Source organism: Miscanthus floridulus, chromosome 4, assembly GCF_019320115.1.
Source record: "Miscanthus floridulus cultivar M001 chromosome 4, ASM1932011v1, whole genome shotgun sequence".
NCBI lineage: Eukaryota > Viridiplantae > Streptophyta > Magnoliopsida > Poales > Poaceae > Miscanthus > Miscanthus floridulus.
Window position 1 is genome coordinate 29629747 of NC_089583.1, and position 72089 is coordinate 29701835.

The 72089-nt window shown below is 46.2% G+C and overlaps 1 protein-coding gene across 1 annotated transcript; it reads right to left on the bottom strand.

Annotated features, from left to right (window-relative positions):
• Positions 1-14560: 14560 nt before the first annotated feature.
• On the bottom strand, positions 14561-19939 carry LOC136548326 (wall-associated receptor kinase 2-like). The gene is made up of 4 exons (XM_066539893.1): positions 19263-19939; positions 18400-18680; positions 17764-17928; positions 14561-15621 (listed from the first exon to the last, which is right to left on the bottom strand). Exons 1-4 carry the CDS (start codon positions 19937-19939, stop codon positions 14561-14563), a joined length of 2184 nt encoding a protein of 727 aa, XP_066395990.1.
• Positions 19940-72089: the final 52150 nt, after the last annotated feature.

A 72089-nucleotide genomic window follows, 5' to 3' on the forward strand; every position in this document is an offset into this window, starting at 1 on the left:
TACCTTGTCCATCGTCGATTTCTTCCTGCAAATCACCCCGTAAGAAAGAAAGGCAAGCATTTTAAAGGGAAGGCAGACCACCTGACCAAGCCTTGCAACCAAACCGGTGAGGATGTACTCGATATGGTCAATGATGTGAAAATCATCTTTGGAAAAGGACATGGAAGCCAACCTATTCTAAAAGACGCTAACGGTCACGCACCCATGTGGAAGAAGAAGTCCATATTTTGGGACCTACCCTATTGGCAAGTCCTGGAGGTCCGTAGCTCGATCGACGTGATGCACCTGACAAAGAATCTTTGTGTGAACCTGCTAGGCTTTATGGGTGTGTATGGAAAGCCTAAGGACACATTTGAAGCACGACAGGACCTGCGTTGTTTGAGAGAAAGAGACAACCTGCATCCAGAGAAAATAGATGATGGACGCCATTACTTACGTCCTGCTAGCTACACTCTAAGCAAAGAGGAGAAGGAAATCATGTTTGAATGCTTAAACAACATCAAGGTACCATCTGGATTCTCCTCGAATATAAAGGGTATTATAAATATGCCAGAGAAGAAATTCTGTAACTTAAAGTCCCATGACTGTCACGTTCTCATGACGCAATTACTTCTAGTTGCATTAAGAGGAATTCTACCTCCAAATGTACGTCTAGCCACCGTGAAGCTATGTGCATTCCTCAATGCAATTTCTCAGAAGGCAATTGATCCAACTGATCTAGCTAAACTGTAGAATGATGTGGTTCAATGTCTCATCAGCTTTGAGTTGGTGTTCCCTCCTTCCTTCTTTGATATTATGACACACCTCCTAGTTCACCTAGTCAAGGAGATTTTCACTCTCGGTCCTATGTTCCTACACAACTTGTTCCCCTTAGAGAGATTCATGGGAGTCCTAAAGAAATATGTTCACAACCGTGCTCGCCCAGAAGGAAGCATCGCCAAGGGCTATGGAATAGAAGAGGTCATTGAGTTCTATGTTGACTTTATTCCCGACCTTGACTCGATTGATGTTCCTGAATCGAGACATGAGGGGAGACTAAGCGGAAAGGGGACACTAGGGAGGAAAACATATATTGGTACGGATGATGATTATTTCAATAAAGCGCACTACATAGTTCTACAGAACTCCTCTTTGGTAGATCCGTATATTGAGACACACAAGGATCTCTTACGATCCGAGTTTCCAAGGAAGACTGAAGCTTGGATTACGCATAAGCACGTGGAAACTTTCAGCGGTTGGTTGCGAAAAAAATGTCAAGGTGATGAGAGCATCCATGAGCAACTGTATTTATTGGCTATGCAACCATCATGGCATATCGTCACATACAAAGGGTACGAGATAAATGGGAACATATTCTACACAGTAGCCCAAGATAAAAGGAGTACCAACCAAAACAGTGGTGTCCGCATAGATGCCACAGATCCGAATGGGAATAAGCAGACATATTATGGACGCATAGATGAAATATGGGAACTAGAATATGCACCTACTTTGAAGATCCCATTGTTCAAGTGCCAATGGGTCAAGGTGACCGGAGGCGGGGTAACAGTAGACAACGAGTATGGAATGACAATAGTAGACCTTAGTAATATTGGGTACAAAGACGAACCATTCGTCCTTGCCAAGGATGTGAATCAGGTGTTCTATGTCAATGATATGTCTACCAAACCAAAAAGAGGGAAAAACGATAATGACTCAACCAAAGAGCCAAAGCGCCACATAGTTCTTTTAGGGAAAAGAGTCATCGTGGGAATTGAGGACAAGTCGGACATGTCAGAAGAATATGAAAAGGATGACCGAATTCCGCCCTTCAAAGTGAATAAAGACCCTAGCATCTTGGTAAATGATGAGGACACTCCATGGTTACGAAGCGATCATAACCTAGGGACATACGTAAATAAGTTCACTACTGTGCCCACTTGATGATATAGTGATTTAATACAGTGTGTGTTTGAGATATTATGTAATAATTGTGAATTCAGATGTTTACTATGTCATGTTTCAAATTAAATCAATGTTTGATTTGGTGGGATTTCTCTCTCAAAAAGGTAAATTAGGATACTGAGTGATGAAAAATTAAAATATTAACGTTAAAATGATGTGAAAACAAATTTCCTGTCCAAAACCAATAGTTTTAATAATTTTAATTAAACACTACATTTTTGCATTAACGAAATAATAAATATTAGTTACATTATGTTTTATAATTCTAACAAAAAATAAAAAAAATTAGGTTATAGATTTTTCCTATGTGCAATAAACAAAAAGAAAAATCATATTTTTAACAAAATAATTTTATGCCTTTTATTTAATTTACTATTTATTTAACAAAAACTATTGCATTTCTATTGTATTTAACAAGACTATTGCTTAAAACAGGCGGGCAACGAAACTGCAGGCCACCTTTACTCCCGGGTGGGAAGCCCACCCGGGAGTAAAGGTGGGCTACAGTTTCGTGGCCCGCCAAAAAAACCCTTTACTCCCGGTGCATGTTACCAACTGGGAGTAAAGGTAAACCTTTACTCCCGGTGCATGTTACCAACCGGGAGTAAAGGTATACCTTTACTCCCGGTTGGTAACACGCACCGGGAGTAAAGGACCTTTACTCCCGGTGGGGGGATGGCACCGGGAGTAAAGGGGCGTGGCATATATATACCACTGCCATCTTCTTCCTTGCGTTCTTCGCCGATTCCTCTCCCCTGCGCCCACGCCACTCAGCCCGCCACACCGAGGACGCCGCCGCCACCCCGCCCGACGTCGGTCGCCGCCACCGCCTCGCGCACGTCCGCGGTCCCCACGCCACCCCGCGCGCCGATGACCTCACGGCGCCACTGCTGCCCGGCTGCCCCCGCCAGACGCGCGGCCACACCGGTACCGTACGTACCCTCGTGCGCGTCCACGGTCCTCTCCTCCATTCCCAAGGTACGCTAGCTGCTTGCTCCGTTCCATCTCCAGGCTACACCATGACCAACAGATCGATCATGATGAGGAGCACGCTGTGCTAGCTTGCTCGATCTCAGATCCGCGCGCCGATCAAACACATTTGATCAGACTGCAGTTGATCATTGACGATTTCACTTCAATGAACATAAAAAATAGTGATGTCCATCATAAAAAGAAAGATCTTATAGGTTTGGTCAAAATAGTTAGCACTTCGCTAACTTTCTTGTATTTTGTTTATGGTTAATAAAGTGCTGGGAAGCAATGCTCCATGATTTCAGTTAAAAAAACTATGATAATTTTGACCAAGTTCATATACAGAAAAATATCATCACTTATCATACTAAATAGATTATACTGTGAAATTATATTACATGATAATAAACTGAATGATACTAATTTGATATCATAAATAGCAAAGTATTTTTTTATAAATTTGATCAAACTTAAAACAATTTAATTTTGACTAAACAATATAAGGTACTTTTTAGCCAATGGGGTACATTATTGCATATATGTTAGTTTATCATTATTGCGTTTCTATGTATACGGCGGAGCACCGCCGCCCTCGTTCGCCCTAGGGTTTAGGGTTTATACGGCGGAGCACCGCCACCCTCGTTCGCCCTAGGGTTTAGGCCGGTTCTGCTGCCCTCGTTCGATCATTTTTGGCATGTTGTTGTGAACCTCTTCGGGAGTAATTCTCTCTGGTTATATTAGCAATAAGACACATATACTTACATTTCATAATGACTTATACTTACATTATCAGCATAGAATTTTCTCATATGATGAATGACTACATGGTTCACATGGTTTATACGTCATTTGTATTCATATGTATGTATATATACGTCGTGGAGCACCGCCACCCTCGTTCGCCCATGCGTTTCTATGTATACGGCGGAGCACCGCCGCCCTCATTCACCCATGTGTACAGACATATATACGGCGGAGTGGAGCACCGCCACTCTTGTCACACCGCCCTTTCTCGTGGCCTAGTTGATCAACATTCGTATTATCGTTATCGTTAATGCTAAACAATCACACCAGGGCGAACCGCGCTGTTGATGTCACCGACGTGGTTCGCCCTAGTCACCGATGCAATTTGCCCTCGGCCATTTATGTATAGCCCTAATTCGCCCTAGTACCGACGTAGTTCGCCCTAGTGTGGCGAATTGCGTCCGTGACCGAGGGGCAAGATTTAATAATGCATATTGTTCATAGATTTTACGCATGTAAGCAAAGATTTGACGTACTATATATTGGTTTTGTTTTTTGAAGCTAGATGGCCGACCCGAGAAACATGGATGAGGAGGAGTTGATGATGAATTTGATCAACACTGGCACTCAAGTTGCCGGCGATGATGGTGCTAAAAATAACGTGCAAGAGGATGCAGATGACGGGAGTTAGTACTTAGCTCTTGAACAAAATGAGCAACAACATATTGGCCAAGTATATATTTTTTATTATTAGCTATATATATTATCATATGTCTTATGTGTGCTCATGACATTAAAAATAATGTTTATGTTTTGTAGCCCTCTGGATCGACATCAACAACTACAACGAAGAGTAAAAATGTTTGAGGTCCCAAAAAGCCATTGGAGGGCCGCTTCATCATCTCGGAGTTCAATGTGGATACAGGAGAACCGGGGGGGCCGAATAAAATGAAATTTGTGCACCACTGTGGTTACCTTGTACGGGACCGGCTCCTGATTAGTACCCATGAATGGAAGAAGACCAATGCTCCTCATATCAGTTTTGTCTCCGATCGTGACAAGGCGTTAATTTGGAAAGATGTCTTGGTACATTTCACGCTCCAAACAGATGGTTATGATGATATAATAGACGGTGATGAATTGAAGGAGCGAGTTAGGGATTGGGCAATGAAGAAGATGGCCACCCAGTTTCAGACTTGGAAGAAACACCTATACACGACGTACGTGAAGAAGAACATAGCACCAGGTTTTACTGTCCCAGGCCCGATCTCAAAGCAAAGGCCCTATTGGGATGAGTTTGTATAGTACAAGACTTCGGAAGAGGGTGTGAGTCGGGTGATAAAGAACCAACGTAATGCCCAACAGAAGACATACCACCATACCTTGGGATCAGGTGGCTACCCGACTACCATTAAGAAGTGGAACAAAATGGAAGCAGACCTTCTTGCCAAGGGTATCAGACCAGAATCACTCGAGTGGGGAGAACGTGCAAAGAATTGGTTTTTCGCTCATGGGGGAACACTAGACCAGGAGACAGGGAAGTGCGTTTATGGCGCAAGACTGCAAGAAGCAGCAGAAAGATTGTTTTATGCTCAGAGAGCTACTGCTAGTGGTGCGTTCAGGCCCAACAGAGAGAAGGATGAGCTGACATACGCCATCGGGACTATTGAACACGGTGGCCGAACTAGAGGCAAAGGAAGTGTCTCGTGGGAGCATGGATTCCCTCAGGACAGACCTTCCTATAGAAGTCGCCAGAGAAAGAAGGAAGAAGAGGCACAGCGGCTCCAGAGGTTGGAGGAAGTGGTGCGTGAAGCACAGGAGCGGGGAAAAAACCTTGAAGCGAGAATGCAGGAGGAAATCAGAAGGCAAGTGCAAATAGCAGTGAGTGCAAGCAAGCAGGCATCAGAGCCAGGAATCAACATTAGCCAATCTATTCAGTTGAAAAGCAGCTGCGCTTCCACGGAGATACCAAATCAAGGGGACACAGGACTGTGCTTCCCTGTGGATGACGTCACTGAACCTTGTACAATGTGTGAGCTACACATTCCAAAGGAGAATTCCACAATCAAGGTGGCTATCAGTCTTGTTAATCCTATCGACCGAACCAAGACACCAAGGATTCATGGGAATATAATCCAAGAAGGATATGCTACCATCTCGGTAGATAAAGCTAAAAAAGGTTTTAGTGATTTGCCTCTTGACATTCCTGGAGGTGATGGCGAGAAGACTCTAGGAGAAGCAGAGAAGACATTCATTCTATGGCGCAAGCGCTACATCATCATTCCAGGGATGTCGGCTCCACCTCCTCCTGAACTACCTCACCATAGGTACGTGCGGATGAAAACACTACATCATTAATTTGTATTGGCTTAAATAATTAACAATCTGCTCATAATAATATGTCATTCCTTTTTTTGTAGCAGATCCTCCCCCAACCTAAATCCAATTGTTCAATCACCAGATCATCATAGTGCTCTGTACGATGACATTGTGTTGGAAGACGAGGCTGCATCCACACCATCTCCAAGGAGGTCTCCAACGCCGCAGCCGCCACCTCCAAGGAGGTCTCCAACGCCTCCCCCGCCCTTGCCTACCAAGAAGCCTAGCAAGAGGCCAGCCCCTCAAACGAAGAACCAGTCCCCGCCTGCAAAGAAAGCCACCGTGAAACCAAGGGCTATTCCCAAAATAATATCTGAAGAGAAGGAAGAAGGAACTGATGCATATAAAAAAGACATGTCTAGATTCTATGACAAACTTAAAATGAATCAAGAAGCAAGGAGAAACCCGGAGAAACCGTACTTCTTCGTAGCTCCAGATATTCTAAGAAAAAAGGTGACTTCTTACCAGCAACAACAGCGGGAATCTCGTAAGCCGTCCAAATCAACGTTATCGGACTATGACCGCACTCTCACCAAGTCAATTGAGGCGGCATAGAAAAAGAAGCGGGCAGGGAAAGGAGTTGCCCAACTCGGACAACAAGCGCACCAATCAATCCCCCCGCTAGTTGTTGGTAATGAATATGGTTCGAATTTAGGATTAATGCATCAGGCAAACATACCTCCGGATGTCGATTCGGATCACCTTGGTGAATTTCTTGATGAGACTGGTCTCGACCTTTACCAGATGTTTGGTGATGGAAACATTGAGAGTGCGGCGGAGGTTGATATTTGGAAGAAAAAATTTGTACTAGGCCAGAGTCTATACAACCCTCAAGCCTTATCTGATCTGGGGATGCAAATGTACCTGCTAAATAAGTGGTACATGCAGGCGTCTACCAGTGGAGACTTCTGTGTTGGTGTCAGAATTAGAGACGAACATTTGTTCCGTGGCGATGATGTTATGTATGTTGACTTTGCAGAATTTCATCAACTATGCCACCTGACCTCTCTGGACAAAGTTATCATTAGCTGCTATTGCCTGTAAGTAATAATTCTTTCGATCTATTATTAAACTCATCATATGTGTGTATATGCATATAAATTATCCTAACAAGTACTATATATATGCAGATTTACAATGACAGAGCTCAGAAAGGAAGGCTGCAATAAAATTGGTTTGTTGATCCCCATATAGTATTCAAAGACCCAATTACTCCAAAGACTAATTGGAAGAATGAGTCAGAGAGTAACCTCATGAACTTCTTAGTGAACCAACGCCACAAGAAGGATATACTCTTTCCCTATAACTTCAAGTGAGTGTTAATCATGTCGATCATCCTTAATGGCTCATATGTTGATTCTAGTTAATTAATGAGTGTTATGCGTTATATCCTATAAACACATGCAGCAATCACTGGATATTAATGGACATCGATCTGGTGAAAAGTCACTTGATAATCTATGACTCGATGAGAAAACCACAACAAGACTACCAAGATATGATAGATATTATCCAGAGGTAATTTTGGGATCTCTAGCAACTATATATACACACAAACATGATGATTAACTATATCTAATGACGTGGCAAATTTTTTATTGGGCAGTGTTTGGAAAACCTTTATTGAGAAGCAACACATGGAAAAATGCAAAGCGCCACTGAATGTAATCCCTTTGAAAGTAAGTCCCCTGAATCGCATCATCTTTATTAATTAAACATATAGCTTTCACCGGATCACCAGATTGGATGACAAATCTTTTTCTCATAAAGTGGTGTCTGAGGCAGGAATAGGGGAACAACTACTGTGGTTACTATGTTTGCAAGTTTATCAAGGTGCTCTCCCAAAGAACTCCTACAGAGAGACTCAAAGTACGTTAAAAATACACTATATATTCATTTAATTATTATTATTGATTGTGTTACTATGTCTTTATATATATATGTACATATATTAATTTATTTTCCTTTAATTCAAAGGTCATACGGCAAGACCAAATCAAAGCAATTCAAGAGTCTATAGCCGGATTTTTTAATGAGCAGGTCATCGATTCCAAGGGCGAGTTCTACTTCGACCCAATACTGCCATTGAAGCCAAGCTAGAGGATGAGAGAACTTTTTATGTCACAACAACTGTAATGCAATCTTTTGTAATATATGCACATGAAATAATATAATGTAAAATACACATATGCATGCAAGCATGTAAATATATATATGATGCATGCATGCATGCATATATATATATATATATATATATATATATATATATATATATATATATATATATATATATATATATATATATATATATATATATATTTCTATGCTTGAATTGTGTGATTTAATACGTTCATTGTGCTTGAACCGAAACATACTATACGTGCGTATAAATGTATAATTAGCAGCGTACAATACGACTTCGAAAACCTATTTTGAAAAGAAAACAAAAAAATGAAAAGAAAAGGAAAAAGAAAAAAACCTGTAGTCCCGGTTCGTATTACCAACCGGGACTAAAGGTGCCGGCCATCGTGGCATGTCAGGAGGCACCTTTAGTCCCGGTTGGTGTTACCCACCGGGACTAAAGGTCCTCCTTTAGTCCCGGTTCCTGACCCGGGACTAAAGGACCCCCCTTTAGTCCCGGATGCTTGCTCCCGGGTGGGGAACCGGGACTAGAGGGGGTTCCCCACCGGGAGTAAAGCTCGGTTCTCTACCAGTGGATATACCGTATTCTAATGCAGATATCTAAGAGGCCTACAAGTCTATAGTCTACAATATTTTCGTTTAAAGGCCTCTTGATTGAAAAATTGTCAATTTAACGTAGAGATCTACCGTATACATATGAACATTATATCAATTTAGGTATCAAAATTGGTGGTAAGTACTTTTCCGCCGGTTCAATCGGTGGTAACTACTTTCCACAGCCTCAATCGGTGCTATTAGTATAGTTTTGCAAATTTTTTTATTTCAACAAATATTTCTTCAAAAATACTAATTTATAATATATATTAAAAAAATTGGCCTTCTTTGACTCTTTCATCCTCAAGAACAAGCCCAGTGGCCATTGTCGGTCCTCGTTGCTCTAAAGGGTAAAGCGGGAATTAAAGTCCAGAACCCTTAATATAAATATATCATAACTTTAATATATACTCAATATGGCTATATATGAAATGTTACCAATAAATATTTGAATTATATTCAAAAACACTTTTTATGAAATACTCCCTCCATCCCAAAATAAATGACTTTCTAGAAATTTTGAAGCAAAATTGTAAAAGACTGCATATATCGTGGTCTCCTTTCCTATTATATCTCTTGTCTTTGGCTGTTATCATTTGCACGGACTTGTGATTAGCTTCCGCATTAGTAAGTAATAATGTCCTATGTTTTTGTCATTCTTTTTTGGACAAATTTTAAACCTCATAAAGTATAGAATTGCAACCGACATTTTGGTGGGTGAACAAGTCATGAATTTTTACATAAATCAAAACAGGAAGCTTGTGGTGAACAAACTGGTAAGAAGCAGGGAAGAGTTTAGCATTTAAGGCTTAAGTGTCGAAATTGGAAGATTACAATGAACACAAGAAGACAATGACTCAGATAAATTATTCATTCTCTGTACCTAGATAGTGACCTCACACAAGCTAGAAAAAGCAAGCCACGCAATTTAATTCTGGTGAGCTGCTGCGCTGTAAGGTTGCTGCAGCTGTCGTGTGAATAATGGCTTTGATAATGATCTTACATCGATGTAAGCATGATGGAACAACCAGGCTTCTCAAGATACATAGATATACTCGGTCCATCCATGAAACAATGTAATTATAGACTGAGCCCAGGAAGTCAAATCCCACGTATGGCCACAAGTAAAGGTAATATCAACAGACAAAGCTTAATACATAGCGTATTAGTACAAAGAAAATAACTTTAGGCAAACAGCGGAAAGACAACTCTGATCTTTAAGTGAAGACTCCAACTCTACACGGACAACTGACTAGTTGATCACAAGCCTAACTGCTTGACAATCTAGCAATCTGGTACCCATCCGGAATTTTTATCCAAGAATTGAAAATAAAGCAAGCGAAAGTATACGTCATACTCAGCAATATAATATGGGGTTATGAAGCTCTAAAAGGCTGACACGGTTTACTATGATTAGCATTTTTAGTGAGTCATGGTTTTATCATTAACTAACATCAGGTTATGCTTGGGCCCCATATAAATCACATGATCATTTAATGGAAGCAATATCAATATTTGAGCTCATTATTAATCCACGACATCATAATATCATCATAAGGTGAATACGTATTCCGTCAGTTTTCCAGACCGCTCATGACCGCGAGCACAACTGTTATAACAGTTTTTAACACTCTGCAGAGGTTGTACATCTTTACCTGTGAGTCGTGATTCCCATTTGCCCGGGGCTTGTCGACCCCCTAACACTTCCAAGGTGAGTAGGCAGGGTACACTATGAAGCCTTTAAAAGTTTCGTCTAACAAGTTAGGGCTGCTACGTTTCCAATCGGCAAGCAGATGTAGGGCTCCCCTTCTGAAAGGCACAATGACGTGCAACCTATACACAAACGGACAGAGGCCGCACTATACACGAGTCGTCGAGCACCTTTTGCGCTCATGGTTGTACTGTGAATCCTAGATTTTGCACACAGATAAGTACTTAGGGAGGGCCAAGAGCATTATGTGTAAAAGCCAGAAGCTCCATCGCCCTATATTCAAGTTGCTAAAAGAAAGTTTTAACCTTTGTTGCATAAATCCATTAGACAACATTCAGATCATGTATGGTTAATTTGAGCGCTAGCACAACTACCCATATGCATTTGATCCCACGATGACAAGGTATCAAGATAACAAAGTTCTAGGTAAATCCTTTGGGTGACAATTCTAGACGCATGCAACACGAATTATAATGATTATAAGGTGTGTAGGTAACAAGGAATGTCCCATGCTATATTTTCCTTAAACTCGGATCCTCCTTCTATTAATTCGTAGCCTCCAAAGAACGGCTTCTTGATCACCACGTAAAGCTCACCGACTTGACAAGATTATAAAGCACCACACAAGAATCTGAACAGACATGCATATAACAAACTCAGTAGATTATAACAATACACCAATCAATGAAAAGTTTTTAAAACTAATCTACGCATTGCTACGAACACATAGACATGAAAACCACTCTAATCAGAGCTACGGTGAAAAAGAAACAACTACTGAAAGATTTATTTTATTTGAGAAAAACAAAACTATAGCCTTCATTTATTTTAATTATATAAAAGTATGTATAGAATATTCTAGAGAAATATATAAATCTTATTAAGTCAATTTGTATTTAGAATTAGAAAACTAACATAAACTAATTATATTTTATTTATAAATCTCGTTGCATAAACATTAATCATGTTGGGATTTAAACCATGAAATTCCAGAGCTAGAGACATGGTAAACATTATTACTATTGCATATATTACGTCATTTTGAACTTAATGCAACTTCAACAGGTCAAAACGGAGCTAAACGTAGATTGTATGGCTAAAACAAGATTAGTGGCAGTTTTGTAAATACTGAGATCTTCATTTTTGGATTAAAATAAATAAAAACAGAATTTTTAACTCCGGCAGGGACTGCGGGTTCTATATCGCAAATCTGCAGGGGCCTTTCTACAAAAGGTACGGTGGCGGTCAGCGCTGATCAGGTCATTGGCGACGTGGCGGAGCAGGATTGGCTAGAGCTTGTGCACCGGCAGTGGACCAGCCGACGTGGCGATGGTGGACTATGCCCATAGGTCTATGGTAGACCAAAGGGGTATGCTGTGTTGGGGATCTAATCCTGGCCGCTGGTTTGGGGTTGGACGGTTGAGGGCGGCTGGTGAAGGATTGGGCGGTGTGGGTCGTCGGCGGGGCGCTTCCAAGGCCAGCGTTATGTCGGAGATGGACTAGACAGCATCTTCGAGCTCGGTTGCTCACGGTAAAGGCACAGGGAGAAAGAGGGCGGTGCGGCGAACACTATGCGAGGTTCTCAATGCCGGGGAGTGACCGAAGATGACGTGAGGCTTGAACGGGCGGCTCGGGTTGCCCGGAGGTACTCCGACGAGCTTGTAGAAGAAACAGAGAGGGATGGGACGGTGCCGTAAGCTTTCTTACCCTAATGCGAAGCTTGTTCGGGTGCTCTTGGCGACAGCGCAATGGTGAAGGCAGAGATCAGCGGTGGCGGCGACAAGTGAAGGCGGCGGCTCGATCTAGGGTTATAGGGCATGGTAGTGGTAGCTAGGGTGAGCAGGGCTGTGTATATCAAAGAGGCGAGCACGGTAGGGATCCTATTGTACTTATAGGGAGGCCAAGCGTGTGCTCCACACATGAAATCCCGTGGAAATCGAGATTGCGCGCGGCTTCAGGTGGAGTCCGGGTCGAACCCGACCGAAGGTAGGAGAAGGGGTGAGCGGCTGACTAGGGTTTCTTGGTGGCGGCGGAGCTCTAGGGCAAGAGGCGGCTCAGAGCTGCCAAGGAAGGGTGTGACGGAGATCTGCACAGGGAGAATCCCGGGAAGTACGGGATCGCTGCGACTACTTCCGCTCGGCCGAGTCCATGCTAGGCACAACGCGAGGTAGGAGATAGAGGTGACGCTGACAGCTGGGTCCCGGTGTCGGTGAGAGAGAGAGTGGGTCCGCGGGGCATTGAGAGAGAGTGGGGAGGAGGCACAGGTGGCGGGCTCCGGCTTTGGACTTCCTGCTGGGCCGAGAGAGGGAGTGGAATTGTGGGGCACCGCGCTGGGCCGGAGGGATTGGAATGGGCCTGCGGCGCTATGCGGGTGGAGGGAGGAGGTGAAGGCCGAGTTGGGCCAGAATAGAGAAGGAGGGGTTTTCTACTTAAAAACTTCTTTTCTTTTATTTCAAATCCTTTTTCAAACTCACTTTCAAAAGCAATTTGAATCCATTTGACAAGGTCTGTGGCGCCATATTGTGAAGGGCTGCAGTGAACCATGCGGTAGCACGACAAGTGTCGAATCCTAGTCATGGTGCAGGAGCTGCAGATCCAACACTACGGCTGACACAGAAGGTGGCGAGGAGCATTTGTGGAGCGACCTGTGAGCATAGCACCTTATCAAACTGCAGCGAGAGCACATTGTGGGATGGTCAGTTCAATATACCACTAGTAGAGAACAGACCTTCATTTCACCATATTAGTCCCGGCTAGAGTTGGGCCCGGGACTAATGCGGGTCCAAGTTTCATGAGCGTCCGAGAACCTTTAGTCCCGTTGGTAACACCAACCCGGAACTAAAGGGTCATCCACAGGTTCGCTTCAAAAGGAAAGCATCCCATCCAAAGTCACATGCAGGAGGCTTAGGCCAATTATTTTTTTAGCCTCGTAGACCATTTACTGTTCAGGAAACTGGGACTAAAGGACCATGCCCTTTAGTCCTGGTTGGGAAACCGGGACTAAATCCCTTTCACAACCGGGACTATAGCCACTTTTTGTACTAGTGTGTCTTCCACTGGGTGGGTGGTGTCTTAGGCTATATGCTTCATTAGCACTTTGATGGGAGTCCGATGGGAGCTTGCTCCCATTCTGTTTCTTCTTCTCTCTATTCTATCTCTCCGAGATCTTTCGACAGGAAGCTACGCCGCAGGGAACGCGTCATCTGCACTAAAATATCAATTCCATCTTCAAGGCTAAAATCATTCCTTAGAAAGCCTCACAGAAGATGACTATCTTATAAGGACTAAGGATATATATATACACACACACTTTATCTCTTCCATACTATAGTCTATAATCTATCCTACAACTCTAGGTTGTGTAGTCATACAGATTTCGAACTATTCTGTTTTCCAATTAAGAGGATTATCCGTAATCATGCATGAATCGGGCTAAGCTAGAAAAAAGGATATTTTGAAAACTAGTTAATTCAATGATGACCTTCCATAGATTCACCTATATAGGTTGCGGTTAACGTTGTAAAAAATAAGAGCTTGAATACCATATGTAAAAATAATCCAAGAAACATGATCAATATAGAGACAAATAGATAATTTCTTATTCATAATATAGAACATTACATTGTCTTAAACTCCATTAACATACAATAATAAATAACATCTTGCATGTCTTCCCAATTGACAGCAAATATATGACATAGAAAGCATGAAGCAAATGGCATGGAAAACAATTAATTATTGATGCTAATGATGAAGGATATATTCCTTTTTATCTTGTGTCTGGTGCAATGCTCTAGATGTTTTGATTATGATTAATTCAATATCGATGTAGTGCATAAGACCATAATGACATCAAAAGTCTAACACTAAGAGCTCGTCAGTAGAGCTCCTAGAGCAAACTCGTATAGTGATTCCTAAGGAGCTTTGTCGGATGATAGTTTGCAAACTTGTAGAGTGTTTTCTTCTAATTCATTTCTTCCAAATAGTTTGTCATAGATTATCACGTTCAGCTTCATAGTCACATATATCCCTAGAGAACCACTTATAGGGGGAGCTCCATCAAATAGCCCCTTCCTAGTTGATTGAAGTAGAAGAGAACCTTTGTATTTTTTCTTCCCAAGAATCTTTCAGTATCACAAGTGTACTTGCGACGCTCGCCATAGCTGGTCTTTCATTAACATTTTCCTTTAAACACTTCATGGCTAGTATTCCAATTTCGTCAAGGATAGGAATATCTTGTTCTTCAGCAATATCCCTGTCAAACAACTCCCTTCCAGTGTTAACTTGTTCATAAGCACTCTTAAACTGCTTGACAAGATTGTTTTCACCATCTACAACGGGCCTTCTACAAATTAGCTCTAAGAGAACAATCCCGAAGCTATAGACGTCACTTTTTGGAGTTAACCTCCCTGTATCCTTGTACACTGGATCCATGTAAGGCAAACACCCAATAACATTCATGGTATAATCTTTGCCCACCACAGAAACCTTTGATAACCCAAAATCCGAGATTTTTGGAACCAACCCACCATCGAGGAGTATGTTGTCTGGTTTGACATCTGCATGTTGAATGCCATTTTCTGTGTATGAATGCATGTAAGCTAAACCTTGAGCAGACCCAATGGCAATGTCCAAACGTGACCTAAGTGTGAGAGGCTCACGCTGCTGATCATTATGTTTGCCGTGGAGAATGTCTTTAAGACTTCCTTTAGCAGCATATTCATATACCAGCAGTGGAACATCAACCCGCAAGCAGCAACCCAAGAGCTTGAGAATGTTCCTGTGCATCATCCTTGATTGGATTTCCACTTCCTCCACAAACTTATCCAGTGTACCTTGAGTTACCTCATTTGAGGACTTAACTGCCACCTCGATCTTGTCAGATAAAGTCCCTTTGTGAACTTCACCAAAGCCTCCCTTGCCAAGAGGCACCGAATTGTTCATGGTTATTTTATCAAGTTCATCTTTTGTGAATAATATTAGAGTTTTGACATTTTTAAGTCTCTCACTTCCATTCTTTCTTTCAATTGCTTCCAGTTCTCTCTCCTTTGCTTTTTGCTCTATCCGCTTCAGCATATAGCATACCCCAGTTCCAAGTATAATAAAAAACAATATGGAAGCACCAACAGTGATTCCTGTAAACAACATATTTACAAATATAAGTAGAGGATATGCTATCAGTAGTTCTCGTAATTCCTGTGAACAATATAGTTGTGGTAATCAGTTGCATTCATTTTATTGAAATAACAAACCAGTCATTTCTATTCAAACATAATAACAAAGATTGTCGACTGCAGCATATGCAAATAGAATAAGTTGGGTGGAATAATTTCAATGCCTAAATAAATTAGGAGCATTCACAAAATGTCCATTATTATTATATTTGCAATAATGCCACTTAAATGTCAGTTGTACCCAACTTGGCCAATAAGCTATACACTTTGCAGTTTAGACAACTTAATGATAATATAATCATTAGGACTAACACATTCTTAGAATGTCATTTAATGAAAAAAATAATAGGATTTAAGCAAGCAAAGCAAATTAGTCAAATCTAGAAAGTTTATCATCAGAAGAATGAACGCATGAACCTGAGTATTAAAGTGTTGAAAAGAAGAAAAATAAGTAGGAGAAGAAGAAGAACAAAAAACAAGGCCGGATACAAAATTATTATCAGTAAGTAACAGAGACCGTCCACAGAAATTGAGACTGATATGTGAGGCAGGCCTTTTTTTATTAACACATGTTCCTAATAGCCTTTGTCAAATGGTCTATATTAGTATTCCAATAACAGAGCCGAACATCTTAACAGGCCCACCTCTGTAAATGAATTCGAGAAAACAAAAATCATGCAGTTCCGAAGACTCACATGTTTGCTCGCTACCACTATACTACACGCTCTCTTGTGACTCTATATACCATGTTATATTTTTATTTAAACTTTTAGGAATTTTGTATTGAATGTTTCAGCCCCTAAATGATTTGAAATAAAAAAAAATAACTATAAAGTTTTAGATCTTTTCAAGCTCCACAACTCTAGTATAGGCACGTCTCCATCTGAGATAGTTTAATAAATTCAAAATTTTGAATCTTAAAGTTTAAGAATTTTGAAATGAATATTTGGGAATCTGAATGCTTTGAAATAAAAAAAAACTTGTGAACTGTAAAGTTCTAAATCACATTGACAACTATAACTCTTGAAGTTTCTAAGTTTTGAATTTCACAATCTTAGCATATAAAATGAATGTTTAGGAATCTAATGACTTCAAAGCATAGACTTCTTAACCACAAAGCTGTAAAGTGTACGGAGAACTATAACTTTGGTGTGTACCGTGTCAACATGTGAGGTAGTTTGAAAATTCAAAAAATTTAATTTCAATGTCTCTGAACTTAAAACAAATTTTGTTGGGACTATAAATAGTTTCAAATAAAAAGCGTATCAACTAAAAAGTCGTAGATTGCTTGGAGCTATACAATTTTGGTATAAAGTTTGAATTTATCTGAGTCTATATGAATATTTTATGAATGTTTTTGAAAAATACTTTTAGAGCTAGGACCTTATAATACCCAACTCTATTAATAATCATTTTTAGATGCGAGAATCTTAAAATGTCGTATCTCTATTAACTATATGATATACACCGTGCATTGCTGTGGGGATTGTGAAGAATTTGAAATGAAATTCAGTGGAGATGATGCAGCTATATAGCTTTCATGGAGATGTTGGAAGTTAGTGGGATGACATGGTTAATAGCGGGAGATGATGTGGGTACTTATTGGGTGAGATGTGGATGGTTTGCATGTTGTGATAGACTTATAGTGGAGATTATCTTTATAAGAGATATAAATTGGTTAGTAGAAGTGGCCCTCTTAAAGTGACCGCCTCTATTTAAAGTCGATAAATGGCAACCGGCATTTGCCTGGGGCTGCCTAACCATTTAGCCTTTGTTAATCAGAGGGCATGTCTCCTAAAATTCTTTTTGTAGTAATGATAGGGACAATCAAGGGTATTCTGTAAATAGCTATTGGCCATTCGAAAAGCACAACGATAGTGACGTTAACAAAAATAACAATTATAATAAATGTTTCTATACTTAGAACTAGGTGTACGAGGCCTGTAAAGGATGCGAGAACCTGTTTCCTAAATATTTGATTTCCCTTCATGAATTTCCATTGATGAAATAAAAGGTGAATGAAAATATTTTGTGCAAGAAAACAGAAATTTTCATGTTTGTATATTAGAGAAGAAGTTTAAAGCATGAGTGATGTGTGAATACCTATGATACGCTTCGCTGAACTAGAAAGTTTTGGACGGCACGGCGTTTCCTTTGGGTCACCATGGCTCTCATAACCAGCTGGACAGTTGCACTCATAGGATCCGTAGGTGTCCTTGCACACGCCATGGCATGGAAAATCATTCGGCCGTGTACATTCATCTATATCTGCAAAATATGCAAGAGTTAACAATACTATCCATGCATAGATCCAGATTGACCAACCAAGGTATTACTAATATATTTTAAAGAAAATTAAGGTTTAATATGATAAAAATAAGTGATATATAACTGACTCAAGTAAAATAAATATGATCTTGGTACTTGTTTTTTCGTTTCAATTCATTGTAACATATCCCATGAGTATAGGCAACCAAATAAGGGCTTTGCTCAGCATGGCCTCGCGGATTCAGTGGACAAATCAAAATGGATCAGAACTTGCATTTCTACAGCCTCTCCAGCTGTACACTTGTTCCTAGATGCGAGAGCCAGGCTTCCCTCACCAGGCAACCAAACACTCTATTATTAGTAGTCCACATACTATTTTCTTATATATCCATCATATAGCAAACACTAGCCATAAAAAAGATAAAACGCACAACAAATGAAAGAAGTTAAAGCCATGTGCATAGTACTCACTTGTGCATCCACCAATTACGTAAGGGTTGCCGGTGTATCCCTTGGAGCAATTGCATAAGTACCCAAAGCCCTGCGTGGCGTTGACACAGTGGCTATTGGCGTTGACACAGGCGGAAGCGGTGGGTTCGCCCATCACCCCATCTTTCTCTGTCGGGGCAGGGCAATGTCCATCCGCCCTGATAGCCCATTCAAGAACTACAGGGACATCATTCACGGTTCTGTTTCCAAGATTCCTAACAAAGTCATTGTTTCGAACAAGGTCTTCCCGCTCGAAATGATACCTAAAACATGGAGGCTTAGAGTTACTCACCACGGGAAAAAATTCTGGTAATGATACAAGATAAGTATATACCATATATATGTTATGCCAAAAGTAGCTTTATATATATATACTTCTTTCTCTTTCAGAAATGCACATAAGAATATAAACATACACGGTATAGCTAATGCACATAATGGTATCCTAGTTATTATAGAGAAGCCAGTAGCACTCTTGGATTTGGTCATCTTGACGTGGTTGTGTGAGATCAAGCTTCCTTTATTATCGGAAAAATAAGAGCATTCTGGTACTGCCATTCTATACAGTGACGAAGCCAGGAAAAAATTTAGGGGGGGTGAACAAAAGAATAGAGGTTTTTTATCTTCTCTTAACCTTAGCCCCTCCTACCTAATACATGTATGCATAAAATTTGAAGAGATGGCTTAGAGAAACTCCACGTGCTCAGGATGGGTAGGGGGCTGAAGCCCACCTAGCCCCACCGCTGGATCCGTCCATGATTCTATACATGCATTTATAACTGAAAAAAATGCCAAATAGAATTTAGACCTATATGACATGGACTGGTTGGTTATTAGTCACATACCAACCCTTCTCGGCGACGAAGGCGTAGCTGCAGGGGTTGAAGCTCCAAACTGCTTTGCCCCTGGTGTTTCCTCTGCTGTCGGAGGCCCAGATGACGGCTATGCGGTTAAGATTTTCAAGGATGGACGTCTGGCAGCAGCCGAGCCCCGTGCACCTGTCGCTGTCGCGAGCTGCGGCGGCCAAGCTGACGCAGGAGGTGATGCAGCCGCTGTAGTAGTTCTGGCCTTGCAGCTGCGCCAGCGTGTTGCAGCCTATCGCCGTGAACTCGTTTCGTGCCGCCGAGATCAGGAACTCATGCGTGACACTGTACGCAACAGTGGTGTTGATTTTGTTGTTCAACGAGCTGTAGCAGAGGGACGACACCGGAACTCGGACGCGTATCTCGCCGGACTCCACCGAGATGTCGACGACCTCGGTGCTGCCCAGGTATGGTCTCGGCGGGTTGAAGTTGTGGTTGCAAGTGAGGCTGTACTTGCCACGCCACGAACACTGCTTGCCGATGCCATACGGGTAGGGAATAATTACATCGCCGCACCAGTCAGGGCAGTCTGGCTGTGGACTCGTTGGCAACGGCGATGGCGCCGCCACCATCTTCTCAGCCCTGGCGGTCGCAGCCACCGGAACCACATGGGATATCACGGTGGCTGCAAGGAGGAGAAACCACACTGCTTGTTCCATGGCTAGTGTACATGCAAATGATTATTGCATTGCTAGCAAGCTTATATATATAGTCGAGTATTTTAACTTAGCAAGAGGTGTCATTAGGTCTTTACACTCTACATGTGCTACTTTTAAGTCCAAAAACTTGGTTTCGGGTCCCACCTGGACCCAAACATAGTCTGAGCCACTCCATGCAGTGAACTACATAGTGACTGAACGTTGACGTAGACCCGACACATGTTAAGTGCACCTCTCCTTATCTTTAACATATGTGACCCATTGGTCAGTAGAATATATATTTCGGAGAGGAGAGGGTGAGAGAAAAGGGGAGAAAAAATTAAATAGAGATACCAAGTGGGTTGAGCTTTATTTATGTAACACCCTAAAATTTCTTTCTGTTAAAAATAGAGTTAAAATACATTAATTATGAATTTTTGTGCTCATGAAATATAGGAAAATAATTTTTTTTATTAAGTTAAAATTTATCATAGGGTTTAGAAACATGTTTATGCATACATGCTGGTGCATTTATATTTTTGTATTGTGTGGTTTTGAACTCAATGACGAACTGATTTCAAAATGGGTTTGAAAACTCTCTTGAAAATAGTTTAAAAAATTCAAAAGAAAAAAAGAAAAGGAAAAATCTTTCCCTCTCCCTATCTGGCCCGAAGGCCCACTCCTACTCCAAGGCCCGCTCGGCTCTCTCTTTTTTTTCTCTCCCCCTTCTCAGCCTGTGCTTCCGGCCTCCACCGCGTCAGCAAGCACTAGTACAGAAAACAGGCTTTACTCCCGGTTGGGAAACCCCTTCAGTCCCGGTTTCCCAACCGGGAGCACGAATCTGGGACTAAAGGGCCCCTCCTTTAGTCCCAGTTTCTCGCCCGGGACTAAAGGTGCACCTTTTTTTTGTTTCTATTTTCAATTGATGATTCATTTTGGTTTTCGAATATGTTTTCGAATACGCATTCTACGCTGCTAGTAATATACATATTCTACACGTTTATAATGTTCGAACATTTTGTACAAACTAAAGTATGAAACTAACATATATATTACATGCATATACATATATTGTACGTTATTTTATGTACATATAATATGTATATATATATATATATATATATATATATATATTACAAATAAAGCTTGCATTGTATATTCTATCATATCCTTGGGATAACAAATTCACTCCATCTGGTTTGGCTTCCATGTTTCGTTGATGTCATTGTAGAACTCGCCGGCGGGGTTGAGGACCTGGTCATTAAGAAATCCTGCTATGGTCTCTTGAATTGCTTTCAGTTGGTCAAGTCGTATGAATTTTTCCTTCAACCATAGAGTCTTCAATAAAAGTTAAAGGAAAAGTATTAATATATATATATATATATATATGTGTGTGTGTTGGTCACATTGATTACTTATATATATGAGCAACAAAAGAAATTGTGAATATATGAATATATTTATATAACGTACTTTGAGGATCTCTTCAGGAGTTCTATTTGCGTACGCCATGATGAACTCGTAAACATAGTATCTGCAGTAGTTGTTCCCCTGTTCTTACTTCAGAACCCACTTTTACGAGAAAAAAGATCCGGTGAATTGAAAGCATGCATGGTGTTAATTGAATTATATATATATATATATATATATATATATATATATATATATATATATATATATAAATGTAGCTAGTACTTACTTTGTGTGCGATTACATCCAGTGGTGCTTTGCAATGTTTCATGTGGTGTTCCTCAATGAAACTTTTCCAAACACTGCGCCCAATAAAATAAAAAATTAATTTGGCCTTTAATAATTGTTGCAGTTAAGAGATCAGGGTATATATAGTTGCTAGAGAGACCAAATTAACCTTGAATAATATCTATCATGTCTTGGTACTCTGTTTGCTCTTTTATTAACGAGTCTAAGATGCTCAACCGACTATTGGCCATATCGATGACCAACAATATCCAGTGATTGCTGCATATGTTTTTATACACAAATATGATCGACATTAACTAGAGTCAACATATATATATATATATATATATATATATATATATGGGAGATAGCATAGCTAGTAAGCAAATAATTGAACAAATGTTCATATGATCGACATTAATTGTTTAACACTCACTTGAAGTTGTAGGGGAAGAGTATGTTCTTGTTTTGTTGGTTCACTAAGAACCTCATGTGATTTTTCTTGAGTTCAGCTTTTCATTGAGGCGGGAGGTTAGGGTGTTTGAATACGACATTTGGATCAATGAAACCAACATCATTATCCTTTCTCTTTCTGAGTTCTGTCATCTCATATCTGCATATATAAAAATATAGTGTGAGGATATATAATTTATATATATATACATGTAGCTTTATATATATACACTTTAATAGTAGAAAATAATCACACTTACAGACAATAGCAGCTAATGAGACTTTTGTCGAGAGAGTCCAGGTGGCATAGTTGGTGTAATTCTACAAACTCGACATATATAACGTCATCGCCACAGAAGTAATGTTGGTTTCTAACTCTGACGGGAACAAAGGCCTCTCCCCGTTCACACGCCACCATGTACCACTTGTTTAGTAGGTATATTTGCGTACCCAGTTCACCTAAGGTCTCAGGGTTGTATACACTCTTTCCATGTTCAAATTTCTTCCAAGGATCCACTTTCGGAGCAGATGGTCCTTCAGCGAGCACTTGGGCAAGGTCCAAACCAGTTTCCTCGTAAAACCGAGCTAGCTCCTCAAAATCGACGTCTAAATCTAAGTTCGAACCATATTCATTACGAACGACAAGAGGGGGGACCGATTGTTGCGATTGTTGTCCGAGTTATGCAACAACTTTCCCTGGTCTAGTCTTTTTCTGCGCCGCCTCAAATGACTTGGTGAGAGAGCGGTCGTAGTCCGATTTTGGCAGGGTCTTTTGAGATTTCCGCTTTTTCTGGTCCACCTTCTTTCTTAGAAGATCTGGAGGTAGGTAGAAGTACGGTTTCTCCGAGTTCTCCCTCGCTTCTCGTTGCTTTTTCACTTTTTCGAAGAAACTGTCCACATCTTTTTGTAGTGCAGCATTTAATTCCTTTTCACTTTTCTCGTAAAACGGTTTTTGGGGAATAACTGGATTAGATGAGACTTTCTTCTTTGCCGGCTGGTGGGCCAACGGCTTCGTTTGTGGGGCGGACCTCTTAGGAGCTGGCTTCTTCTTAGTCATCAAGGGAGGTGGGGAAGCCGTTGGAGACCTCCTTGGAGGCGTTGGAGATCTCCTTGGAGGTGGCGACGGTGGCGGCGTTGCCACCTGAATTCCCGGAGCACTATGATGATCTGGAGATTGGATAATTGGACTTAGGTTGGCGGAGACCCTGCTGTGTGAGTACAAAAAAGAATAATTAGGTATAAGAAATTGTTATTTTTAATCATGCATGTCAATAGAAAATTAGTGAAAAAATTTTTGTTTACTTTTGTCCGCACCTATAGTCTGGCAATTGAGGAAGCGGCGGTGGACTAGAGACCCCAGGAATAATGATGTAGCACTTGCGCCATAGTATGAATGTCTTCTCTGCTTCTCCTATAGTCTTCTCTCCATCACCTCCTAGAATGTCAAGAGCCAGATCACTAAAACCTTTGTTAACTCTATCCACTGAGACGCTAACATATCCAGGTGGTATTTTTGCCCCATGGATTCTTGGTGTCTTGGTAGGATCTGGAGGAGAAAAAAACACCAAGAGCCACCATGATTGTGGCATTCTCTTTTAGAATATGTAGCTCACATGATGTAAACAGTGCAGCGATGTTATCCATAGGGAAACGTAGCATTGCGTCATCTTGATTTGGCAACTCCGTGGAAGCGCAGCTGCTTTTCAACTAATCAGGGGGGCTAATATTAATGTTGATTCCTGGATCTGATGCCTGCCTTTGGGCACTCATTGCTATTTGCACTTGCTTTATGATTTCATCCTGCATTCTAGCTTGCATGTTTTTTTCACGCTCTTGTGCATGAAGCAACGCCTCCCATGACTCATGAACATATTCCTTCAACCTGCTGATCCGCGTTGCTTCCTTATCCTTCCTTCTCTGTCGGCTTCTGTAGGTATCTCTATCGTTAGGGAAACCATGCTCCCAACAAATGTTCCGTCCTAAACCTCTTGTTCGGCCACTGTGTTCAGCAGTCCCGATGACATACATTAGTTCATCCTTCTCTCTATTGGGCCTGAACGCACCAATAGCTTTAGCTTGTAGAGCATAAGATAATCTTTGTGTTGCTCTTTCGATTTTTGGGTCATGAACCAGCTTCCCGATCTCTAGGTCATGTCTTCTCCCATGAGCGAAAAACCAATTCTTCACGCGTTTGGGCCAATTGAGTGATTCTGGTGTGATACCCTTGGCAAAAATGTCCGCTTCCATTTTTTCCCACTTGGAAATGGCAGTCGCATAGCCACCAGATCCCATGCCATGGTGGTATACCTTTTGTCGGGCATTCTCTTGGTTCCTTCTCACCCGTTCCTCACCCTCTTCCAATGTCTTGTACTGTACAAAATCATTCCAGTAGGGCCTCAACTTCACGAGCGGGCCCCTAGTATTGAAATTGGGCGTTAGGTTCTTCTTGACGTATTTCGTGTATAGGGATTTCTTCCAAGTCTGGAATTGTGCGGCCATCTTCTTCATAGCCCACTTTTGAACTAGCTCCTTCAATTCATCATCGTTGATATCATCATAATCATCCGCTTGCAACGTGAAATGTTGAAGGATATCACCCCAAATTAAATTCTTATCAAGATCAGAGACAAAAACTAACATCAGGCTCGTTGACCTTTTGCTTCTATTCATGGGCACTGATCGGAAGTCTGTCCCTTACAAGGCACCCACAGTGTTGCACGAATTTCTTTGCATGTGGACCAAGTGGTTCGCCTGTCTCGATATTGAATTCCGATATTTTGTAGCGCCCCTCCAATGGCTTTTTTGGGCCTCGAATATTTTTGCTTTTCGCCGTTGTGGTCGTCGATCTAGAGGGCTACGTATAAAAAAAGAATAAATAAATATCATGTGTACACATAATAGATGATAGATATTCGAATATATATATACAATATTCAAATATATATATATATAAATATATATACCTCACCAGTATTTTCTTGCAAAATATTTTCTTGGTTATCTTCAAGAGCTAGGTATTAACTCTCGTCATCTACATCCTGCTGGTCACCATCGGCAAATTGAGTGCCGGTGTTGATAATATTCATCATTTCTTCATCCATGTTGTCTCTCGGGGCAGCCATCTAGCTTTTACTCCACTAGATATATCTATAAAAAATAAAACATGTTTCAATAAATAACCATCCGTACTAGTTAACCTTGCTTACGTGATCATCTCGGCGAGCATTTCTCCACCGGATGGCACCGTACTTGGCCAAGGAAGAGCTCCGATTCTATGAGGAAGGGAACACGGTCTTCCACGACCATTGCCGCTCTCCCTCTTAGAATCAAAGCTCCTCCTTGATGTTTGTTACCGCTCGACAGAGAACATGCTCGCCGAGATGAACACGGTCCGCAAATTCAACTAATACGAATTTTCTACTATTTTCTAACTATTTTCTAAGTTTTTCATTTCATGGAAAAATTAATTCTAAAAAATAAAAGGCATGATTTCTAAGTATTTCATTTCATAGAAAAAATAATTCTAAGTGACCTGCTCGATATCGGCGAGCTCGCGGGCGTTTAGGTTGCCGAGGATAGTAACATTTGTAGATGACATTTGTAGGTCTAAAGTTATCAAATATCCATCAAATTATAGCTCAAAAACATGTTTCAATAAATAACCATCCGTACTAGTTGACCTTGCTTACGTGATCATCTCGCCGAGCATTTCTCCACCGGACGGCACCGTACTTAGCCAAGGAAGAGCTCCAATTCTACGAGGAAGGAAACACGGTCTTCCATGACCGTTGCCGCTCTCCCTCGAAGAATCAAAGCTCCTCCTTGATGTCCGTTACCGCTCGGTAGAGAACATGCTCGCCGAGCTGAATACGGTCCGCAAGTTCAACTAGTACGGATTTTCTACAATTTTCTAACTATTTTCTAAGTTTTTCATTTCATAAAAAGTTAAAATAAAATGTTTAGTCGTGGAGTCAATAGAAACGACCATATTTTGACCTAGCAACGCATTGTCAATTGTCATTGCGTTGCATTGCACTCGGACCGGACTCCGGACAATAAAATACTATGGTCGATCGATGCCGTTCTTTGTCATACAGTCGCACGGCGATGGCCGACGGACCCGTAACCACCAAATCTGTCAGGCCGACTGTTCGGGCGTATCGTCAAAAGAGAACGAAACCACAGCAATGCAACGAAATCTGTCAAGTCGGCTGTTCGGGCTCTGATTCTACGAGCGAAGAAGTGCACAAGACAGCAACGCAACTGCAAAACCATGACAGGTAGAGCTGAACGACGACTGACACCGGCCTAGCGCTCCCGATGGAAACGAGCCGCAGTCGACAGCACGAGTTCTCCGCTGTCCCACACGTCGCGTTTTCAAGTGTTACAGAAACTCAAACATACAATGCTACTGGCAGGCATATACAAGAGAAACTAATTACAAGAATAAAATCTTTCCTTGGTTCGGTATGCAGCACGTCCGAATGAAGGAAGCACATACAAGAGAAGGCTCAGCCGCGCTCTGGTGAGGCAGCGCGCGTGGGGAAGGCTCGGGCGGGCTCCGGAGAGGCAGCGCGGGGAAGGCTCGGCCGTCCTCCGATGAGGCAGCGTGGGGTAGGCTCGGCGCGCTCCGGTGAGCACGAGCGAGGTGGGGGCCGGGGACAAGGATGGCGCGTGCTCCAGTGAGGACGAGCGAGGCGCGCTGGCTGGCCGGAGAAGAGGCACGCTGACGAGGCAAGGCTAGGGTGGTCGCCTAGGAGCGGCGGCACTGCTGGATCGATCTGGTGGAGAAGATGAGGCGACGGCATGGCGGTGACAGAGTGGAAGAGAACTAGGGCGTGGTTTATAAAGGATACCTTTAGTCCCGGTTGGAGCTACCAACCGGGACTAAAGAATCTTTAGTCCCGGTCTATTATTAGAACCGGGACTAAAGGTGTGAGCTTTAGTCCCGGGTGTACCCATGACCCGGGAGTAAAGGACATTTGGGCGGGCCGCGAAAACTGCAGCTCCACCTTTAGTCCCGGGTGGTTGATCCACCCGGGAGGAAAGGGGGATCTGTCCCGGGTCGTGGCTACACCTGGGACTAAAGCACCACCTTTAGTCCCGGGTGGTTGATCCACTCGGGAGTAAAGGGGGAGCTGTAGATGGCTTTCTCCAATTACCATAAGTTTTTTCCTTTTTTATATATTTCTTTTATATAAATATGTAGAGAGTTATTAATTGCCTAATAAATAAAATATTATCCAAAAAAATTATAAAAAAATTCTTGGACTTAGTTTTGCATTATTATACACAACAAAAATTTGTAAACTAAACTCTTTTGTTTTACTGTATAAATATTTGACATAGTGTAAATAATAATTACAATTTACACCATGCAAAAATATACTACTTAATTAAAATCATTAAAACTATTGTTTTTCGACAGGAAATTAGTTTTCACATCTTATTAACGTTCATCATTTGGTTTTTCATCACACATTCTTCACGGGAAATCCACCGTATAGCAGACAATTCATTTAAACCGTAGAAAATATGAAAACACGACAAAAAAATCTGAAGTCACAATTATTACATAATAGGTCTAATATATCACTATATATATCAAGCGGGCACAGTAGTGAACTTCCTCTTAACATATATCCCTTGGTTATGATCGCACCGTAACCATGGGTGCATGACCATCGGCATCGTTCGGAACAGGTTCGCTGCCATGTGCCTTTCTAAATACTACTTTCACATCCTTGACCATATTGTGTACATCCTCACCAGTTCGGTTGCCCGGCTTGGTCTGGTGGTCTACCTTACCTTTAAAATGCTTGCCTTTCTTTCTTAGAGGGTGATTCGTAGGAAGAAATCGACAATGGCCAAGGTACACGACCTTTTGACATTTTTTCAAGAATATACCTTTAATGTCATCGAAACAGTGCGTGCATGCATTATATCCCTTGTTTGATTGTCCTGAAAGATTACTTAGAGCAGGCCAATCATTGATTGTTACAAACAATAATGCTCGCAGGTCAAAGTGCTCCTGTTTGTGCTCATCCCACACATGTACACCTGGTTTGTTCCACAAAAGTAGAAGTTCTTCAACTAGTGGCCTCAGGTACACATCAATGTCGTTGCTAGGTTGCCTTGGGCCTTGGATGAGCACTGGCATCATAATAAACTTATGCTTCATGCATAACCAGGGAGGAAGGTTGTAGATACATAGAGTAACAGGCCAAGTGCTATGACTACTGCTCTGCTCTCCGAAAGGATTCATACCATCCGTACTTAAAGCAAACCTTAAGTTTCTTACGTCATTTGCAAACTCCGGGAATTCTCTATCGATTGCTCTCCACTGGGACCCATCAGCAGGGTGTCTCAACATATTGTCTACCTTACGGTCTTCTTTGTGCCATCGCAATAACTTTGCATGGTCTTTGTTTCTGAACAGACGTTTCAAGCGTGGTATTATAGGAGCATACCACATAATCTTGGCAGGGATTTTCTTCATGGGACGTTCGCCCTCAACATCACCAGGGTCATCTCGCCTGATCTTATACCGCGATGCATGACATACCGGGCATGCATCTAACTTCTTGTACTCCTCGCCACGGTAGAGGATGCAGTCATTAGGACATGCATGTATCTTCTGGATTTCTAATCCCAAAGGGTAGACTACCTATTTTGCTTCGTATGTAGTGGCGGGCAATTCGTTTTCCTTCGAAAGCATCTTCTTTTAGATTTTCAATAACTCCCCAAATCCCTTGTTAGATACACCATTCTTTGCCTTCCATTGCAGCAATTCCAGTGTGGTACCCAACTTTTTCTGCCCCGCATCATAAGTTGGGTATAGCAATTTCTTGTGATCCTCTAGCATGCGCTCGAACTTGATCTTCTCCTTTTCACTTTCGCATTCTCTTTGTGCGTCACGAATGTCCTGACCAAGATCATCAGCGGGCTCATCTTCTGCCCCTACCTCTTCTTCGGCTTCCCCCATTGCAGTATCATTGAAGGCCCCATATTCAGCAATAATGTCATCATCATCCCATTGTTCTTCTTCACCTTCTTCCATTACAACCTCGGTTTCTTCGTGCTTCGTCCAACAAATATAGTTTGGCATGAAACCTGACTTCAACAAGTGTGAATGAAGACTCCTTGAGCTAGCATATTCCTTCAAATTCTTACATATGGCACATGGGCAGCACATGAAACCATCACGTTTGTTTGCCTCAGCCACACGTAAGAAACAATGCACACCCTCAATGAACTCTTGGGAGCGGCGATCAGCATTATACATCCAATGCCATCTCATCTGCATTACATGACATACATACCATATTAAAACCTAGAACATAATTAGTTAATTATACGACATGCATGCCACCACATAAGGTATTAATTTATAAAAGTCTCGCTACAATGTAGATAATCCCAACTACCACTAAAAAAACTAAAGCTAAAATGCACTTCAGCATCATAAGGATTTCGCGACCAATCCTAACTAAAACAGACAGAACATGCGTTTGTTCAACATCTATGGGCTTCTTCAGCAGGATCGCTGCCTCATCAGCCGCCGTAACTGCCTGTGCAAAAGAGTTTTGCACGTGTTCAACATACTCTTCCTCCCAGTACCAGCCTGAACATCCAGTGCCATCCCACTGAAATTAAAACAAAAAATTAGAACTTTAATCACAATCATCATGAAAATAAGTATAAATTAACCATAATCATCAAAAGCGACAAAATAACTCACATTGCGATCCGGACACTTGTAGAAGATACAGCCCTTGTTGGGACACTCCTTCCTCACCCGGTACTCCATCACAATCTTCTCCTCACACTTGCCGCATGCAATGAGAGGGAGGTCCGGCCTCAGTCGCTTTGTAACCTGATGAGAGGCCGAGGACCCGAAAGCAGTTGTCATCTACTCTCTATACTCATTTTTAATATAATATAAATTTCTCAATTTATAAACAAATAAAATTAAAAAAACTCTAAAATTCTCTATATCTCTAAAGCATGAAGTGTGCTATGCATGCTAGAAATGAAAGCTCAATACTAGTTTTGAATAACTACTTTAACCTTCCTTCATCTAAATATGCAAACTTTAAAGTGATTTTGAGCTTAAATGGCTTACAAATAAAAAATATACCATAAAAAACCACATATATCTAGTCCACAAAATGAAATAAGCTACTGATGAAACATGAGAGTACAAAGTTGGTAACCTTTAGAACCGAAGAATCAATGGAGGAATGGAAGAAATCTTGTGATCACCGGTGATGAGAAAGAAGAGAGGCCGGCGATGAAGCAAGAACACTGAGCTCGAAGTGGCTCAGGCTCGGGGAGGAACAAGGGGTATATAGGAGGGGACCTTTAGTCCCGGTTGTAGACAGAAACCGGGACTAAAGGTTCCTTTCTAGTCCCGGACGGAGCCTCCAGTCGGGAGTAGACTTTTACTCCCGGTTGGAGGGACCAACTGGGAGTAAAAGTGAACCTTTAGTCCCGGTTGGTAGCTCCAACCGGGACTAAAGGTCCCCTCCAGCAAAAGCCTGGCGCAGTAGCCGTTGGGCAGGGACCTTTAGTCCTGGTTGGAGCTACCAACCGGGGCTAAAGGTTTCTCTAGTCTCGTGTGCGAAAAATACCGGGACTACAGCCAAATTTCGAGGTGGATCAAAGGTCGTTTCTCTACTAATGAGGCTGGCCCAAGGCCCAGTTAGCACGCGCCCCGGCCCTTCCTCTCTGTCGCTGACATCCAGGCCCCACGCCTTATGTTGCCGACAGTGAGGACCCACACGTCGGCCACATCCCCTACCTCTAGTCGTAACCGAACTGGACTCCACCGCCGCTTACACGCCAAGCTCCTGCCGTGATCCCGCATCCCATCTAGAGCTGTCATCGAGCCCGAGCCAGCCATAGCCCCGGTTTTGGATCTCATCGACTCAAGGTCCAAGCCGCCATCGTCGCATCCGCCATTGGAACCCCCTGCGCTATCTCTGAGCCCTTGCCACCCTTCGTTACAAGGTGACGAAGCTTTCTAACCCCTGCCTTTGCTCTGTGTCGCTCTCTAAGTACTGCTAACCCTCACCAAACTTCGTAGGAAACCGCCGCTCACCTCGCCGAGCCCTGCACCACCTCCATGACGTCTTCGCCCACACGAACCCCCCTAGGTGAGCTATATGTCCTCTCAACTACCCTCCCGAGCTTTCCTTTCGCACCGCCGAGGCCCATAGCCCCTGTTTACCTAACGCTGAAGAGAAGCTCGCCGCCGTTCATGGTCACCACCGCACCAGAGCCCTATTCCGGCCAGCAGACCTCACCAAAAACCCCTCAGCCGTCCATCTTGGAACCTAGGGCCTAGATTAGATCTAGCCTCGTACCCCTTCGTCGGTGCACCGTAGACCTGTGGACTCAGTCCACGGACACACGTCTGTTGATTCACCGCGAACCAGCCAACCCAAACCCGCCACCTAGCATCCACGTCGGCTGACGACTCGGTCAACCGAGCAACATCGGCAATGACCCAGTCAGCGATGCCATTTATGATAAAAAGCCCCTCTATTTTCCAAAAATCAACACTACGTCCACCTCTGTTGAAAAATAATTCAAATTTAGCCCTGTTTTCTTTCAAAAAAACCCTGAGCTTTTCCAATTTAGAACCCACCGTCCCTAGCCTGTTTTAAAATCGGATTTTATTTAATTTAATTCAAAAATCAAGATCCAGTTATTTACAAAAATGCCACCCACCTTGTTTTATGCATAAAATCTCTGTTTTAAGTCCGTTTTGATCTGTTCAAGTTGTGTTAGGTTCGTAATTAAGTAATTTACATGTTTATATCACTGTTAATCATGTTTTCAACTTTTAAAAACCGTGGTTTAATATCTATATTTAAACTACTAGTTTTCTACATGACATCTTGATTAATGCATAACTTCTCTGTTTTAGATCTGATTAGCGTACCTGTCATGTTTGTGTGTTCGTAGCTACGTGTAGAACAACTTTAAACATTTTTAACTTCTTTTTATAATGTTTGGTGTACTGTTCTAATTAGTCTATATTTGTTTGTTATGCATGTCTGTTCGGATGCTTGTGTGGTGCTTTATGATCTTGTCCGGTCGGTGAGCTTTATGTGGCAGTCAAGAAGCAATTCTTAGGAGGCTATGAATCAATAGAAGATGGATCTGAGTTTAAGGCAAGTATAGCATGGGACCTTTCTTGTTACCTATACACCTTATAATCATTATAATTCATGTTGCATGTGTCTAAAATTGTCACCCTAAGGATTTACCTAGCAATTTATTATCTTGATACCTTGTCACCGTGGGAACAATTGCATATGGGTAGTTTGCTAGTGCCCAAGTTAATTATATATGATCTGAATGATGACTAATGGATTTATGCAACAAAGCTTAAAACTTGCTTTTTAGCAACTTGAATATAGGGCGAAGGAGCTCTTGGCTTTTATACTTGACGCTCTTGGCCCTCCCTTAGGACTTATCTGTCGGCGAAAGCTAGGACTCATAGTACAACCGTGAGGGCTACATGGCTCTGGCTTTAGGTCAGTAGAAGGACATTTTTCTAGCTTGTTAGAGGTTACCTTTATGGCGCAAGAGGGGCTCGACGACTCGAGTATAGTGCGGCCTCTGTCCGTCAGTGTATAGGCTGCGCATCATTGTGCCTTTTGGAAGGGGAGCACTACATCTACTTGCCAAGGAAACCTAGCGGCCTTAACTTGTTAGACGAACCTTTGATAGACTTCATAGTGTACCATGTTTGCTCACCTTGGAAGTGTTTTTGGAGTAATTAACCCGGGCATATGGGCAACACGACTCACGGGTAAAGATGTACATCCTCTGCAGAGTGTAAAACTGTTATAATAGCCATGCTCACGGTCACGAGTGGCCCAGAAAACTCGCAGAATAGTGGAATTACCTAAGATGATGATTATTTACGAGATAAAAGTTAACTTATATGATCATGTGGTTTAAATGGGGCTTAAGCATAACCCATTGCTAATTAATGGTAAAATTGTGACATACTAAAAATGCTATTCATAGTAAACCGTGTCAGCCTTTTGAGCTTCATAACCTTATGTTATATTACTGAGTACGACATATACTTACGCTTGTTTTATTTTCATTACTTAGATAAAAATCCTGGATGGGTACCAGATTGCTAGAGTCTGGAGGAGTTAGGCTTGTGATCAACCAGTCAGTTGTCCCTGTGGAGTGGAGTCATCACCCGAAGATCGGAGTTGTCTATCCACTGCTCATATCTAAGGTTAAATTTTTATACTAAGTACGTTATGTATTTAAGTACTGTCTTTTTGATATTAGCTCTATTTGTGGCCATATGTGAGATTTGACTTCCTGGGCTCACATATGTTGTGTATCTGGTTTTGTCCTTAAAATAGGGTTCTACAAAGTGGTATTAGAGCCACGCTGACTGTAGGACGTAAGCCTAGTTAGAACTTGACGTCTTAAGGTTTAGAAGTTGCTATAAAAATCATTGTTCTATATACCTTGATATTTTATTCTATACAATATCTTATCCTTGCTATTCGTCTCCACCTTGTTGCTTATTTTAAGCTGGCTCTCATCTTCACTCCTTGATTTGATATTCTCGTAGAATCTTCTCTTATCACTTCTCGCGTCATCTGAAGGGGAGCTTAGGATTTTTGTCCTTAATATGAAGAGATATTCTTATCACTTATCACTTCTAGAACTATAGTAACGCAACTGGAGTCAATGATTGAGTTGTTCACATTTATGGCTTTGTTGATTCTTCATTACGCATGTGCTTGTTTTGGATCTTTGTAATGATTACAATAATTTTGTGCAATCTACAACTTCATTTAGATAAATGTATAGATAGTTGGGTGGTTTTTCTCGTCTCTGCGGTGTGCTGATTTTCGGAGCAGCCTGTACTCTTCAGTTTGTATCTCAGTTTATTGGAGGTCAAAAATTATGGAAAATTTCTGGACAATAGTAGACTTCAACATCTTTCTCTGACCTCAAGAATCACCCTGGTAGCTATTTTTGTTATGGAGTTATGAAAATCACAAGACGGTACAATTGTGCTGTCCAAAACTGGTACAGTTTCGCTTTGTCCACTGTTTTTGACCAAATTAACTATATAATATGGAAAAGTGTTCTATAATAAAGTTGTAGAGGAGTTCATCAGCTTTCCAACGGTATAAGCTACAACTTTACTGGATTGACAGAACCAGAGTTATAGCAGTTTTACTGTGCTGATGTTTTTCTGCTCACGAGAAATTTCCGGTTATTTGTTTCATGCTTTTGCACATGAGTTTCTTTGGGATGTGAGGAGGCCTTTTATGCTAGTTACTTTATCTAGAAGAAGGTGCAAGATACCCTTTAATGTCCCCTAGTTGTTCTTTTCTTAAGGGGGGTAGCCAAGTTAAAGAAGTGCAAGACCACGGTTTCATACATCCTAGATCGAGTTTCGCTTGGAAGTATTGGTTATCCCTATGGGTGAGGAGTCACTATTACCAAGTGCAGGTGTCTTCGCTCTTTGAAAACTTATTGGATGATCTACAAGGAACTCAAGTGTTTGTCAAGATTGGTCTTCGATCCGAACTATCATCTTTTGGGAGTTCAACTTTCAACATATCCAAGACAAGTTGGCATTCATGACATGAGAGTGACATCTAGAAGGATTGGAGTAACCAAGAATTATGACTTGGAAAAGTGCTATCACCTGGAGAAGTGAAAGTCGTTGCCGATGCCCTTAGCAAAGAGGAATTATGCTAAGAAAATTCGGACAACACCAAGGACTAAGGAAAGGTGGCCTAGTGTTTGGAGTTACATGAGAATTGTTCGGAGTACGCGTCAAAATCTTGGAATTAGTTGAGCAAGTTACTTTGAGTAAGGTTATCAAAGTGGCGCAGCGGAAGCATGGTGGGCCCAAAACCCCCGGGTCCAAGGACCGGATTACTCGAGGAAGTGAAGAAGTTTTCAAACGCAGAGTATCCTTATCTCGTTGATCACCGTCTTCCGAATCTCGAGGGCGAGATTCATCTTAAGGAGGTAGAATTGTAACACCCTAAAATTTGCTTCTTTTGAAAATAGAGTTAAAATGCTTTAATTATGAATTATTGTGCTCATAAAATATAGGAAAATAAAATTTTTCATTAAATTAAAATTTATCATAGGGTTTAGAAACATGTTTATGCATACATGCTGGTTTTGAACTCAATGCCGAACTGTTTTCAAAATAGGTATAAAAACTCTCTTGAAAACAGTTTAAAAAAATCAAAAGGGAAAAATATTTCCCTCTCCCAATCTGGCCCGAAGGCCCACTCCTCCCCCAAGGCCCGCTCGGCTCTCCCTTTTTTTCCCTCTCCCTTCTCAGCCCAGTGCTTCCCGCCTCCACCGCGTCAGCAGGCTGGCCCAAGGCCCAGTTAGCCTGCACCCCGGCCCTTCCTCTCTGTCACTGACATCTAGGCCCGCTCCTTCTATCGCCGATAGCGCAGACCCATGTGTCAGCCGCGTCCCCAACCTCCAGTCGTAACCAAACCGGACTCCACCGCCGCTAATCCCGTGAAACTCGGCCTTGCCTTGCTTGGACTGCACGCCAAGGCCCCTATAAAGGTTGCAGAGCTCCTGCCATGATCCCGCATCCCATGTAGAGCCGCCATCGAGCACGAGCCAGCCGCAGCTCCGGTTTTGGATCTCGCCGACTCGAGGTCCAAGCCGCCATCGTCGCGTCCGCCATTGGAAGCCCCTGCGCCGTCTCCGATCCCTTGCTGCCCTTCGTTACGAGGTGACGAAGCTTTCAAGCCCCTCCCTTTGCTCTCTATTTCTCTCTAAATCCCGCTTACCCTCGTCGAGCTTCGCAGGAAACCACCGCCTGCCTCGCCGAGCCCTAGTTGAGCAAGTTACTTTGAGTAAGGTTATCAAAGTGGCGCAGCGGAAGCATGGTGGGCCCAAAACCCCCGGGTCCAAGGACCGGATTACTCGAGGAAGTGAAGAAGTTTTCAAACGTAGAGTATCCTTATCTCGTTGCTCACTGTCTTTCGAATCTCGAGGACGAGATTCATCTTAAGGGGGTAGAATTGTAACACCCTAAAATTTGCTTCTTTTGAAAATAGAGTTAAAATGCTTTAATTATGAATTTTTGTGCTCATAAAATATAGGAAAATAAAATTTTTCATTAAATTAAAATTTATCATAGGGTTTAGAAACATGTTTGTGCATACATGCTGGTTTTGAACTCAATGCCGAACTGTTTTCAAAATAGGTATAAAAACTCTCTTGAAAACAGTTAAAAAAAATTCTAAAGGAAAAAAAATCTTTCCCTCTCCCGGTCTAGCCCGAAGGCCCACCCCTCCCCCAAGGCCCGCTCGGCTCTCCCTTTTTTCCCTCTCCCTTCTCAGCCCAGTGCTTCCCGCCTCCACCGCGTCAGCAGGCTAGCCAAAGGCCTAGTTAGCCCGCATCCCGGCTCTTCCTCTCTGTCGCTGACATCCAGGCCCCACTCCTTCTGTCGCCGACAGCGCGGACCCACGCGTCAGTCACGTCCCCTACCTCCAGTCGTAACCAAACCAGACTCCACCGCCACTAATCCCACAGACTCGGCCTTGCCTTGCTTGGACCGCACGCCGAGGCCCCTATAAAGGTTGCAGAGCTCCTGCTGTGATCCCGCATCCCATGTAGAGCCGCCATCGAGCACGAGCCAGCCGCAGCTCCGGTTTTGGATCTCGCCGACTCGAGGTCCAAGCCGCCATCGTCGCGTCCACCATTGGAACCCCTGCGCCGTCTCCGATCCCTTGCTGCCCTTCGTTACCAGGTGACGAAGCTTTCTAGCCCCTCCCTTTGCTCTCTATCGCTATCTAAGTCCCGCTTACCCTCGTCGAGCTTCGCAGGAAGCCACCGCCCGCCTCACCGAGCCCTGCACCACCTCCGTGTCGTTTCCGCCCGCACGAACCCCCTAGGTGAGCTATACGTCCTCTCAGCTACCCTCTAGTGTTTTCCTTTCGCGCCGCCGAGGCCCGTAGCCCCTTACCTAACGAAGTCCGGGGGCTTTTTGCGTCCAAAAGCTGGTTAAAAGAGCTAAAACGACTTTAATTGTGAAAGCACTCCCAGCCCCTCAAACAACTTCATTTTTTACTATAGAGGGAGTATAAGTCCAACGAACAACCACACCCAACCCACCATTAATCAGTCCAAAATGACTAAAAACCAGCCCATCGGGCACCATGTCGTGGTGGTCAAGGCTGGCCAACCATATGTATGTTGCATCACGTAGTCTTTATTGCACCTAGCATTTAATTTGCACCTTATGATTTATTCATTTTAATTAGATATGTATCTAAGGGCACCCATAATGGACGACTCAAAAGCTAGCTCTAAGCATTTTTTTATATTTTAATAGAAGAGAGAGAAACGCTAGCTCTTGATCAAAAGTTAGACTCATACACACATTTTAAGGTCATGTGAGAGTGTCTTGCGGGCCTAATCATATTATGAGCCATTACAAAAAGCTAGTACTATTGGATAGGTTGGCTTAGAGTTAGTGGCTGACTTATACCGTTGTGGGTGCCCTAATAATGCTAACTTTTAGTACATAGCTTTTAACATGAATAGCCCCACATCACCTAACTCTGAAGTGTTTACAAGAGCTTAGCTCTTAATAAAGCTAGATTTTTTCTTTTTTATTAAAATATGAGAAAAATATTTAGGGCTAACTTAAAAGTCCAGTGTTGGAGCTGGCTAAGACAAATAAAGGGATAGTGCTGCCATGGTCACGTCATCTCCCCAACAGGAAAGTGACCTCTGCTGCGGAGGTCCCCGACAGGAAATGGTGGTGTCACCGCATGTCCACATGCATGCAGTCCGACTTTGTTTGACACGTTACTGCTTGCAAACAGTACCATTCCTGGCTTTTCGTGATTCCCGGGAGGACCCTTGGAGGCACCGCGAAATTAGATCGTACTATCAAAGAAGGCCAGCGCGTGCAGGACGGACTTCGATGCATGTCCTCCAAGGTCCAAGGCAACTCATCGGCTACTTTTACTGAAATCAGATATACGTATGAACATTATATCAAAATTTTCGTTTAAAGCCATCTTGATAGATAAATTGTCAATTTAACGTAGAGATCTACGGTATACGTATGAACATTATATCAATTTAGGTATCAAAATTGGTGGTAAGTACTTTTCCGCCGGTTCAATCGGTGGTAACTACTTTCCACAGCCTCAATCGGTGCTACTAGTATAGTTTTGCAAATTTTTTATTTGAACAAATATTTCTTCAAAAAAAACTAATTTAAAATATATATTAAAAAAATAGGCCTTCTTTGACTCTTTCATCCTCAAGAACAAGCCCAGTGGCCATTGTCGGTCCTCGTTGCTCTAAAGGGTAAAGCGGGAATTAAAGTCCAGACCCCTTAATATAAATATATCATAACATTAATATATAATCAATATGGCTATGTATGAAATGTTGCCAATAAATATTTGAAATATATTCAAAAACACTTTGTATGAAATACTCCCTCCATCCCAAAATAAAAAAAACTTTCTAGAAATTTTGAAGCAAAATGGTAAAAGACCGCATATATCGTGGTCTCCTTTCCTTTTATATCTCTTGTCCTTGGCTGTTATCATTTGCAGGGACCTGTGATTAGCTTCCGCATTAGGAAATAATAATGTCCTATGTTTTTGTCATTCTTTTTTGGACAAATTTTAAACCTCATAAAGTATAGAATTGCACCAATATTTTGGCCCAATTTTTTACATTTGGTCCCATTTTTTAAGAAATTTTACGTTTGGCCCTCTGGGAGACGTAAACTTATCTTTGGACCCTGGGGGTTGGTGCCAGAACTCATGTCTCCGAGGTAACACATCTCGGCGCCACAGATCTTGGCTCCGAGGTGCCTGGCCATGCACAGCAGGGCATCCTAGGTGGCGTTGACGTGGGCGGTACCTCGGAGCCACAGATCTTGGCTCCGAGCTCGGCGCCAAGATCTGTGGCTCCAAGCTCGGAGCCGTGGATCCTGGCACCGAGCATGGATTCAAAACCCATGGCCAAGTTTTTCTTGCCGGAGCTGCTTTCATTTCTTACTCCTCCCTCTCGGGTTCTTCCTCTCCCTAACCCGGCCAATCTCTTGAATCGACGAATTTGACCTTGGATACTTGGATTTCATCCATACATCTTCGCGAGCAAGGTATCCTCTCTCCCCTTATAATTTTTTATGCATTGATTTGGTATATGTTTCGTCTATTTTGCAACCCTAGATACATTATTACCTAATGTTTGAAGTGAGTTTTAATTTTTTGTATTATGTAACGGTAGGATGCCAAGGCGTGGTAAAGCTAGTAAGCTAAGGTAATCTCTTATCATCGTGTTATATTATATTTTCATTTATGCGCAACAAATGAAAAAAGCCTAGGTTTAGGGTTTAATGTTCATTGCTTTCGGTACTTAGAACAAATTTGGTTCAATTGTAGTTATGGCCGGATGACCGGGAATGCCTTCGACCCATTGCCTCCGCCTAGTTGTGTTCCAGTGCCCATGTGCTGGTGCGGTGATCCTTGCATGGTAGCCAAGTCTAATGAAGAGGACACGTATAGGCAGAGGTATTGGATGTGTGCCAATTTTGCGTTTGAGCCTACACTTCGTCAGCGCCGCATTAACAAGATGGGGGAGAAATTGATGTTGTTAATGCGGCGCGCCCTGAGATGTCACAGGGCGTGGTCGGATGCTCTGTGCGGCCACCGAGCCCCCAGGAAGCACCACCGGCTGTGGAGTAAGAGGACGAGGTCGAGGAGATTGAGCATGAAGAATCACGACCTGAAGCCGTCCGCATCCTCCGCAAGTGGGGGGATGAAGTTGTGGTTGTGGAAGAGGAGGACACCACCAGGGAGGTCAAGAGGCTACGGTCCACTCTTTCCATAGCCATGAAGCAGATCGAGGTTAGTATTGCGTCAACGGAGTCCGTCTTCGGCGTTGGAGAGTATGGTCCTTTACAATCTTGGTGCTTTCCAGGGCATAGCGTGAACTGTCGTACAACGGTAGCAGCCGATCAAGAGGATGGAGCCCCACACCGAGGAGAACACGAAGCTGAAGGAGGCAATGAAACTGATGGAGAAAAATGCCTAGAGGGCCAGCATGAAAGAGATCTTAGTGAATCAAACGTGAGGGACTTGGAGTACCAAAAGGGGGCCTTATCTGAGCAGCTGAAGACCGTCTCCGAGCGGCTGGAGCACACCTCCGAGCAGCTGAGAAGCATCTCCGAGCAGCTAGGGCACGCCTCTGAGTAGCTGAAGAACGTCTCCCACCAGAAGAAAGGTATTGAGGGTCGGTGAGTTTGGTCTGCATTATCGAACAGTCTTGATGTTGTCACATTTGCAGAGCAAGATGCAGAGCTCGGCCAGTTGCGCCAAGTCATCGATCGACTCCAAGAGGAGAAGGAGAAGGCATCTGGGCGAGCGAAGAAGCTGGACAAGGATCTAGAAGGTGACTAGTTCGTGGTCTGAGTTGTTGCTGAAATGATTTCTTCATGTCACGAATCCCTTTGGTGTCTACAGAATACCGTCGAAGGACGAAGGCATAGTTCGACGTGTTGGAGCTAGAGGCGTAGACCTAGAGGAGGAAAATCAACACCGTGGTGGCCGGAGTCAAGCCGGTGCCTGACTGTATCGACATGGAAGTAGCTCCTCCACCCGACAATAGGATGCCACGTCCGAACGCCATCATCGACAGGTGCAAGGTGGCATGGGAGAACTTCAAGAGCTTCAACCGCGATGCCACTATCTCCGTCATGACACACGCCCTGGTAGTGGTCTGGTCCCACTACCCTGCCATCAATCATCGAGTGATAGGGGCTGGATTCGCCAGAGGGACAGGGGCGATGAAGCAGTAGCAGCTGAAGGATGAGGTGGAGGACACGGTGAAGAGTCTAGGTGGCAATGTCGATCTGTTCGGCGAGGTAGACGATGGGGGCTAGGCTCAATAACCTGAGTGGAGAGAAACCTGTATGGAACAACTATAGAGTAGAGTTAGACGCGCCAGGGTGTAAGCGAACATTTATGTATTTGTATAAATGTTGTAAATAGACGTTGTCTGCATGTTTGTGCGGCTTGCTAGCACTTTCGGTGAAAAATGGATGTATTGTTAACCCTAACGCATTTATATGTGGTATAAGTAGCGTCCGAGCAGTTAGTTCGTTACTGGGCTCTTGGCCTTGGCTAGCCCGTATTCCATAACATCGAGCCCTGGAGCCCGTAGCATGTGTAGGGAGAGATTGGAGATAGGGTTTTCTCCAAAGAACACAAAGCGAAACGTGTGCTGCTCGGCGGTTGGCGAAATATCTTAGAGATATTTTAGTATGGAGAAGCTGGGCGAATCATTTATGGAGATCACATATAATTGTCGGCGTGTGTTAAGGAGTAACTTGGAGCTGGTAATCATAAATGAAGATTAAACTAGAGTGGAGAAATAATGGAGACAAATCATGGTGATAAAAAATTCATTCATTATGGAGTGGAGAGTACATATCTGGAGTGTTTCAAGGATAGAAATGTATAAGTTGCTTGATATGCCACGAATTAGGGATATCGATTCCCTCCATGTCACATAGCTGGTACGACCCTAGTCGGGTAACCTCTTTAACCACGTAAGGCCCTTCCCAGGGGGAGGAGAGCTTGTGCATCCCTTCGGTTTTCTGCTTTCTGCGGAGAACAAGGTCGTCGACCGTAAATGAACGACCTTTGATATTACAATTGTAGTATCTTCGCAGGCCTTCTAAGTATTGGGCTATGCGAATGCAAGTGATCAGGCGTTCTTCTTCGGTCCTATCGACGTCCTCTGTCCGAACAGCTGCGGCTTGCTCTTTATTATAATGCTCAAATCTAGGTGCTCGGAAGGCAATGTCCGCGGGAAGTACGGCCTCTGAGCCGTAGACCAAAAAATATGGAGATACACTAGTGTTGCGACTAGCTTGAGTGCGCAGTCCCCAGACCACGGCTGGGAGCTCCTTGAGCCATCTGCCCGGATGCTTTTGCTCTTTCTGATATAGTCCCTTTTTGAGGGGCATCGAGGATCATGCCACTCGCCTGTTCGACCTAGCCGTTGGCTCTAGGATGGGCAAGAGAGATGTATTTGATGGAGATGCACGGTCTTCGCAGAAGTCCCAAAAATGGTGGCCAGTGAATGTAGTTCCGAGGTCGGTGATAATGCTGTTCGGGACACTGAATCTGTGGATGATATCTTCAAAGAGCTCGACTGCCTTCTTTGCAGTGGCCGAAACAAGCGGCTTGTATTCAATCCATTTGGAGAACTTGTCAATGGCGACGTATACGTACCGGAAACCGCTTGGCGTAGGCTTGAAAGGCCCGATCATGTTCAGTCCCCAGCATGCAAACGGCCAAGAAGCTGGGATGGTTTGCAATTCCTGCGCCTATCAAATGTAATATTCCATGTAAATCTTATTTGTTACAAAGAGTTTGAATTCGAATGCCAAGCAACGACTGCAGCCTATCAAAGAGTTTGAATTCGAATGCAACTTGGAAGCCTCTAAAGAATTCGCCACTTGCACGGGATCGTAGACGCAAACAAGGAGCGAAGGACTGTTGCGAAGAACACGGCGCTCGAGATGGAAATCAAAATTAACACCGATGAAAACACTGGGAGCCAAACAATCAAATGGGCGAGGGAAGGGCACAACATAGAGATCCAAACTTGATCATCCCAGGGGTGATCTAAGGACACCCCAGAGGGTTTAGCCATGATCTTGGGAGGACTCTGAACTAGCGTTTTAGCAAAAGTGACATGTTTATTGGTGGCCTTTTTGAGAGATCTCTTAGTGCTCTTGGCGAGCACTTTAGACCATTCTCTTTCCTGCTCATCTTCCCAGAGGTGCTTCTCTTTCTCCCAATTGGAAGTACCATTACTCCGAAGATGGAAATAAATGTCAAACTGAGAAGTGATCACCCGCCGGAGGCGATAGACATGAAAACCAACTTGTTTGCAGGAGACATAGAAGCGAAAGTGATTGGTACTTAAAAATTGCACGTGAAAACCCGAAGCACGGCCACCCAAACAAGATTGGAGGGCCAAAGAAATTGAATCTTCAGTCAAGCGAAACAGGAAACGACGGAAGGTAGCCAGGAGGAAGAAAGATCCATTGGCTGAGGGAGAAGGATGGTGTACCAGGCTGCCAAAACGACAATCAACCTCCTCTTCAAAGACATGACCATGGGAGAAATCCAGGCGAGCCGCCAGATTAGAGGAGGACCCCATGTCACCACGGTGGGGGCTGGTGATCTTGTTGGCAAAAGATCAGAAACACATCCCAGATAGCCGAAGATGCACAGTTTACCTCACAGGCATTTTGTCAAACACCTCCTGTGCACTTATCGATGTCAATGTCGAGGTCGAGGTCGAGGTCGAGTCCCGTATTAGAGTGGTGGTGGTGGGCATGGTTTCCTTTTTCGGCCGAAATCTCCTGATGTTTCCGATATATCCTTTTTATCCGTAGGTGCTGATAAGAAAATATTATCCCTTTTGTACAAATTTTGTTTAAATTTAATTAAATTTACTTAAATTCAAATTAAATTTTATTTGAATTTGGTCCAATATTTCCGATATATCCTGTTTATTCTCTTTATCTGTGACCCCGATAAATTTTAATTTGCGAAAATGAAAACCTTCGTGTGGGTGCCGACGGGCTGTCCGCAGCACCGCGCCGCCGCCTCCTTCATCCCGCCCTCACCAGGCTATCCGCTGCACCGCAGCGCCGTCTCCTTTTCACGCCCACGTTGAGCAGCCAGTGGAGCCGCGCCTCCACCTCCTCCGTCAACCTCGCTTGAAGCCGCCGAGGGGGACGGTCAGTCGGCCAGACACAGACGCCATGGAATCACGATTCGAACTGGGAATGAATATACTATTTTTATCCAAGATGTTTACGTTTCCCATTACGATTCGAACTTGCCATGGAATCGCCGACAATACGGAGGAAATTTGGGGGGCGACACTGGCACAGTACGTCGGACGAAGGGAAGCACGAGGCTCGGCTTGCTGGACGGCAGGAGTACCCGAGAGTTAGATGGCAACTGCAGCTCTAGGACCGAGAGTCACCAGCTCACCGCCGCCGCGCCACTACGGGGCCGAGGCGCACGGTGGCGCGCACCATGGTGCTGCAGGACTGCATCTCCGGGGAGGCAAGGGAGGGTGAAGGTCAGCCGCGTTACCACTGCGCAGTGCCCCATCACCGCTGACACGCACGCGCGCGCCATGGCTTCCAGCAAGACTGTGTGTCCGGGGAGGCAAGGGAGGGCGAATGTCAGCAGCGTTCCCCTTGCGTCGTCCATCCGCCGGTGACGGTGACGGTGACGATGCCGGGCGAAGATCCTCGTGCGAGGAAGGATCAGTGCGCCCGCAGCCCACCACATGCTCGATGGAATGCCAGTGACAGACTTGGAACTTTGTATAGGACTGCAGTTTGATGATTGTAATGATTGTATCCCTTCTTTGTAGTATGAGAGTTTGTACAGATTATAGTAAACTCGGAGTTCTTGTTTTGCAGTCAAATGCATGTCATGTGGATGTTTCTTTTGAAATGGATAAGCTCTTTTTAATTAGCAGAAAAGGATAAGCAGCTCAGTGTCTGCAATGACCTTGTATTCAGTTTATATTACTATATTTGATATCGAACAGAGAGGATCTTATCAAGCACATCATCTAGATGTTCCATTTAGTGTAGAAATTCAAACATTTGCATTGACAAGACCAAAGCGTTGATGACTGAATTTTTGAATGCCAAAATAAAATAAACTGCATTGAAACAGAATGCAGCCAAGTCTTACAGAGTGCTATTAATTCAGACTGGAATTAAAATGATACAATTAGTGACAAAAAATGACTATTATTCATTGAAGTGTAACTTTCTAGCAGATTTGGACAATGTGGCATGCATCTTGTTCAACTCCAAGCAGAAGACCAGTAAGTCCACCTTGGAAGAAAGGAGCTGAAATGTTCGAAGATGACGCGTACATATCACTTGCAAACAACGGCATTGTGGCATTCGCTTGTCCGCCTTGGATAAACGGAGTAGCCATGGTTGAAGATTGCCCTTGCACTTCATTTGCAAACATTGGCATTGCAATGTTATTGGCAATGGTACCAGCATGAAGGTCCTGTGTACATAATATGAAATCTTTTATTACAACATAATATGAAATCTTTTATTACAATTGCTAGTAGGTAAATAAAATATGAAAAACAAATAATGAGCCCAAGTCATGTATTACGATCAATTGCTTTGGATACTCACTTTCATCTCTCTTTTCTGCACCATTTTTGGGATCTTCTCCTGTAGCCCGATCTGTAAGTAAGATATAAAAGAATTACTATAGAAGTACCCATAATGGGAAAACTAAATAGAATGGATGATCTGTACCTTTCGTAGTAGTATTTTTCTTCTTCTTCTTTCGTGAGTTCTTTTCAACTACATTTTTGAAGCGTGAATTCTTTGGGCCTTTTACCACTCGGGAACTCTAAAATTTATTGTAGCGTTTAAAGTGTCACTGCCACATTCATTCACAACTAGCGGAGCATCATTGGATTCTTCTTGCATCTTCCTTAGACGAGCATCTGCCTCTAAGTAACTTTTCTATATTTTTTTTTTGAAATCATCAAGGAGTTTTTGAAACTTAATATTTCGATGCAACAGATGTCGCATTTCGAGAGATAAGAGCAGCATGTGTTTTCAAATCTTCCTTCTTAATTCCTTGTTTCTCAATATAAAATCCTCTTTTTGCATATCCGCTCATTTTGACGAAGACTATCTGAAACCTTCTCACATTCTACAGGTAGTTCTCAAAGACCGAGTTTTCGACGAAATCTTTTCTTGAAGACATTATTTATACATTCGCTCCTTTGAGTTGAGTTCATATCTGCCGTAAAAGAGTCACGATATACAACAACCCACTTTGCCCGTATACTATACAGGTTTTGCATCCATGAGTTATCCTCAAGTTTGTATTCCCACAATAATTCATTTCACTTTTCAATGAAGTAAGCCTCTGACCTGTCCACATACACACATCTCTTAAAATCAGTTAGAAACTTGTTATCTGAATCATGAATTACATGTCCGAGATGTTTAGCAGCATTTAGACATCTCTGACCTGTCGATGGCTTGTATTTGGGAATACGTATGCAATTTCTCCCGCCATGGCTGCATCTCGATTAGTGAATATTGTGCTAGGATGCTTACCAGACATCGCTGCGCGACTGGTTTCAAAGAGCCAAACAAATGATTCAATAGTTTCACTATATAAAAGTGCAGCCCCAAATTTTATTGTCCGCTTGTGATGATTGGCTCCAAGGATCGAAGCAAAAACAAAAGGCATCTCAAATTTATTAGTCTGAAAAGTGGTGTGAAATGACACAACATCACCAAAGCACTTGTAATCCATGATATATTGACCATCTGCCCAAAAGAAATTTGCTATCCGACCATCTTCCTTATTTACCTGAATAGCATAAAAAAGTGAAGGATCCTCTAATTGCTTATTCTTCAAGTATTCCAATAGTGTTTCTGCATCATTAGTGTCGGTGTTTCGGACCGGGGGTCCTCAACCAACTAGTGAATTTGTACTGCATGTTCTCGATCCCGGATGGTGATGCAAAGAGACACAAGGCTTATACTGGTTTAGGCAATCGGTGCCCTACGTCCAGTCTGAGAGGTCGATCTTGTATTCCTTGCACCGAAGTGCTTGTAGTAGGGGGTTACAAGCTGGGTGAGAGAGGGAGCTAGTCCCAGGTCTCGGCGTGGAGCGGTGTGGGCTGCTTGAGACGTTGCTCTCAGGCAGCGGGAAAGCGTGCGTGTTACAGAGTGTTGCTTGTGCGCGCGTGTTTGTGTTCGTCCCCTAGAAACGGCCCAGGTCCTTTCCTTTTATAGTTGAAGGGGAGACAAGGGTAGTACGTGTGCTAACTACACGGCGTCGTGCGAACGGAGGCGGCGTGTCCGAGCCCTACAGCCTGTTCCTACGGCGGCGTGGCCGTCGGAGTGGTCCGTCCTTGAAGTACTGGGGCGACGCGCTGGTCACATCCGATCCTGTGCGTCATGGGAGCTCCAGGGCTGCCTCGAGGTGGGCGTGGCGGTCGGCGTGTGGGTCACTGTAGGTTGACTGCGCGTGAAGCCGAGGCTCGGTTGGTGCCTAGGCCGAACCGTCGTGGGGGGTCTCGGCAGACGCGAATCTCGAGATAGCCGAGGCCCTGACGTAGAGTGTCGAGGCTCGGAGGGAGCGGTTGATCTTATACGCTGATTCTAAGGCGATGATGACCCGGACTAGACTTCCCATGCCGCGTTGTCTTCGGGGCGAGAGTTACGGGGCACAGTGTAGCGCAGGCGCTGATCGTGGGCACAGCGCCAGCACACAGTGGCCTGATAATCCCCGCCGCGCCTTGTCCTAGCCGGTATGGCATTGACGTGACCCCTTGTCCCATTAGGCCACTCCGTGGTGTCAATCCGTCGTCCGGTTGAGATTGCGGGAGTGGTTGACGCATTAATGGGATGTGACGCGCTGCTGGGAAGACTGGTCGAGGCGGGAGCGACAGGTTATTGCCAAGCCAGCCTCGAGCGATACGGAGAATTGCTATCTCGTTCGAGGCTGTACGCATGGGGCCTCGGGCAAGACGGAGATTGGGCTCCTTGTCGAGGCCTCCTGCAAGAGGCCTCACGCGAGGCGAAGATTCGTTAGGGCATCGAGACCTCCCGTGTGAGGCCTAAGGTGAAGCGGAGAGCCAATGGGCTCGGACGGGGCTGGTGGTTAACCCATGGATTACCTTCTGGCTTTGTTGTTGATGGGGTTTAAGTGACTCTTTTGGTGTACGCTCGGGGTACCCCGTTTTATGGTACCCGACAGTAGCCCCCGAGCCTTAGGGGGAGTGTGAGCACTCTCCCTGAGGGTTTGTCGAGACTTGACTTGCAGCCACTCCTATAGGGATTGTGTTTTGTTTTTTGAGGTTTCGGTGGGTGCGCGCGAGCGCACCCGCCGGGTGTAGCCCCCGAGGCCCTGGAGGAGTGGATTTACTCCTCCAGGGGCTTTTTTTGTATTGAGTGAGAAGTTTTTATCGTATTGGCCGAGCCTACAAGTGCGAGTTCGGGTCGTGGGGTTTTGGCAAGGTCGCAGGAAGAGCCCCCGAGCCTCTGCACGGAACGAGAGGACCGTCGAGAGTTCCCCTGGCTTTTTGTACGCCCCTCGCGCATCCTTTTTGTTCGGAAGGAGGGGTTATTTTGCCGAGCCCCCTCATACGCGAGCCTGGGTCGCTGGGTCTCGGCGAGATTGTAGGAGGAGCCCCCTAGCCCCTGCACGGAGCAAGAGGGCCGTCCGGGGTTCCCCTGGCTTTTTGTACGACCCTCACGCTTCCTTTTCGTTCGGAAGGAGGGGTAGAATATGCCAAGCTAACCTCGATGGGCGCGAGCGGTGGCATTTTCGATGAGCTGTTATCGGGTGAGTCCGAGTGGAGGCCCGTGCCTCGTTCGCTAGGAGTCGGCTAGTGGTCCAGAGACGCACTCCAAGAGTACCAGCGGGTTTCTCTAGTGGGTGCCAAGGCCGTTCACTGGGCCCCGGTGGCTCGATGCCTCCCTACGGTGGGATCCCATTCGGAGTCCTCCCTACCGGTCTTGGACATGACTTAGGACATCCCGAGCAACCATTTGCTCGGGCCTTGGCCATATGTGGGCTCGCCCATAGTCGTCCCTGACTCTAGTTGCCCTAGGGCGGCTGTCGAAACCCTAGGGGGCCCAGCCTTCGAACCCCTAGACCATAATGGGCTCGATGCCCTTTATCGTGTTTGTAACAAAACTTCTAGCGTGGGCTTAGGTCACTTGTATTTGTCTTAGGGTGCAAGAGGAGCCCCCGAGCCTCTGCACGGAGCGAGAGGGCGGTCAGGGGTCCCCTTGACTTTTTTGTTCGACCCTCACACATCTTTTTCGTTCGGACGGAGGGGTTGTTTGCCGAGCCCATTCGGGTGCGAGCCTAGGTCGCTGGGTCTCGGCAAGGTTGCAAAAAGAGCCCCTAGCCTCTGCACGGAGCGAGAGGGCCGTCGGGAGTTCCCCTGGCTTTTTGTACGCCCCTCACGCGTGAGGGTTTGTTTTCCGAGCCCCCCTCAGGTGCGAGCCTGGGTCGCGGGGTCTCAGCATATCTACAGGAAGAGCTCCCTAGCCTCTGCACAGAGCGAGAGGGCCGTCAGGAGTTCCTCTGACTTTTTGAATCGACCCTCGCGCGTCCTTTTCGCTCGGAAGGAGGGGTTGTTTTGCCGAGCCCCCTCGTGCACGAGCCTGGGTCGCTGGGTCTTGGCAAAATTGTAGGAGGAGCCCCCTAGCCTCTGCACGGAGCAACAAGGCCGTCAGGGGTTCCCCTGGCTTTTTGTACGACCCTCGCGCTTCCTTTTTGTTAGGAAGGAGGGGTGGAATATGCCAAGCTACCCTCGATGGGCGCAAGCGGCGGCATTTCCGGTGAGCTGTTATCGGGTGAGTCCGAGTGGAGGCCCGTGCCCCGTTCACTAGGGGTCGGCTAGTGGTCCAGAGACGCACTCCAAGAGTACCAGAGGGTTTCTCTAGTGGGTGCCGAAGCCGTTCGCTAGGCCCCGATGGCTCGGTGCCTCCCTACGGTGGGATCCCATTCGAAGACCTCCTTGCCGGTCTCAGACACGACTTAGGGCGTCCCAAGCGTTTTGCTTGCTTGGGCCTCGGCCCCATGTGGGCTCGCCCGTGGTCATCCCTGACTCTGTTGCCCTAGGGCAGCTATCGAAACCCTAGGGGGCCCAGCCTTCGAACCCCTGGACCGTAATGGGCTCGATGCCCAGTTCCTTCATCTGAAAGGAATAGAGTGGGGGGAATGTCTCCCCCATCAGCTCAACAACGGCTGGTGGGCCTTTTGAGGCGATTTTCTAGGGAGACGAAACGACGCCTGCTGCTACAGTGGTCAGGCGCGACGTGGTGTCAGCGGATGGGACGTAACTGTTCCTGTGATTAAAGAGGAAAAGGTGGGCACAGTGGGTGGTAAAATTGGATCGGGGTTAACTGCACCGGATCTAGGGGAAACTTCCCTGATTTTGTCGCCTGTCCATTTCGCCTTTACCCTGCATAAATACGCAACGAGCCTCATCCCTCCCCACCTTACCTTGCCTGCGTTAGCTCTGCCCCCATTGAGCCATTGCTAGAGCAGCGGGCACCGGGAAGAAGAAGGGAGAAGGGCGAGCCAGAGAGGGAGAGAGAGGAGAGAGAGAGAGACAGAGAGATAGACTCACCGCCACATTCGAACCCTCCACCGCACTCATGGCCGGCAACATCAGTTGTCATCGAGGCGGACCCTTGGGATCCATCTGACGTCACCATGGAGATGCTTTAGTTGCTCGTTGACGGCGGACTCCTTTGTCCGATGACTGACCCCAACAGGCTAGAGTGGATCGCTCTGTTGGGCGAGCCGGAGCTGAGGCCTCACGATAGTTACATCATGAGCTTCGTGTCCTTTCACGAGTGTGGCCTCGGCGTTCCGGTGGACCGGTTCATGCGGGCGCTCCCGCACTACTATGGCATGGAGCTCCACAACTTCAACCCCAATTCCATCACGCAGGTGGCCGTCTTCATCGCTGTCTACTGAGGGGTATTTGGGGATTGCTCCCTATTGGGAGTTGTGGCTCCATCTCTTCTGGGCGGGGCATACCACCAAGCCGACGGGCACGTCGGGCACAAGGAAGGCGATGAGGGCCGGTGGCTACACTCTCCAAGTGCGCTAGGATCGCCAGCACCTCTACATCCTAGCCTAGCTCACGTCATCCAATCGTCGATGGTACACGAGCTGGTTCTATCTCCGCAACTATGACTGGCGGACTTCCCCCCTACACTGGGCGGATTGTGGGGAGCTGCCTGGAGAGGTGGAAGTATGGCATTCCAAGGGAGGATCAGCCCAAGCTGTAGCCACTCCTAGAGGGGCTACAGAGGCTGTGGGACCATAGCCTTACCTGCGGTTGTGGTCATGGCCGCCTTCCACCGCTGGAGGGTGCTGCCGCTGATGGCTCGGTGGTGGCGCCTGTTCGAGATGAGGCCGGATGAGCCAATCACGGGCATCCGGATGTCTACCTCCGCCCTCTCCGAGGAGGAAATTCTTCACCAGGTAAGGGAGACAGTGGATGCGAAGCTAAGGAGCAGTGGTCTGACCACCCTCGCAATGCATCCGTCGCGGGGGTTCCTCTTGTTGGTAAGTCGCAGCGCCGCTGCAGCCCCCGAGCCCTCTCCATTTCTCATTACTTCTCGTTCCCTCATGTGCGTTCGTCATTCCTGTAGGGGATGAGGGACATGCAAGCCTCTCCACCGCCTGTTCTCGAGGACGCGAGGTGGTGGGCGATCAACCGAGCACATGCCGAGGCGTAGAAAAAGCGGAAGGACGCCAAGGCGGCGAAGCGCACGAAGTAGATCCTTGCGCGCGAGAAACTAGATTAGCGTCGCCGGCAGCAAAGGAAGGACGGCCTCCTATTGGAGGTGTCCCCATCGCCATCGCTATCGACGGATGCCTCGGACGGAGATGACAAGGGCAAGATGGGGCGGGGTCCCCTGGACCATCTCCCTGACATAGGGGAGACGGTGCCTGGGGAGTCGGCAAGTAGCCTGGCACTCCCAGGGGGAGGAGGAGGAGCTATCCCGAGGTCGGCCATCACCCACCCTGGGGCCGAGGTCGACACGCCCGAGGCGCGGGCGCTAGGCAAGCGTGTCGTCAGCCCGGTGGGCTCGACGGCAGCGGCGGAGCAAGTGGCGGCGGGGGCGACGCAACCGCCCCCGTAGAGGACCAAGGGGGTGCCAGGGTCTGTCGAGGACCGGCCAGCGCTGGCGGATACAGAGGCCTTGCCTCTACCACCGCCACCGCCTTTGCAGACAAGGGTTGATGTGCCGAAGTGGTTGCATCCTCGCTCGAGGTAAGCATATTTTTGGCAGAGCCGCAGCGTTTTTTTGTGTGTTCTTTGGTCTCGTGCTGACCTTGCAAGTGTTCTATTCTTAGTCGGAAGTGACCTGCGGAGGTGCCTACCTTGGCACCCCTTAAGGTGCTCAAGGTGAACCCCAGTTCCACCACCCACTGGGTGGCAGAGGCGCAAGCTGCCCTACAATGTGGCATGGCGTCGGCAAGGGCCCGACCCGAAGGAGCCGGCCACCCAAGGAGGGGCTGTCGAGGCAGCCTCGACACGGACGGGGAAGGGAGCGCCTACGCCCCACGAGGGCGAGGCCCATGAGTCGGATGGGGTTGAAGTGCCCTCAGTTGCTGAGGCCACCGAGGTCAAGGCCCCCTTGGTCTCTGAGGCCAAGGCGGTAGAGGCCGGGGAGCCCAGGACCATCGAGGCCGCTGCGGCGGGCGCCGGAGCCCTCGCGACCACTGAGGCCACGATGGCGGAGGCCGGTGCCCCCAGGGACCATCGAGGCCATGATGGCGGAGGCCGAAGCCCCTAGGACCACCGAGGCCAACATGATCACGGCGAGGCCGTCGGCCTAGGAAGTGGAGATGAAGGCGGCGGAGGCTTCGGTGGCACCCTTGGTTCAAGGCCCGCCATCATTGCGGGAGAGCACCCGGGAGGTGGAGGTCCTTCCGATCTCCTCCGACGATACTTCCTAGGCACAGGAGATGGCCGACACCGAGGTGGCCGGTGCTGTGGAACAGCCGGTTCTGACCCCGGGCGAGGGAAGCTCGGCCCTCATGCGGGTACGACTCGAGCCCCGCGGGTGGGATCACCCGTGTGTCCTATGGCAGAGCCGGGAGGAACCTGAGGTGGAGCCTCTGTTTGTCCTCGAGGACGCAGCCGAGGGCGGGCGCTAGGACATGTTCGAGCAGTACCGCCAGCTGGCGGAGCGGTCACTACGGACGGCGCTATCCGTGGTGGCCGATGATCTACCTGGAGTCGCCTAGGTTCGTGCTTTCTTTTCTCACGCGGTGGTCTTTTTCCGAGTTTTCTTTGTAGGGATTGACCCCTGTTCTGTTTCCCCAGGAGCTCGAGACCCGGTCCCTTGGGAAGTCGGTCTTTCTCCGGCGGGAGAGGGACGTCTGGGACCAGCTTCAGCAGTAGAAGGGCCTTCTTGCCAGTGCCAACGAGCTCCTGTCGACGCAGAGCGCAAAGGTGGAGGACCTCCGCCTTTGTTGTGTCGATGCGAAGGTCGAGGTGGCCATGGCCTAGGAGCAAGTCGCCCCTCTAGCGGTGCGGGTCAAGGAGTTGGAGGAGGAGCTCACCCGTGTGGCTGGTGATCGGGATGCCTTCAGGTCTCGAGCCAAAGAAGCCACGGCCTCAAGCAAGGTTCTTGCTGGGCAGCTAGGAGCGGGGCAGAGTGCACACCAGCTGACGAAAGGCGCTTTGGACGAGGCCCTTGCGGTGGTTGAGGCCTCCCGGACCGAGGCTGTGGTCTGGAGGGGAAAGGCTGAGGGTGAGTCCTATTCCCCTCGTTTTATTCGCTTTTCTTGTATTCACCTCACATTCTCTGGTGTGATGCAGAGCTAGGGAGAGAGGCTTCCAGGGCGGCCGAGGCCACTCGGGTCGAGGCCCAGTGCCTGAGGGAGAGAGCCGAGGCTTCCCAGGCCGAGGCCCTGCACTAGAAGGAGAAAGCCGAGGCCTCTCGGGTCGAGGCCCGACGCTGGGAGCAGAAGGCCAAGGGTGAGTCCCATAGGCTTCCGTCCCTATTTGGCTTATTTTCCTTTATGCTCAACCCCATTCCGTTTCCCATGGCGTAGAGTAGGAGGCGGAGGTTACCCGGGCAGCCAAGGCTTCCGTCGCGGTGCAGGTGGTGCTCGAGACCGAGGTTGGGGAGCACGAGGCACTGAAGAGTGCTGCCCGTACCGCCTGCGAGGCCTTGGAGGTCAAGGGGGTTCAATCAGGCAGCTCCCTTGGGAGTTGTCTGATTGCATTGAGCGGTCAAGTGCGCGAGCGTCTCTGAGGAGCGCTACATACGGGCATCAAGCGCGCGCTGGCCGTCATCACCTCACACTACATAGGCATTGACCTCCAAGCCATCAGCGATGGCTACATCCTACTCAATGATGACGAGGAGGCCGACGAGGCGGTTGCGAAGCTAATGGAGGCAGCGGAGGGCCCCGGTACGGCGTTGGCCAAGCTGTTTGAAGAGGAGGTGGTCGCTCCTCCATCGTCTGCTGATGCTGGAGGCCCTGAGCCGTGACCTAGGCCTAAGAGGCCATGTAAATAGAATAGTAATTAACTTTGTATCGTAACGCTTGTGGATGTCGAGGCCTTTCCTTTAAAGTACTCGTGTTTCTTAATCGTTTGTCTTGTATTTCCGAGCCTCTGCCCTCTTGTTGTCTCTGATCAGATTTCTTCGCAAAAAACTTCCTTAGAGCCTAAGCCGTCCCCTAGGTGAAAGGTGGTGAGGGAGCACTGTAGCCTAGAGGCTTAGGCTGTCTCGCGACTCTACCGGCCTTCCGGCCCTAAGACGGGCTTTTGGTCCTTGGGTTTTTTGCAACCGATTCATTAGGGTTTGGCATAGGAATTTTTTTGAAAAACAACTAAAAAATGGTGCGTGGAACTTAGGGGGGAATCCCCCATCTAGCCCCCGAGGGAGGCTCGATTCTGTGGGGGCAGAGTCGAGTCTCCCTTACAGTGTTATCGTATTGCCGAGACCCACGATGGGCTCGGGGGGGGGGGGGGTTTCTCGAGAAATTAGAACAACTAAAGAACGCTTCTCAATTGTATTCCGAGAAACAATATATACAATGCTTGGAAATTTAAGGGTAAAAGCAATGTAGCTGTTCTATGTTCCAAGCGTTGGTGAAGATTTTGCCCTTCTCGTTGGCTAGCTTATAGGTCCCAGGCTTTAGCACTTGGGCGACGATGTACGGCCCTTCCCATGGTGGGGTCAGCTTGTGGCGGCCCTTGTTGGTCTGTGTCAGCCTCAACACCAGGTCACCTACCTTCAAGTCTCGGCTTCGAATGTGCCGGGCTTGAAAGTGCCATAGGGCTTGCTGGTATTTGGCCGAGTGCAGCAGTGCGACGTCTTGGGCTTCCACCAGTTGGTCGAGGGCGTCCTCACGGGTGGTGCGGTTGCTTTGCTTGTTGTAGGCCTATAGCCTCGGGGAACCATATTCCAAGTCAGTGGGGAGGATGGCCTCGGCTCCATAGACCAGGAAGAAAGGCGTGAACCCCATGGCTCGGCTTGGAGTGTTCCTCAGGCTCCAGATGACCGATGGGAGTTCGGCGAGCCATTTCTTGCCAAACTTCTTCAACCGGTTGTAAATTCTTGGCTTGAGGCCTTGTAGGATCATGCTGTTGGCATGTTCTACTTGGCCGTTGGTCCTTGGGTGTCCTACGGCCAACCAGGCCACACGGATGTGGTGGTCGTCGCAGAACATCAAGAATTTTTTGCCGGTGAACTGTGTCCCATTGTCGGTGATGATGGTGTTAGGGACCCCGAACCTATGAATAATGTCAGTGAAGAACATCACTGCTTGCTCAGATTTGATTTGATTGATTAGACGAGCCTCGATCCATTTGGAGAACTTATCGATTGCTACCAGTAGATGGGTGTAGCCCCCGAGGGCCTTTTGCAGAGGCCCGACCATGTCGAGCCCCCATACGGCAAACGGCCATGTAATGGGAATGGTTTAGAGGGCCTAGGCCAGGAGATGCGTCTGCCGCGCATAGTACTGGCATCCCTCGTAGGAGCGTACTAACTTGGTGGCGTTGGCAACTGCCGTTGGCCAGTAAAACCCTTGGCGAAAGGCGTTTCCGACGAGCGTCCGAGGCACCGCATGGTGCCCGCAGGCCCCTGCGTGCAAGTCCCAAAGTAGGGCTTGTCCTACCTCGGTAGTGATGCATCGTTGGAGGACACCAGAGGGACTTCGCCTGTATAATTCACCATTGTAGAGGATGTAAGTTTTGGCTTGTCGCGTAAGTCATCAGGCTTCGGTCCTGTCGCTAGGAAGCTCTCCTCGAGCAAGCCAATCAAGGAACGGGATTCACTAGTCCGTGTCCTAGTCGGTCTGGGGAGGCCTGGTGTTGACTTCCATGACCTCGGGCTCGGTCGAAAGAGTCTCAGCAGCGGAGGGGGCGCCGAGCCCCGTGGTGGTTTCGGCCGGTGGGCCCTCTTCCACTGCCGAGGCGTAATCAATGGAAGGCTTGTCGAGGTCCCTGGTAAAGACATTCGGGGGGACCGAAGCCCATGCCGAGGCCATCTTTGCCAGTTCGTCCGCGGCCTTGTTGTATTTCTGCATGATGTGGTTGAGCTCGAGATCGTCAAACTTGTCTTCTAGGTGACGTACCAACTTGCAATACGCCTCCATTTTGGGGTCGAGGCAGTTTGACTCCTTCATGACTTGATCGACGACGAGCTGCGAGTCGCCCCGGATGTCGAGATGCCGTACTCCAAGTTCGATGGTGATCTGCAAGTCATTGACGAGGGCCTCATACTTGGCTGCGTTGTTGGAGGTGGCGAAATGGAGCCGAACCATGTAGCGCATGTGTACTCTGAGGGGCGAGATAAAGAGCAGACCTGCGCCTTGCCTCGGTCTTCATCAGGGACCCGTCAAAGTACATGGTCCAGGACTCTGTCTAAATTTGAGCTAGTGGCAGCTGGGGTCGGTCCACTCTGCTACAAAATCGGCCAAGACCTGAGACTTTATTGCTTTCTGAGGTGCAAAGGTCAGGGCTTCCCCCATGAGCTCGACGGCCCACTTGGCTATCCTACCCGAAGCCTCCCGGTTATGGATTATCTCTCCCAGGGGAAAGGATGACACCACAATCACTAGGTGAGACTCGAAGTAGTGATGCAGCTTGCGCCGGGCCAAGACTACAGCATAGATCAACTTCTGGATGTGGGGGTATCGTGTTTTGGTCTTGGAGAGCACTTCACTGATGAAGTAGATAGGTCGTTGGATGGGTAGGGCATGCCCCTCTTCCTGCCTCTCTACTACTACGGTAGCGCTGACCACTTGGGTCGTTGCGGCGACGTAGAGTAAGAGGGCCTCGTCCCTGGCCGGCGGTACTAGGATGAGAGGATTGGTGAGCAGTGCTTTGAGCTTGGCGAGGGCTTCTTCAGCCTCGAGGGTCCAAGAAAAGCGTTCGAATTTTCTCAAGAGGCAGTATAGAGGCAAGCCTTTTTCGCCGAGGTGCGAGATGAAGCGGCTCAGGGCCGCAAGGCATCCCATGACCCTCTGCACTCCCTTGAGGTCTCGAACTAGTCCCATGCTGGTCATGGCTGAGACCTTCTCTGGGTTGGCCTCGATGCCACGTTCTGAGACTATGAATCCCAAGAGCATGCCTCGGGGGACTCCGAACACACACTTCTTGGGATTGAGCTTGATGCCCTTCTCTCTAAGGCATTTGAAGGCTATCTTCAGGTCGTTGATGAGGTCCTCAGCCTTTTTGGACTTGACCACGATGTTGTCCACATAGGCCTCGACTGTTCGCCCAATGTGGTCACCAAAGACCTAGGTCATGCATCGCTGGTACGTGGCCCCTGTGTTTCTAAGGCCGAAAGGCATAGTCACGTAGCAGTACATGCCGAATGGGGTGATGAAAGAAGTCACGAGTTGGTCGGACTCTTTCATCTTGATTTGATGGTAGCCAGAATACGCATCAAGGAAAGACAAGGTCTCGCACCCCGTAGTGGAGTCAACGATCTGATCGATTCGAGGTAATGGGAAGGGGACTTTTGGACATGCTTTATTCAAACCGGTGTAGTCTACACACATCCCCCATTTCCCATTTTTCTTCTTGACTAACACAGGGTTAGCCAACCACTCTAGGTGGGATACTTCCTTGATGAACCCGGCCGCTAAAAGTTTCTGTAGCTCCTCACCGATGGTCCTATGCTTTTCCTTGTCGAATCGGCGTAGGCATTGCTTCACCGGTCTGGAGCTAGCCTGGATGTCCAAGGCGTGCTCGGCGACCTCCCTCGGTATGCCTGGCATGTCCGAGGGACTCCATGCGAACATGTTGGCATTCGCGCGGAGAAAGTCGACGAGCACGGCCTCCTATTTGATGTCGAGGGTGGCGCTGATCCTCAGCGCCCGGTCGTCGGGGCAGGCAGGGTCAATCAGGACAAGCTTGATGGCCTCCGTGGGCTCGAACTGCCCCCGCACGACGCTTGGAGTCAGGCGCCTCGCCCCTAAATCGGTCGAGGTTGGTGATGAGGGTCTCGGCCTCCATGAGAGCCTCGGCGTACTCGATGCACTCGATGTCGCAGTCGTATGTATGTTCGTACGTGGACTCAATCGTGATGATGCCGTTGGGACCCGGCATCTTAAGCTTGAGGTAGGTGTAGTTGGGGACTGCCATGAACTTGGTGTAGCACAGCCGCCCTAGGATGGCATGGTAGGTTCCCTTGAATCCGACCACCTCAAGGGTAAGGACCTCCTTGTGGTAGTTGGAGGGGGTGCCGAAGCAAACAGGAAGGTCGATGCGTTCGAGGGGTCACGTGTGTTTCCCTAGCACGATGCTGTGGAAAAGGCTGCGGCGTCGCCCCAGAGCCTTGACCGGTCGATCTCTAGGAGCTCCAGGGTGCTGGCGTAAAGGATGTTGAGGACCGCTGCCTCCGTCCATCAACACCTTGGTGAGCCAGGTGTTGCCCACGATCGGGTCAACGATGAGCGAGTACTGCTCGGGATTCGGGACGTGGTTGGGGTGGTCCTCTCGATCAAAGGTGATCACCTCCCAAGACCAGTCGAGGTATCGGGGAGTGGCCACCTTGATCGAAAAGACCTCTCGGTGTTCCCTCTTTCGCTGGCGCGCCGTAAGGCATGCCGAGGGTCCACCATAGATCATGAAGGCGTTGTGCACCTCCGGGAACCCATCGTCCTTGTCATCATCCCGGTCGATGGTGCCTTTCTGCTTGGCGTCGTCATCGGGGAGCCTGAGCCTGGCGTAGTAACACTGCAGCATGGAGCAATCCTCGAGGGCATGCTTTATCGGGCCCTGGTGGTAAGGACAGGGTTTCTTAAGCATGTCGTCGAAGGGCTTGGGGCCCCTGGGGCCTTGGGGATTCTTGCGTTCTGCGGCCGCTACCAGATTGGCCTCGAGGACGGCCTGCTTCCCCTGGCGACCCTTTTTCTTTCTTTTGGGGAGATAGGGAACCGAGGCCTCGGGGGCCTCGTCCCTCCACTTCCCCTTGGCGTTGTTCTCGAGGAAGATGGCCCCAACAGCCTCTTCGCCCGAGGCAAAGTTGGTGGCGATGTCGAGGAGCGTGGCAACCGAGCACGGCACATTTCGGCCTAACTCTCGGACCAAGTCTCGACAGGTGGTGCCGGAGAGGAAAGCCTAGACGCGCCAGATGAGTCACCGACGCTAGGCAACTCGGTGCACTGTTTAGAGAAGCGCCAGATGAAGTCTCAAGAGACTCGTCCAGTTTCTGGCGACAGCTGTTAAGGTCCCAGGAGTTTCTAGGGCGCACATATGTGCCCTAGAAATTCCCGATGAAGATCCTAACCAAGTCGCGCCAGTCGTGGATCTATGAGGGAGGAAGGTGCTCGAGCTAGGCTCACGCCGAGTCTGACAAGAGCAAGGGGAGGTTGCAGATGATGAGCAGGTCATCGTCCGCGCCACCTATCTAACAAGCTAGACGGTAATCAGCAAGTTAGAGTTCAGGATTGGTCTCACCGCTATACTTCGTGAGGTTGGCTAGTTGTCAAAACCGGGCCAGGAAATGAGCAGCACGGATGGCTCTGCTAAAGACCCGAGGACCAGGCAGTTTAGGAGAAGGACTACGGTCCTCCTCACTGTCATAACGGCCACCTTGGTGTGGATGGTAGCCCCCGGGCGGGCCCCTCATTGTCATGGCGTCGTCGCCTGCTGACCACCTCATGGTCTCCCTACACCTCACGTTGGTTGCCGAGGCGGTCAAGCCGCAAGGGGACCCCATGGGCTGTTGGCGCCCGAGCGGGCTTGGGACGAACCGAGGCCTCCTTATCCTGCCGATGCGGTGCCGAGGGGAGGTCCTAGGCGGCTCCGCGCCGCTAGGAGGCGGAACTCTCAGGCCTGCTGCACCGCGGCGGTCTCGAGGAGATCCCGGAGCTCGCCGCGAACCCGTCGCCCTTCCGTGGTAGAGGGCTCGAGCATCGCGTGCACTAGCATCGCTGCAGCCACGACATTCTGGCTAGCGTAATTGAAGATTAGGGGATGATTGTCCCCTTCGTCGTCGTTGATGCGGTGGTGCACGTCGTGGGCCCGCCGTTGGGCTCCTCTGCTGTCACTATGGCCCTGCTGCTCCTGCTCGAGAGTGTTTTGGAGCTATTGTAGAAGGAGTTGATCTTGCTCGACCTTGGCCTAAAGCTCACGGAGCTGCTCCAGGTCTGGGCGTCGAAGTTGTCTGAGGGTAAGGTTCTTGTTCCATGCTGCCGGTGGGACAATGCGTGAGGGCAGGGCATCGCCCGTTCCCTGATGAAGCGGAGTATGGTTGCCTGCCCCCTCGTCCTCGTCGCCCGTGCTTGGCATCCCAAGTCCGACATGGAAGCACTCACGAGTGGGATCGTAAGTACCTTCATCATCAGAGTCAAAGTTGCCAAAGCAATAGTCACTCGCGGCCAGGAAACGGCGCATGGCTTCAGGGTCACGAAGCCTGGAGAAACCCGCTCCTGCCCATGCCTCGTCCTCCTCCGAGGAGTCAGCGTGGGAGTGAGTCAAAGTCGCGGTACCGAATTCGAGGGCGAAGCGTTGGTGGTGTCTTGAGGGCTCCGAGTGAATGGAAGCGTAGGCATGAGCATAGGAGGTGGCAGCATTTCTCAACCCGAAGGGTACGGAGATGGTGCCATTGCCGGATTCTGCTTTGCTGGAGCCGGCTCCTCAGGAGGTGATGGAGAAGAGCTCGGTGATGGGGCGTTGCCGCACGCCACCGGTGTCTCTCCCTTGTCCAGGCTCAGGCCAGATAGGTCACCAACCAGGGACCTTTGTGCCAACAGCTGGGCACGAGATATCGGCGGAGCGCGGCATGTCGTCCTGTGTTCGCGTGGAGTCGGCGTGGCTCCACGCGCGTCGCGCCTGGCGAGCGCGACGAGAGCGGCCGCACGGGTGCCGCCTACGCCTGGGCTGTGGGTGCGTGACATCATCGTCGATAGGCGGGGCTCGGGGTGTGAGGAGTACCATATCGTACTCGTGCCCTAGAGATATGAACTCTAGGCTCCCAAACCAAACCACCGTGTCGAGACGCAGTGGTCGTACGGGGTCTGCCATCCGGAACTTGTTGAGATGACAAAGCTGACACGCAGAGCCCCCTACCTGGCGCGCCAACTGTCGATATTTCGGATTGGGGGTCCTCAACCAACTAGTGAATTTGTACTGCATGTTCTCGATCTCGAATGGTGATGCAAAGAGACACAAGGCTTATACTGGTTCAGACAATCGGTGCCCTACGTCCAGTCTGAGAGGTCGATCTTATATTCCTTGCACCGAAGTGCTTGTAGTAGGGGGTTATAAGCTGGGTGAGAGAGGGAGCTAGTCCCAGGTCTCGGCGTGGAGCGGTGCGGGCTGCTTGAGACGTTGCTCTCAGGCAGCGGGAAAGCGTGCGTGTTACAAAGTGTTGCTTGTGCGCGCGTGTTTGTGTTCGTCCCCTAGAAATGGCCTAGGTCCTTTCCTTTTATAGTTGAAGGGGGGACAAGGGTAGTACGTGTGCTAACTACACGGCGTCGTGCGAACAGAGGTGGCGTGTTCGAGCCCTGTAGCCTGTTCCTGCGGCGGCGTGGCCGTCGGAGTGGTCCGTCCTTGAAGTACTAGGGCGACGCGCTGGTCACATCCGATCCTGTGCGTCATGGGAGCTCCAGGGCTGCCTCGAGGCGGGCGTGGCGGTCGGTGTGCGGGTCACTGTAGGTTGACTGCGCGCGAAGCCGAGGCTCGGTTGGTGCCTAGGCCGAACCGTCGTGGGGGGTCTCGGTAGACGCGAATCTCGAGATAGCCGAGGCCCTGACGTAGAGTGCCGAGGCTCGGAGGGAGCGGTTGATCTTATACGCTGATTCTGAGGCGACGATGACCCGGACTAGACTTCCCATGCCGCGTTGTCTTCGGGGCGGGAGTTACGGGGCACAGTGTAGCGCAAGCGCTGATCGTGGGCACAGCGCCAGCACACAGTACCGGTAATCCCCGCCGCGCCTTGTCCTAGCTGGTATGGCGTTGACGCGACCCCTTGTCCCGTCGGCCACTCCGTGGTGTCGAGCCGTCGACCGACTGAGATTGCGGGAGTGGTTGACGCATTAATGGGACGTGACGCGCTGCTGGGAAGACTGGTTGAGGCGGGAGCGACGGGTTATTGCCAAGCCAGCCTCAAGCGATACGGAGAATCGCTGTCTCGTTCGAGTCTGTACGCACGGGGCCTCGGACGAGACGGAGATTGGGCTCCTTGTCGAGGCCTCCCGTAAGAGGCCTCGCGCGAGGTGGAGATTCGTCACGGCGTCGAGACCTCCCGTGCGAGGCCTGAGGTGAGGCGGAGAGCAGGTGGGCTCGGACGGGGCCGGTGGTTAACCCACGGATTACCTTCTGGCTTTGTTGTTGATGGGGTTTAATTAACTCTTTTGGTGTACGCTCGGGGTACCCCGTTTTATAGTATCTGACAATTAGCTTCTAAGTACTTCCTACGCTCATGACCAATCTCATTATTGCTATCCATCTGATAAAATGGCACCTTGTCTTACTCTCCATAAAACTCCTTGATGAACTCATATACTTGGGCTACCTTCCTGTATTTGGCCAATTAGTTTTCTGTTAGCCTCTGTATTTGCCTAATCCTCGCTAAAATAAAAGCATCTGTATTGCTGGTGGCTTGGTGGAGTGCATCGCAGCTGCGCGAGGAGTAGTACGTGACTCGGCGACATGCAGCCTGTTGCTTGCTCATAAATCGTAAATTTCCAGTTAGAAATAGTATTTTTCTCTCATACCAAATCAACCAGCAATAAATAATTCACGATACAATATGGCCTGCCGACCCTGCTGATGGTGAGGTGTTGTCGTCCGTGTGCGTACCAGATCAGCTATGCCCAGCATTGGAAATTGGGCGGAGCTGTCCTGCATCAGTGAATGGTACCTGTGCCTTTGTACTGGCAGTAACAAAAGCTGCTTGGCTCTGTCTAAAGGGGTGTTTGGTTTCATCAACTAAATTTTAGTCCATGTCACATCGGATGTTCGAATGCTATTTAGGAGAATTAAATATGAGTTAATTATAAAATTAATTACATAGATAGAGACTAATTTACGAGACAAATTTATTAAGCCTAATTAATCCGCCATTAGAATATATTTACTGTAGCACCACATTGTCAAATCATGGACTAATTAGGCTTAAAAAATTCGTCTCGCAAATTAGCCACAATCTGTATAATTAATTATTTTTTTCGTCTATATTTAATACTTCATGCATGTGTCGAAACATCCGATGAGACAAAAACTAAAATTTTCGTGTAGAAACCAAACACCCTCTAATCCTCGCTAAAATAAACACATGTTGATGAAATCAAACTTACGGTACATGCATGGAGTACTAAATGTTGATGAAATTAAAAACTAATTGCACAGTTTAGTTGTACTTTACGAGACGAGCGTTTTGAGTCTAATTAGTCAACGATTGGACAAGTATCACCAAATAAAAACAAAAGGGTACTGTAGTACCGCCTGAATTTTGGCGGCGCCAATTCAGTGCGTGAACTAAACACGGCCCCAGCTATACCCAGCATTGGAAATTGGGCGGAGCTGTCCTGGATCAGTGAATGGTACCTGTGCCATTGTACTGGCAGTAACAAAAGCTGCTTCGCTCTGCCTAATCCTCGCTAAAATAAACGCATCCGTATTGCTAGTGGCTTAGAGCCGGTTTAGTTCACTTTCATTTTATAAAATTTTTTAAGATTTTTCGTCACATCAAATTTTTGACGCATACATAAAACATTAAATATAAATAAAAAATAAAACTAATTACATAGTTTAGACGAAATTCATGAGACGAATCTTTTAAACTTAATTAAATTATGATTGGATACTAATTACCAAATAATAACGAAAATGCTACGGTATCCTTTGGCAAAAAATTTCGCCAACTAATCAATACCTTGGTGGAGTGCATGGCAGCTGCGCCAGTAGTAGTACGTGACACGGCGACATGGTGGCGTGTTGCCGTCCATGTGCGTGCCAGATCAGCTATGCCCAGCATTGGAAATTGGGCGGAGCTGTCCTGCATCAGTAAATGGTACCTGTGCCTTTGTACTGGCAGTAACAAAAGCTGCTTCGCTCTGCGTAATCCTCGCTAAAATAAACGCATCCGTATTGCTAGTGGCTTGGTGGAGTGCATCGCAGCTGCGCCAGGAATAGTACTTGACACGGCGACATGGTGGCGTGTTGCCGTCCGTGTGCGTGCCAGATCAGCTATGCCCAGCATTCGAAATTGGGCGGAGCTGTCCTGCATCAGTGAATGGTACCTGTGCCTTTGTACTCGTACTTCTGCTTGCCATTCATTCTTCTGACGCGGTTTTCTTTTTTCTGATGCACAGAACAGACCCTCATATTGATACTACACCCATCTCAAAAACGCACGCACTGCCTCATTAGGTGCCACACTATCCTTGACATATATAGCCTGTTCGTTTGACTGTGGCTTATCGTAAATGATCGTAAATTTTCAGTTCAAAACAGTATTTTTCTCTCACACAAACCAGCCAACAGTACTTCTTTATGAATCAGCAACTGATACGAACCAGCAGACCGAACAGGACTGATCATTGTCTCCCTTAAAAGTATAACACCGTTCAATTCTAAAGTAAAAAAAAATCTCCAGGGTTAATTTGAGGAGAATTCACTAAAAACACTTAACTAGCTGAGCTTGATTTGCTACTTTAGTAGTCGTCTCTAGTGCCTAGTGGGCTTTGAATGGCTTTTGTGAAAATAATGTGATTCTAGTATAATATTAATTTCGTATTAACCAAATTTTAAACCTAATAAACATCCATAACATGTCGCATTCGTTCATCAACCCCATACATATCTAAACCATAACTACCCACAACACTCATCAACCACATTATTAAATAAAGATATCTCAAGTTTCATTGAAGCCAACATTTAGCAATACATCAAGTTCCAAGTTCTATCATCTGATCCATGATAGGTCATCATTACAAAAGGAAAAGAACACATACAACTTAGCTAGGTTAAATTGCAGGCACACGTCATATGTTTGCTTGCACAATCTAACTAGATTCACTACGGCCCTGTTTAGTTGCATTCCAAAATGCTAAATTTTTCAAGATTCCTCGTCACATCAAATCTTTAGGACGCATGTATGAAGCATTAAATATAAATAAAAAATAAAACTAATTACACAGTTTAGACGAAATCTACGAGACGAATCTTTTAAGCCTAATTAGACTATGATTGGACACTAATTACCAAATAACAACGAAAACGCTACAGCAAGCGTTTTGCCAAAAATTTTGGCATCCAAACTGGCCCTACTCATCTCCATGTTATCAAAAGCAAAATGTCATATGTTGGCTTCCTGGTGACTTTATCCAGCATCATGTATACCTCCAAGGCATCCCTCTGCCTGAACACAACATAGCACACACATGAAGTTAATTAGTGGGACCTACATAGGTAGAAAATACAAACAAAGATGACTTCACAGTTTATATTCATATTCAAAAGTTCTGCTGCTCCAAATTAGATTACTATGTTTTTTTCCCTTCCAGAAACTTTACGGAGAGAGTTCATACCAAACATGCTCGCTGACAAATTGTTTCGGTGGCTGCAATGTCTTAGAGCAAATATGATGTACCGTGCTGGCTGTGATCCATTGGTTTGTGATCAGCATAATGATCTTGGAAGTAGTATACGGACGTGGACCTGCTGGACAGTTTGTTGCTGTAGCAGTGTTGGCTCCTAGTATATACTCCTAGTGCAGCCAACACATAGGATAATTTATTCCCATCTGAATTTTGATACTAGCTTGCATGCACAGATGAGAAAAACTCTAAGCACTTAGTCCCTAACTGAACACCGAAGGGAATGAAAATGATCAGTGGCGGAACCAGAAATTTTAATTAAGGAGGGGCCAGAGCAAACATAATTACATCTCATAAAGTGTGATAAGTATATAACAAATATATGTCTTAACAACTTTTTCAATATTTGTACACATTAATTTAGTATTGATAACCAAAAATCATAATATTATAATAAAAATTATTAAATTGATGATTTACTATACCATGTATTAAAATATTAATAGATATTAATAAATTTTCATTGTGTTAGGGGGACCGCAGCCCCTGCCAGCTCCCCAGGGTTCCGCCAATGAAAAGGATACCCAAGCCAACCAAACAAATAGTGTTTTTGATTACACTGTAACAGGTAGTGGTGGCAGCTGTTTCCATTTATATTAGCGCTACCTATGCTGAACCAAACAGTTGTGATACCCATAATCTAACCGAGACTAATGGAAATAGGAAAATATCATCTCCAAGGTTCAAAACATATTTCTGGAAACTAGTTGGTGTTGCCGGTTCTTAACTCCTATTTCGAACCGCCAACACTAGCATAAAATCCACTCAAACGAACATCAAACTTAGTAATAGAGTTTATAAGCTAATGAATTCTATGAGTTTTTGTATTTATCCATTTGTAGGAGGACATTTGTGGAAATACACATAAAAGGGCTAAAAATGTGCAAGAGAACAAAGAACAAATACCATTCTACACAAGCCCAAAGGAGAGAGGCCCACTAACTAGGCAAATTAGGGCTCAGTCATACGGAGAAAAAGAGCAAAACCCAAATCAAAACTTCTCAGTTCCGCGCAAAACCACCATGGGCCAAGTCAAGAAACCTAAAGGAGCTCTCTCACCAAAAATGGGCGCGTTTGGGCTCAGTGGCGGTGCGGCCGCACCACTGGTGCGCCCACACCCCTACCGAGCCCTTTCGGCCCCCATCTTTCGCAGGCTGCCTCCTACCGCCTCTCTATGGTCGGTTATGGTGGGGATGGCTGGTAAATTAATTACACAAGATGGCGGTTTGCTCTTTCCATGAGGGGATGAAGCATTTTCCAAAGAACCCCCTCCTCTCCACCTATAAAAAGAGGCTCCCTCCTCCTCATTTGAACAACAACACACTTGGAAGACACAACACAAGAGACACAATGTGACAAGAAGAGAAGAGCTCCATTCCTATGATAGCTCTTTGGCAAGTTCTAGTGTAGGCCTATAGGGAGTGAGTGAGGAAGAGTGAGAGGAGTAGCGGAGATGTCGGCTCCGTCTCCACTTGTACCTAGACGGACCTTGTGCTACTTGGAGTACAAAGTTCATGCTCTTCTACGGTGGTGAGCTCTTACTTTAAGTTAGTCTTGTTCATCATTTACTTGTGGGTTCATCGTCCGCTCTCAGAGCGGATACTCTAGTAGAGGTCCCAGATAAAGACGGATAACCCTGATCGACACTAGAGCAGTAGTCGATAGCGTAGACATGGTGTCTAGGCTACAGGCAACCTTCGTTCGCCTCGTACTCCACGGTTGAGGGGCAGGCGGCAGGTGGTGACAGCCCTGTCCATCCCTTATAATCCCCCACGTCTAGGTACGACGTAGAGCTGTAGGCCGGCAACGCTTGGCAGACCAAGTGTTATCCGGTGCCCAAAGCAAGTCTATAGTGGCAAAGCTATCTTAACTTAGGATCTCTATCCCTAAAAAACCTCACTACCCGACCTATCCTTCTTCTTGTTATCATTAGGTGAACTAGCTTATGAGACTCTTACACCACCGTTCCTCATGGAAATATGATACCCTAAATACTTTTGGGTGAAATGCTACAACGGTAATTCCGTACGCTTGCGGATTATTTCTGTATGCATTAAAAAATACCAACAAACATTTCGGGCGCCGTTGCCGGAGAATGGTTGCTGTAGTATCTCCGAACCTAGTTCACCCATGTATCCTTGTGTTTTATCTTTTGAAAAAAAGTTATTCCTTCTATTCTTTTTCACCATGAAGCCCTTCCATTCAAAAAAAAATCTTTCTGCTCCTTAGGACGAGTTCTTTAAGCCACCACCATGGAAGCCAATCACAACTTTTAGCTATGAACTTTGTCCTGGCTTTGGCGGTCAAGCTTATGACCATAAACTAAGCATTGCTAGGAGATACCCCAGGATTATAAAAATCAACTTTTTCCTATCAATAATAGTAAGAACATGCTATCAAGTTAGTATGCACCTTCGGGTATTCTTGTCACTAACCATTTTAGGTCAAGATCAAGAAGAACAGGGGACATACAAGGCTTGAAATCATGGGAGCTTGCATCAAAATATACACCATGGTGCTCTTTGGAGATGGAACACACTCAAGAGGAGCCCACGTCTCTACACACTTGACTTTCAACACAAAAGTCCAAGTGTGGGAGAGGATGGTGAGAGTCTCACCCTAAGTTCCATACACACCAAAGGCCAACTTGGCTAAAAAGAAAAAAATGATGTCAGCTCTGTCTTGCTAAAAAAGATAATATATATATATATATGATAAAAAATATAAAAAAGGGAGAGAAAAAAACAAAAAAAGAGAGAAGAAAAGAGAAAAGGAGTCGCAAGAAGGGTGCTCCTCTTCTTTACCGTCACTGCTTATCACCAAGGCCCATGGTCTACACACACTATTTGTGTGTGTAACCTAGCCTTTGATCACTTGAGTAGGACTATATCACTACTAGGAGTATCCACTTCTATGACGAAGATTTTAATCATGAATCCAAAACCATCATAAAAACTCACTTTTTATGATGAAAATTTTGGTTTCGTCATAGATCGTCGTGATGAACCTCGAACCCTCCTTATCTATGACAAAATTGAGTATCATCCCAAAAAAACGTCATAGAACAGCATAGGATTTCATCATAGATCACTCGCGTGACTGTTCCTTCTCGTCTGTGACGATCTTATTCAGAACTGTGATGAATAGGCTTCGTCATTGAATTAATTACTGGTATATGACGAACATTGTTCGATCTATAACGATAGTGCTTCGTCATAGATCACATGGTACCTTCTCCATCTGACATGTACCTATGGGACCAGAATTTACTCATCCATGACGCTTGCAGATCATCATAAAAGTCTCTGCTTGATCCTTTCTCCATACGACGTGTACTTGTGGGACCCTTCTCCATCTGACCTGTGGGACCCGAACCTATGGGGCCTCTCTCCATGCCTATACGACCTGTGGGACCCGACGGCTTGCGTGTCACTTGTGCTTATGGACCCTTCTCCATCTAACTTGTGGGACCCGATGGCACCTTTCTCCATCTCCATCTGACCTATGGGACCCGATGGTTTGCATGTCACGTGTACCTATGGGACCATCTGACCTTTGGGACCCGACAACTTATGTGTCACGTGTACCTATAGGACCTTTCTCCATCTCCATCTGACCTATGGAACCCTACGGCTTGCGTGTCACTTGTTGCCACCGGGGTTTAATAAATTAAAACTCATAAAAAACCATGAGACCTGGGAGTCAAACCTAGGACCCAGAGCAAGTAATAGACCATCTTCACCATTGCGCTAGATGCCTGGTTGTGTTGATATCTCTTTGGAGTAGTATATGTTCTCTGTGTGGACAGGTTGACTTATATATTGGATATATCCCTATCCCCTGCAAGTGGAAACAAATCTGTGCCCGTTGGACTTGCGACGGCGGCAACGACGAAGGCAATAGAGGATCCCTAGTGTGGTGTGGTGGCTCAGGCTTCCTTTTGGAGGCTAGGTGGTGGGTCTTCCCGGTGGAGCACGGGGACATTGACGTCCGTGTCCGTCGTGTGCCATGGTAGAGGCGACAAATCTGATCCTCAGGTCTCCTTTCTCGCCTTTTCCGGTTCGCTTCACTGTTTTAGTCCTTGCTTGAACATGAGGCATACATAAACATTGTAGTGTTTTAGATATGGTTAGGCCAATGATGGTGAAAAGAACTAGAAGGTGGCACTAGGTTGGTTTTCTGCTGGCGCGTGTCACTTGTAGATCTGTTTAGGCAAACAAACAGGCCCTTCACTTCTGCCTTAAACTATATTTTCTATCCATTCCTTGCTTGATTCTACATTTTTGTTTCGTATGCTCCAGTGCTACCAGTGAGTCCTTATGGTATTTTGAACTTGTAACATATCTGAGGCCACATTTTGTGCCAATGATGTCTACATGGATGTTGGATGTATTAGGATGTAGCTAAAATGTTTGCTTTCTGTGTCTTCTCCTTGTTGACAACCAAGTTATCCATTTGGTTCCAAACAAGATGAAGGCATTGAAAGCAAATCAATGCTTTGTGTCATCATTCACATGACTGAGGCCACTAATTAATGTCTAAGTTGCACATGTTGCTACTGATGCCAATGATGATCACTACCACTTGTTCACTGACTATTCTACTTGTGAAAACTGAGGCAGCCTATTTGGGTTATGCAGATTTGAGATGAGTCATCCCTGCTATGTTGTGTTCGATGGCCATGAGCCAGGAGTTTACTACAACTGGCCTAACTGCCATAGACAAGTTTATAGGTTTTCGTGGTGCTTGCTATAAAAAGTACAACTCCTATGAAGAAGGAATTACTACCTTCAAGTCAAGAACCAACTCAAATCTACCCTTAGCTCATGATGATGACTTCTATCTTCAAAACCCAATAGCTTCTCCACCCTCTTCGTCCTTCAAAACTATTGTAATTGTAGTCCTCTTAATCTTTGTCTGTCTCCTATGGAAGAAGCTCTGAGCTCGCGTACTAATTGTAAGTGTGATGGTTAGACTTGATTTAGCTAGAATTGTAATGGTTATAGCTACATTAACTGCTACTCTAGTTTGAGTTATATATATCTATGTGGTGCTACTCTAAATTTAGATGAGGTCGTACCATAAAAATTATTAATGGTTGTTAAAGTTGCACTTTGGTATGAGTTGTGGACTTCAGATGGATCTTTGTTGGATTATTTTCCTCCTCAGTGATCTCTTTACTAAGCAAGCTCTCATCCTACTGCAAGCACACAATGAAATGGAGGCCACCAACAAGAGAAACGCACTGGCCAGCCTCATGGACGATGTCTTTGTTGAGATCGTCCGCCGCCTCTCCGCCCGCTCCTTGTTCTGCTATAAATGTGTCTGTCGCTCCTGGAGACGCCTCATCTCGGACAACCATAAGTTGATGCCCTAGACTATGGCCAGCTTCTTCTATGATGGAATCTACGGCCAAAGAAACATCAACGGCATCAACGGTGTTTACCCCTCCTTGTCATTCTTGCCCTTCCCCATGAACAATGTAGCTATCTAAGATTACTGCAATGGCCTCATCCTATGCTAGTGCCTTGAGATTGATGGATACCGATATGTCATCTACAATCCGGCAACCTAGGAGTTGAAGGTACTGCCGCCTAGAATCCATTATGTTGGTGAGGCTCTATTGGGGTTCGATCCGACAGCCTCCTCGCACTTCCATATGTTTAAATATATGGAGAAGGATGGTCAATGCGTGGGTGTGGACATTTACTCATCTAAAATTGCAGCATGGATCTTTAAGGAATCTAAATAGGGCGAGGAGGCTGAGTGGACATTGTTAAAATCAGCAACTGTGTTTCTTAACAGTTGTCTACACTATATTGGGTTCTACGAGGATTGCCTTTGTATACTTGTTGTGCATATGGAGGAAAAGGCATGGAGGAAAATTCCTAACTAGCCACAGTGGTATTTCACGCTCCATCCATCAAGCTCAGGGTCACTTTGTGTCAATGTACTGGTGGTCGCAATATGTCCAAGCTTTCAATCTGGATCCTTGAAGACTATGGTACTAATAATAAATGGACATTAAAGCATACTATCAGCCTACGTAAGTTGTTTGGAAAGACTAAGAAACAAATGGGTTACTTTGATTTTGAGTCATGCTACACAACGGTTATAGTTCACCCATAATGTAATTTGGTTTTCTTTGTTGGTGTTGGGGTGGAAAGAGCCATCATCGCATATAACATGGACAATAGAAAAGTTCATATCATCCCTACACATTACATTCTGTATGGTAGACGTGACATCCTACCAGAAATCATCTG

Coding starts and splice junctions, on each gene's coding strand:
- LOC136548326 (XM_066539893.1), bottom strand. CDS start 19,939: ATGGAACAAGCAGTGTGGTTTCTCCTCCTTGCAGCCACCGTGATATCC. Junction 18,681..19,262: donor TTCGTCGCCGAGAAGGGTTG/GTATGTGACTAA, acceptor TCCATGTTTTAG/GTATCATTTCGAGCGGGAAG. Junction 15,622..17,763: donor TTCAGCGAAGCGTATCATAG/GTATTCACACAT, acceptor TGTTGTTTACAG/GAATCACTGTTGGTGCTTCC.